At 43.6% G+C, this 61,620-nt stretch overlaps 2 protein-coding genes across 2 annotated transcripts; both read left to right on the plus strand.

The window, feature by feature from the left end:
- Window positions 1-31,908: 31,908 nt before the first annotated feature.
- Window positions 31,909-44,963, plus strand: LOC125444639 (epididymal sperm-binding protein 1-like). The gene is made up of 5 exons (XM_048517164.1): window positions 31,909-32,038; window positions 33,740-33,886; window positions 36,207-36,371; window positions 40,604-40,667; window positions 42,845-44,963. The coding sequence occupies exons 1-4, from the start codon at window positions 31,975-31,977 to the stop codon at window positions 40,657-40,659; spliced, it is 432 nt and encodes a 143-aa protein (XP_048373121.1). The 5' UTR covers window positions 31,909-31,974; the 3' UTR covers window positions 40,660-40,667; window positions 42,845-44,963.
- Window positions 44,964-48,795: 3,832 nt separating this feature from the next.
- On the plus strand, window positions 48,796-57,465 carry CD8A (CD8a molecule). Its single transcript, XM_048516466.1, has 6 exons — window positions 48,796-48,844; window positions 50,307-50,651; window positions 50,885-50,995; window positions 54,704-54,814; window positions 54,970-55,006; window positions 57,369-57,465. Exons 1-6 carry the CDS (start codon window positions 48,796-48,798, stop codon window positions 57,409-57,411), a joined length of 696 nt encoding a protein of 231 aa, XP_048372423.1. The 3' UTR covers window positions 57,412-57,465.
- Window positions 57,466-61,620: the final 4,155 nt, after the last annotated feature.

The following is a 61,620-nucleotide window of genomic DNA, read 5'->3' on the forward strand; positions in this document are numbered from 1 at the left end:
AGTGGTGCCTCTTTTTAATGTGACTGTAGAGCGGTCATATGTCAGCAGTGACTCGATGGCAAAAAAGCCGCTTTAAAATCTTCACCTCCTTACCCGAGGGGTGTGTGTGTGTGTGTGTGTGTGTGTGTGTTTTGGTGTTATAGAACCCAGACATTTCCTTTAGTACCTTCTGATGGGCAGCTCTCAAGAAGAAGTAAGAGACTGATTCAAAGACTAAATAGCATATTGGGTTCATGCAGTAAATAGACAAACTGGGGGGGGGGACCATGTGGAGAAAGAGTACATGCTTTATAGGGAAGGTTGCCAACTCCAGGTTGGGAAATACCTGGAGATTTTAGGGGTGGAGCATGAGGAGGACAGGGTTTGCGGGGGGGGGGGGGACTTGAATAGAGTTTATCTTCCAAAGTGGTCATTTTTACTGGGTGATCTGAAGATGGTAGTAGTCCCAGGAGATCTCCAGCTACCACCTGGAGGATGGTAACCAGAGGTGGGATCCAGCAGGTTCTCACAGGTTCCCGAGAGTAGGTTACTAATTATTTGTGTGTGCCAAGAGGGGGTTACTAATGGGTGATTTTGCCACGTGATTTTTGCCTTAGTTACGCCCCTCCTCTCAGCAGTAGCGCGCAGAACTTGGAGCAGTCTAGCAGGAGGTGCACCGGCGTGCGTGTCAGCCTGCGCCCAAGTGCATTCGTTTCCTGCCCAAGGACCGGCACAGCGGCTGCGTCCTTGCCACAGCCCCGCCCAGGAATGCCCTGCCCCCAGAATGCCTGGCCACGCCCCTGTCGTGCCCCGCCCCGCCCCATTGGCACTACGCCACAGTTTGAATCCCACCACCATGGGAACCTGTTACTAAAATTTTTGGATCCCACCACTGATGGTAACCTTATTTATAAGTCACGGAAAGAAAATGGAGGGACAGTGAAAGTTCCATAAGGGAGAGAGAGAAAATGAGGGAGGGAATCTGAGAAACCTGTGGTACAGAGAGAGTACGCACTACAGGATGTGGAGAGAGAAAAACGTTTTAAACAAAGAACTATTAGACAGAAGACACTAAACCACAAGGTTTCCTTGAGTTCAGTTTTATTTAGGCTCATTCCGCACATGCAGAATAATGCACTTTCAAACTGCTTTCAGTGCTCTTTGAAGCTGTGCGGAATAGCAAAATCCACTTGCAAACAGTTGTGAAAGTGGTTTGAAAACGCATTATTTTGCGTGTGCGGAAGGGGCTGAGCCCTTTGGGGGAGGGCGGTATAAAAGTGGAATTAATAATAAATTAGTCATTTTCTACCTTTTCATGGCCTCCAGTAGCTTACAATTACAGATGACAATCCTGTACTATTCTAAAATTAAGTTGCCGGGGAACCAGCTTGTAATAACACGGACATAAATGGGTCTCAGAGTGATTTGAGCTGTGCCCAACTCCACGTGAAGCGGCCACTGTGAAAAGACAAGGCGATTTCTACACAGCTTCTCCAGATTCATGTCATGGGAGGATATCATCCATCATTTCCTTACTTTTTCTCCCTTCATGGATAATTGTATAAAAATTTGTCAAATCATTCTTAGTCATGTATATACCCTTTAGGGCAAATTCCGGAGCTTGTGTTCCTCAATTTATTTCTAAATCTTGTGGTTAAGTTTGGCAGGAAGAGAAACAGGGAAGAAGCACAAGATTAGTTTGTGGTTGTGAGTATGACTCGCAGGAGCACCTGTGAAAGTGGGGCATCTGTCTATCAGATCAGCGGAGGGGGCATTTTGCAATCAGTGGAGCTATTGTGGATGTTGGGTTGGATTCTTCCAGTTTCCCCACTTAATCCTGTGCGCTTTTCCTCTTTTATGCAACCTCACCTATATAGAATCATTCCAGGTGAGTCCCCTGATCCCTAGCACACCCTTTGTAGTGGTTAAAAGGCTCCTCCCTCTTTTGACGGTGGAAACAGGTGGTAGGCTTTAACAAGAACCATCTTCTATCTATCTATCTATCTATCTATCTATCTATCTATCTATCTATCTATCTATCTATCTATCTATCTATCTGTCTGTCTGTCTGTCTGTCTGTCTGTCTGTCTGTCTGTCTGTCTGTCTGTCTGTCTGTCTGTCTGTCTGTCTGTCTGCCTGCCTGCCTGCCTGCCTGCCTGCCTGCCTGCCTGCCTGCCTGCCTGCCTGCCTGCCTGCCTGCCTGCCTGCCTGCCTGCCTGCCTGCCTGCCTGCCTGCCTGCCTGCCTGCCTGCCTGCCTGCCTGTCTGTCTGTCTGTCTGTCTGTCTGTCTGTAACCGACCGACCGACCGACCGACCGACCGACCGACCGACCGACCGACCGACCGACCGACCGACCGACCTACCTACCTACCTACCTACCTACCTACCTACCTACCTACCTACCTACCTACCCCTACCTGCTATTTTTTATTATCATAATATCACCTAAAGTTGACAACTCCAAGTTGGGAAATTCTTGGAAGTTTGGAGCTTGGGGAAGGTGGTATTTGGGGAGGGGAAGGACCTGAGTGGGGTATAATGGCTTAAAGTTTGCCCTCCAAATTGGCCATTTTTCTCCAGGGGAACCAATCCTTGTAGATTGGACATTGGTTCTAATTCCAGTGCTAGAACCCTTATCGCCTAGTAGGACGTTCTAATCACAACACTGCACAGGTTCTGATTGGTCCAGGAAGTTGTTATACCCCCTTTGTTTTGTGAGGGAGGAGATATTTTCCACTATCCCTGTCTGTACTGTCTGCTTTTGCTACTTTCTCATGAGTAAACCTTGGCTTCCATTGCATATAGCAGAGGCATGTTGTGGAGCTAAACTGTGACAGTACGTAAATCTAATATCAGTATTTTCTGAGAATATTGAGCCCTCCTACATATCTCTGGAACCTTTCAGAAAACTGAATAAAATCCCCCAAATCCCAGAAACAGTTGGCATTTACCAAGAAGACTGGGAGCCAGTGTTTGCAGGCTCCCAGTGATTCATTCATTCATTCATTCATTCATTCATTCATTCATTCATTCATTCATTCATTCATTCATTCATTCTTCCTTCCTTCCTTCCTTCCTTCCTTCCTTCCTTCCTTCCTTCCTTCCTTCCTTCCTTCCTTCCTTCCTTCCTTCCTTCCTTCCTTCCTTCCTTCCTTCCTTCCTTCCTTCCTTCCTTCCTTCCTTCCTTCCTTCCTTCCTTCCTTCCTTCCTTCCTTCCTTCCTTGCCTTTACTTTTGAGTCTGGGGGCAGCTCAATGGCCTTCTTTTGTCAATTTCAGGATTTTTTTCTTTGCAAGTGTTGCTTCATGTTCCCTTCACTATGCTTATTTAGTTGCTCACCCAGTGCTTGGATTTGCGTTCTTCTTCGGATGCGCATTAGTCCTGTTGAACTTGCTTTGCCAGACTGGCACTGGGGTTCCCCTGGGCATTCCGTACGTGGCCATCCATACTTCCGGGCTTACAAAAGTGCTCCTATTCAGTGTTCATTGCTTTTGTTGAGCTTGCACTGCCAGTCTGGTGCTGGGTTCTGCTAGGCATCCTGTACATTCATTCATTCATTCATTCATTCATTCATTCATTCATTCATTCATTCATTCATTCATTCATTCATTCATTCATTCATTCATTCATTCATTCATTCATTCTCTCTCTCTCTCTCTCTCTCTCTCTCTCTCTCTCTTTCTTTCTTTCCTTGCCTTTGTTTTTGAGTCTGGGGGCAGCTCAATGGCCTTCTTTTGTCAATTTATTGTCAATGGCATCCTGTACATTACCGTTCCTTCTGCTGGGTTTGCAAATATGCCCCTCCCCATCCCAATCTTGAGGTTCCACTACAGAGATTCTCTGGTTTGGTTTTGGTTCTGTTTGGCTTAGCACATTGGCTTGTGGCTTTACTGGGATTTCCGGGCACTGTAATGGGTTTGTTGGGCTTGCTGTGTTGGTTTTTCCATGGGAGGCATGGGTTGACCCGTCATGCTGTCTGGAAGGGTCCCTCTCAACTTTTTTTTCCTCCATAGGAAACAATAGAGGGTGACTTGTGATGTTCTGTCCAAGGGTCCATAGAATTAGACTCCTGGCTCTCATTCACTTGAAATGTGGGGTTATGTAAAGGACTGTCAACAACAGTTCTACTGAGGTTTTGGTGCCTGTACTTTCAAAAACAAATCCCTTCCAGCTGCCGAGAAATTTCCCCTTGCAGAACAATGAAAAAAGTCTGGATTCCTGAAACAAACAAACACCTGAATCCCAATGCCATAGTGCACAGGTGTCAGATTCGCGGCCCTCCAGATGTTATGGACTACAATTCCCATCACCCCCTGCCAGCACCACACTGGCAGGGGATGATGGGAACTGTAGTCCATAACATCTGGAGGGCCACGAGTTTGACACCTGTGCCATAGTGGTACTGAGTTCAGGAGTATTAGGAATAACAACATTTTTAGGTACAATATACATACATACATACATTTATACTTCATGGCTTTCAAAACTTCCCTACCCATTACCTGCTGTCTTTTAAAACCCAGCATACAGCTGGTGGCTTTGTATGCTCTTAAAAAATAATAATAGATTCAACAGCAAATAAAATAAAATAATGAGACTGAGATAAAACAATAAGATAAAACAAACAAAATAGACAAAACAAAAGTCTGCTCTGCACAATAACAAAATATATTCCTCTCCCATGACAGCCTCTCTTGCCAAAATAAGACAAAAAACAACAGCTGGTCAGGAGAAATGCCTTCATCCTTGCCGTCTTCTTACATGAGAATTCTCTTTTCCCATGATGGGAAAACCAAAAGCCAGCGAAAGGAATGAAAAGAAGAAAGAAAAACAAGAGCACGTAGCCAGTGCTGGATTTAGATGAAGAGAGGCCCGAGGCTATTCTGCCTCTGAAGCTGCTCCCAATCCCTTCTCATGACTAGAGGAAGATGGAAGAGTGTTTTAAATAAAATTTAGTACTGCCAAGGATGGCGAGGGGCGTTTAAAATTCTGCAGTTCACAATTTCTCCTCTAAGGGATGTTATTGGTAAATACCGTAGTAGGAGTAGCAGTGGCATAGGAGGTTAAGAGCTCATGTATCTAATCTGGAGGAACCGGGTTTGATTCCCCGCTCTGCCGCCTGAGCTGTGGAGGCTTCTCTGGGGGATTCAGATTAGCCTGTGCACTCCTACACACGCCAGCTGGGTGACCTTGGGCTAGTCACAGCTTCTCGGAGCTCTCTCAGCCCCACCCACCTCACAGGGTGTTTGTTGTGAGGGGGGAAGGGCAAGGAGATTGTAAGCCCCTTTGAGTCTCCTGCTGGAGAGAAAGGGGGGATATCAATTCAAAACTCTTCTCTTCTTCTTCTAATTGGAAAAAAAGCATAAATGTTAAAATTAAGACTGGCTCATTCCGCGCATGCAGAATAAGGCACTTTTCAAACTGCTTTCAGTGCTCTTTGAAGCTGTGCGGAGTGGCAAAATCCACTTGCAAACAGTCGTGAAAGTGGTTTGAAAATGCCTTATTTTGCGTGTGCGGAAGGGGCCTGAGTGTGAAAAACTGTCGCCTTAACCGAACCTTGAAAATATTTTGTGGAATAAGCAGGAATTTGGCAAAAATATATCATACACCTTGGCCGGAGGCGCCCTAAATTTTTGAGGCTCTAGGTTTCAGCCAGCCAAGCCTATAGATAGATCCAGCACTGCATGCAGCCAACAAACGTCTAACCCAGTGATGGCGAACCTTTTCGAGACCGAGTGCCCCAATTGCAACCCCAAACCCACTTATTTATCGCAAAGTGCCAACACGGCAATTTAACCTGAATACTGAGGTTTTAGTCCTGCGTGCACCCACCGCTCTGCCCTACGCTGCTCCAGTGCCTCCACTCCACCCGCTCAAGCAGGGGCCAGCCTGCTCTAGCCTCCAGCAAGGCACCGCTCTGTGCCTCTCTAGCATCTCCGCCTCCTCTGCCCCCCCCCCCCATTGGGCATCAGCCACCCGGAGCACAGGCACCAGGCCTGCCAGCTGAGTCTTCCCTGCTCGTGCGGCGCATTGTGCCCAGCTGCCCAGGCCAGCCTAGATGTGTGTGGGGGTGGTGGGGGTGGGGTGTGTGATTTTCCATCCCCCCACATGATGAACTCTGTATGCGTGTGCCCACAGAGAGGGCTCTGAGTGCCACCTCTGGCACTCGTGCCATAGGTTCGCCATCACTGGTCTAACCGGACCAACTGGAACCCCAAGTAATGCAAGGTTGCATGCAAATGACTGCATACTAAGACTTTGCTACTGTGCTTCTGCACAGATAGAAACTTTGGAGCATTGCTGATTGGAATGCCATACCTTTTGCGGTATTAAGGATGTGAAGATTAGTTCTCTTTTCTGGGATAATGAGGGGCTCTCAATACTTGATAAGGTTAAGGATCCCTTGACAGGTGTGAATTTAGGAGTTACATTGGGCATGCCATTTTTTTTTGGTCACGTAATTAAATTTGAAGAATTTGAAGTGAACTAAACAGTTGGTTATTTTTTTTTTTGGTATCTGTTGTGATATTACTTAAGATCTGCAGACTAAATGAACCATATCAAGGAAGGAAGGAAGCAAGCAAGCAAGCAAGCAAGCAAGCAAGCAAGGAAGGAAGGAAGGAAGGAAGGAAGGAAGGAAGGAAGGAAGGAAGGAAGGAAGGAAGGAAGGAAGGAAGGAAGGAAGGAAGGAAGGAAGGAAGGAAGGAAGGAAGGAAGGAAGGAAGGAAGGAAGGAAAGAAGGAAGGAAGGAAGGAAGGAAGGAAGGAAGGTAGGAAGGAACGCAGGAAGGAAGGAATGCAGGAAGGAAGGAAGGAAGGAACGCAGGAAGGAAAGAAGGAAGGAAGGAAGGAAGGAAGGAAGGAAGGAAGGAAGGAAGGAAGGAAGGAAGGAAGGAAGGAAGGAAGGAAGGAAGGAAGGAAGGAGCCCCAGTTTTGACTCCCAACTGTGCCATGGAAACTTCCTGAATGACCTTGGGCCAGTCATACTAATCTACTTCACAGGGTTGTTGTGGGGATGAAAAGAAAAAGGAAAGGAGAAGGATATAAGTTGCTTTGGGTTCCCACTGGGGAGAAAGGCAAATGAAGTAAAAAAAAGTAAATTACAAATTCAGACAAAATACAGCCATCCTCTACACAAACATTTCGTTCCCAGATATCCTCCTGAGGAAGCAATAACCCAAAGAATAACTCAAGAAGCTTACTTTTTTAAAAAAAGGATTCCCCAATGGAAAAAAGAGGAAATATACAGACAATGTATTGTCGAAGGCTTTCACGGTCGGAATCATTGGGGTGCTGTGTGGTTTCCGGGCTGTATGGCCGTGTTCTAGCAGCATTCTCTCCTGACGTTTCACCTGCATCTGTGGCTGGCATCTTTCAGATTCTCTGAAGATGCCAGCCACAGATGCAGGTGAAACGTCAGGAGAGAATGCTGCTAGAACACGGCCATACAGCCCGGAAACCACACAGCACCCCATACAGACAATGAACATAAGAACATAAGAACATAAGAACATAAGAACAAGCCAGCTGGATCAGACCAAAGTCCATCTAGTCCAGCTCTCTGCTACTTGCAGTGGCCCACCAGGTGCCTTTGGGAGCTCACATGCAGGATGTGAAAGCAATGGCCGTCTGCGGCTGTTGCTCCCAATCACCTGGACTGTTAAGGCATTTGCAATCTCAGATCAAAGAGGATCAAGATTGGTAGCCATAAATCGACTTCTCCTCCATAAATCTGTCCAAGCCCCTTTTAAAGCTATCCAGGTTAGTGGCCATCACCACCTCCTGTGGCAGCATATTCCAAACACCAATCACACGTTGCGTGAAGAAGTGTTTCCTTTTATTAGTCCTAACTCTTCTAATTTGTAATGACTTGCTAAGGACAAGGATCTCCTGTTGCAAAAGGAATCATCCCTGCTAAATAGAAACAATTGGAACATATGTATGCATGTAGAATAAAAATGGAAAATTGTGGGTATGAACTTAAGCACGCAATGTTCAGATGTTCAGTTTTGGCACTCTGCTTGGTCATAATAGAACCACACACAATTGACTATCCCCAAATGCCCCATATGTCCCAATTCGGCCTCTGTGCGCATCAGAGGCCAATCTGCTGGTGGTCCCCGGCCCCTCCATGATGCGGCTGGCTTCCTCTCAGGCCAGAGCTTTTACGGCTCTGGCCCCTGCCTGGTGGAACGCTCTTCCTCCAGCGGTCCAGGCCCTGTGGGACCTCAATGAGTTCTGCAGGGCCTGTAAGCCTGAGCTGTTCCACTGGGCTTTTGGGGAGGCCAGCCGCTGATGAGTGCCCCCCTTGTTCTGACAGTGGGAGCCCTGCTGTCCCCCCCGCCCCAGGGAAGTTTTAAGCTGTCGGGCGCCATCTGTTGTCTTCTGTAATGTCATATAATGTTGTAAATTGAGTGCTATATTTTAAAGGGGATGGGTACCAAGATGTATGGAGTTTATTTATATATTTAATTGTATTTGTATATTTGTGTTGTGCACTGCCCTGAGCCCTCCAGGGGAGGGCGGTATACAAGTTTAATAATAAATAAATAAATAAATAAAAATTTAAAAAATATGCATAGGGAGCATTTTGCATGCATGAGGCAACATGCCTGTTTTCCATGTACATATTTGTTCAGTAAGCAGAAACCCATTTGCTCAGAAATCTGGGATTCTGTTTGTTCATATCGAAGCTGCTCAATCAAAATGGTTACTCTGTGCACTATGGGAAGAACATATGTACTGTTGGGGCACAGAAAGCAAATGTCTGAAAAGTGTGCTGATTTGGTAAACTCTGCCTAAATGTGATAAGCTTCAGATTTTCAGGAAACAGAATGAGACCACTTAATCTTGTATTGGCTTGGATATGCACTCTAAGTCCCCCCATCCCCAAGTTTGGACTTTTGTTAGGACTAAGGCCGGTCTCAAAATGGCCACACTCTAACTTGACCTCAACAGGACCTAGAGTTGCCAATCTCCTGGAATTATAACTGATCTCCAGACTCCGGAGATCTATTTCCTTTGGAGAAAATGGCTGCTTTGGTGGGTGGATTCTATGGCATGATGTCACCTCCTGATCTCCAGAAATACCTTCAAACAGAGCTGGCAACCCAAACAGGACCACAGTTTTCCTGGACATCAGCAGTAGAATCTATTCAGAATTCTTGATGTTTTAGGATCCATCAACACCCTCCTTTCCAGAGGGTCCCCAAATGTCAGTTGCATCAATGCTCAATGGAGCCATTGCCTGGCATGACAGAATGCTGTCGCCATGTCATGGTGACAGGGGAATTGTCTGGGGATTGCCAACATGACCTGTGCCAACATATTTTGACTCCACGCCTTATTGAGAAACTTTATTAGGGCTCCTAAGTGGTTTACCAATGACAAAATTACCATCCTACCAAATGTTGTGAAGTCAGAGGATGCCACTGAAGTATTTTTATTGTTCCAATGATTTATTATCATTGGTTCAGCTCTTTCTTTGCAGGTAAGATTAGCTGGTATTAGTATCATTTGGTATCATGACTTGCAAATTTACTTCCAGTGCACTGAGCAGACTTTATCTCATATGAAACATGAGCTCCTAATCATGGGCACAGAAATTGGGTTGAAGCAGAGGAACCAACCCCAGCATTTTCAAAACCAAAAATAAATGTTTTAAATTATTTTATCATTAGATTTCCAAACTTGTTTCAGAAGAGTCATGTTATGAACTCATACGTTGGAAGTAGTACTTAAAGGGCAGGCTGAGCACAGTGGTGGGATCCAAAAATTTTAGTAACAGGTTCCCATGGTGGTGGGATTCAAACAGTGGTGTAGCGCCAATGGGGCTTGGCGGGGCATGATGGGGGTGTGGCTGGGCATTCCAGGGGCGGGGCATTAATAATTTCTCTGTTACTGTAAAAAACTCTTACTGTAAAAAAAACAGTTCCTAATTTCCAGCTGGTATCTTTCTGTCCATAATGTAAACTCATTATAGCAAGTCCTATCGTCTACTGCCAACAGAAACAACTACTTCTCCTCTAATTGACTGCCTGTCAAATACTTACTACTTTCAAATACTTAATTTTGTTTCTAGAAATCAAAAGAAGAATACTTTTCTTAAACAAGGAACTTTACCATATTTCTAAAACATGTTTTTAAAACAGCCCAGCAGGGAGAATTATCCCGTTTTCTACCTTCGCTAACCAGTCACATAGGAAACAACAGGACTTTATGATTTTTGGACCTAATGGAATTTCTAATGGAAAAGCAGACCCAATTAGTAACCCCCTCTCGGCACACACAAATGATTAGTAACCCACTCTCGGGAACTGGTGAGAACCTTCTGGATCCCACCTCTGGCTGAGCATACTTCACAAACGTTTTCATCCATTCTGAAAGACACCTTCTTTTTGGTGGATTCCACATGGGCCAACAACCGCAGTGTGAAAACAGTTTGAAAACTGTGTAAAATGGTCTAGAACAGTGTAAAAGGGTTTACACTGTTTTCACACTGCTGTGTTTGGCCCATGCAGAATCTGCCTTAGTTAATTCCCCTTTGCTAAAAGTGCCAATTCAAAACTATTCACAACTCTAGAAGAGGCTTCTAAAAAGGTAAGATAATAGTTTGATTTATGGGGAAGCGTTCCCTCTTCTCTCTCTCACTCATGCCATACCCACAAGTTAGTGAATGAATGTACATTCCACGTACAGTGTACACTTGATCTTTCATTATATATGCGTTGAGTTATTATCATGTTCTGTTCAATGCATGTACAGGTCACCATGTGTCTGAAAACTTTTACATTTATCCAGTTTCTGTCTGGCAGAGGCACAGTTTGTGTGTAGTGTATATAGGAGATGTTCGGTTCTTCTGTTCTGGATGATACTTTTCATGGTAATTCCAGCCACATTAGTTGGCTGCAGCAAAACAAACAAACAGACCAACAAAAACACCCCAGGAGTTTTGTGGCATCTGGAAAGCGAACACATTTCTGTCCTCGGATAAGATTTTGCGGACTACCCACGTTGTCAGATACATTTTTTTCATATGTGTTATTTTCTTTGGTTTGAGGCCAGTCCTAAATGATAATCAGGTCAATTAGCATGAGAATATTATTTGACTACACCACTTTTATTTTTGTCTGAGCAAATAGCTGGATTTTGTAAATGATCAGTACATACTCAAGGCAAGCAGATAACCATCTAGATTAAACACATTGTTCCCAAATCAGCAAGAGAGGGCTGGGCATGCTTTCCATGTATAAGACTGATGAACGTCTTCAGGCACTGCCTTGATAGCATCATTATGAAATCTGAATCCTTATGAAGTATTTGGATGATGGCTTTGTCCAACCATCTGGGGACACCTGTGTTGAAGTGCAATTGTGTCCTTATATCTGCAATGTGATCTTTATTGTTAGTTTTATGTATTTTATCAATATTATTGTTAAAATGTATCCTGTTTTGTGATATTGTTAGCTGCCCTGAGCCCTGCGGGAATAGGGCGGGTTATAACTTGAAGTACAAATATGACTGGTTTAGGTATATGATGGAAGATGGGGCTGAAAGGGAGTTGAATCTTCTCAGAAGTTGCCCAGTAGCTTCCTTCAGACCAATGAAAGGTTATCTTGGGTTCTGTGGATAGGGTTCATTCATTCATTCATTCATTCATTCATTCATTCATTCATTCATTCATTCATTCATTCATTCATTCATTCATTCATTCATTATTAGTTTTATATATCGCCCTCCCCCTGAGGGCTCAGGGCGGTTCACAACAGGTTAAAACAAACATTAAAACATAATTTAAATATTAATTGTATAAAAACAGAACCCATTTTAAAATGTGGATGGCATCTGGCTACCCCCCTCCCCCCCTTGTGCCCATGGGAGGCCAGATTACATGGTAGATGTATTTTTTTTAACCAGGCTGGCCAAACGCCTGGTGGAACAGGTCTGTCTTGCAGGGCCCTGATCTCCCTAGGGAGCCTGTTCCACCAGGTAGGGGCCAGGGCTGAAAAGGCCCTGCCCCCCGTCGAGGCCAGCCTGATCATTTTTGGGCCAGGAATCACGAGTAGGTCCTCCTCCGAGGAGCGGAGGGGCCTACCGGGGCAATATGAGGAGAGGCGGTCCCTCCGGTATGCAGGTCCGAGACTGTGAACAGCTTTGAAGGTCAAAACCAACACTTTAAACATAATCCGAAACTCAATTGGCAGCCAGTGCAGATGGTAGAGGATCGGTGTAATATGATCCCTGCTCAAACTGCCAGTAAGCAGCCTGGCTGCTATATTCTGAATGAGTTTTAATTTCCGGATCATGGCCAAAGGCAAGCCCGCGTAGAGCGAGTTGCAGCAGTCTAACCTGGAGGTGACCGCTGCATGGATCACCGTTGCTAGATCAGAACGGGAGAGGTACGGGGCCAGTTGCCGTGCCTGCCGCAGATGGTTGCCAACCTCCATGGAGTAGCTGGACATCTCCATTATGACTGATCTCCAGGTGACAGAGATTCATTCACCTGGAAAAAATGGCCACTTTGGAAAGTGGATTTATGGCTTTATACCCCCTTGAAGTTTCTCCCCTCCTCAAACCCCACTTCATATTGTTGTAGTATTAAGGAAATTGCCAATGGGTATCATATTTTGGGAAACAGAGGAATTAAGGGATATTTTCACAACAGCCACACTGGGCTATTTACTACTTTCAGAGTCAGTGCTTTCAACAAAATTAACCCAGGCAAAATTAGCCACTGATGTTTAACCCAGATAAGTACCGTATTTCTATAATGATCTAGCTTTACTTCTCTCTGTTCCTTCAACGAAACCCAGTGACCTATGAGTCGCCCTTCTACCGACCATCCATCCATCTAGTCCACAACTATTTACTCAAACTGGTGGTGAGTCTCCGAGTTCCAGCAGAGAGAACTTTCCTAACCCTGATACGTGCAGGCATTTTAATTAGTGATACTGGGAAACGAAGCTGCAATCTTCATTGTGTAAATCACACATTCTTCCCATTGAGCTATGTAAATATCGTTGAGTGGAGGATAGTTTGACCTCCTCACAAATGATTTTTCTGCAACAGCAACAGAAACTGACTAAATATGATGAGACTGAATCCAATAAGAAATGGACTAGGCTTCAGGAATCTGAATAACTATAGTATATTTAAAATGGCAGAGTGAAGTTACAATGCAGAAAAATAGTATTGCGTGAATAGGAAAAAATGTAATGGCAAAGGTGCATGACAAATGAAATGCAGGTGAGTAAAATAAGGCAATGGTACCAATTGATATCTGCTAATTCTAGACTGCAAAAAAACTCTTATACAATGTATTGGGGGGGGGGAAATAAATTATGCTTGAAATCAGCTGAAGAACAATCTATGGTCCCTTCCGCACATGCAGAATCCATACACACACACACACACACACACACACACACACACACACACACACACACACACACACACACACACACACACACACACATATACATATATATACACACACACACATATACATACATATATGCTACAGAATTCATTACAGAATCATTGAAGTACAATGAAATATAGTTCATAGTCTGAATAGTTCATTTTAATATTTAGAAAGGAACAGAGAAGAAGTTATAATATATATAGTAGATATTTACGTCTTAATAAAGGAGCAGCAGTGGCTTAGGAGGTTAATAGCTCATGTATCTAATCTGGAGGAACCGGGTTTGATTCTCCGCTCTGTCGCCTGAGCTGTGGAGGCTTATCTGGGGAATTCAGATTAGCCTGTGTGCTCCCACACACGCCAGCTGGGTGACCTTGGGCTAGTCACAGCTTCTCAGAGCTCTCTCAGCCCCAACTACCTCACAGGGTGTTTGTTGTGAGGGGGGAAGGGCAAGGAGATTGTAAGCCCCTTTGAGTCTCCTACAGGAGAGAAAGGGGGATATAAATCCAAACTCTTCTTCTTCTAAATCCAAATATTTGTTATTTTAATTTTGCCTAGTTATCTGTGTCATTGTATATATGTGGCAACCTTAAGAATATATAATATGTAAGAGAAATAAGAGGATTTAAAGAACAAATAAGAGAATCACCATTTGTCTATAGGATTTTACTGTGTGGAATAGCAAAATCCACTTCCAAACAATTGTGAACGTGCATTGAAAGTGCATTATTCTGCATGTGCGGAAGGGCCCCCCTTTGGAATCATCAAGCTGGGTAGCACTTTGCAGAGTTCAGAAATGCAACATCTGTCTCAGGAGAGCTTCCAATTTGAAACTTGAGGGGCAAACAAAGGAAGAAGAGGAGATGGGAGGTTAAACAGGAGAAGAATGCAAGTTCGCTGTCATCATCTCTTGTGCAGTTTTCTGTAACACTCAGTATATTTCTGTAATTTACATACCAACAGAGAATGTGTTGTTGTTGACATTCATTAAAATAGAAAGCCTCCAGGGTAGGAGTTGCGCTTGGGAAACCACATTTGTCCCTCATGTGAAACACAACAACACAGCAACCAACTCTGGATGAAAAGGACATTGTTTGGCATAGTTCAAAACTTGCAAATCAGATGTATATTCTGGTTTACTTTATCCAGAGAGCAACACTTTATCTGGACTTGGTGTTGGTCTGAAACTGGCAAGGGAAGGAGGTATATCTAAACGTTGAATTGAAAGAAGCCAGATATGTTACAGATGAACTCCAGAGATGTAGAGCCATAGAAACAGAAGTGGATTGGGCTCACAATCCAACAGAGTGTACTTCCATGTGAGATGTATTTAGATTCATTGTTACACGCAGACCACTCCACAGATTACTTTAGAAGATGAAGAGCTGGCAGGGATCAACCATCATGTGGAAAGCTGTAACGTTAAATTGTGGTATTCATAGAACCACAGAATCATAGGCTCATTCCGCACATGCAGAATAATGCACTTTCAAACTGTATTCAGTGCTCTTTGAAGCTGTGCAGAATAGCAAAATCCACTTGCAAAACAGTTGTGAAAGTGGTTTGAAAATGCATTATTTTGCGTGTGCGGAAGGGGCCATAGAGTTGGAAAGGTCCAGAAAGGCCATCTAGTCCAACTGCCCTGCTGAATTCCCGATCAGCTGAAAACATCCCTGACAAGTGGTCATACAGCCGCTGGTCGAAGACTGCCAGTGAAACAACACAAGTTCTGGGCCCGAGACCTGATTTAAATTAAACCCTGCAAGGGCAGCGCATGAGATGCAGATGCGAACGAAAAGCATTTGCTGGAGCAAGCCTCTGCCAAAGCATTAGCACATTTCACAACCAGGCATCTATTTGGAGAACGACGTTGGGCAATTCGCTTAATTGTGGCTGCTCAGGATTGACAATTGTTTTGTTTTTGATTAGGTGCTGCTGAAAAGAGATGCCCTCATTCAAATTGTTCACTGCACTGCTTGGAACATGAAAACATGGGCTGGTTTAATTCAGTCTGGTTAATAATGAATTCCTGGGCAGCCACATAACACTGCAGACATTGAGCATAAATCTCACTGATAGATGAATATGCAGATCATTTAATTATCTGTCCAGGCAGGGTTTTTTTTGGTAGACCGTGTTCTAATGCCTCCCTACCATAGCCCCCTTACCCCACGTGGATTGGATCAGTGCAGGTTCCATGATTTTCAGGATAGTATTCTTCAGTGGTCGAAGCGGACACTTCTTTCCTACTGGTTGTTGTTGTAGGTCAGTGATGGCGAACCTTTTCGAGACCGAGTGCCCAAATTGCAACCCCAAACCCACTTATTTATTGCAAAGTGCCCACACGGCAATTTAGAAGAAGAAGAAGAAGAGTTTGGATTTATATCCCCCCTTTCTCTCCTGCAGGTGACTCAAAGGGACTTACAATCTCCTTGCCCTTCCCCCCTCACAACAAACGCCCTGTGAGGTAGGTGGGGCTGAGAGAGCTCCGAGAAGCTGTGACTAGCCCAAGGTCCACCCAGCTGGCGTGTGTGGGAGTGTTCAGGCTAATCTGAATTCCCCAGATAAGCCTCCACAACTCAAGCGGCAGAGCTGGGAATCAAACCCGGTTCCTCCAGATTAGATACCTGAGCTCTAAACCTCCTATGCCACTGCTGCTCCTGGATTTAACCTGAATACTGAGGTTTTAGTCCTGCATGCACCCGCTGCTCTGCCCTGCGCTGCTCCAGTGCCTCCACCCCATCCCTCTGCCTCCACCCCACCCACTCAAGCAGGGGCCAGCCCGCTCTGTGCCTCTCTAGCATCTCCACCTCCTCTGCCCCCTCCCGGGCATCAGTTACTTGGAGCACAGGCACCAGGCCTGCCAGCTGAGTCCTCCCTGCTTGCCACAGGGCGTTGTGCCCAGCGGCCCAGGCCAGCCTAGATGTGTGTGTGTGTGTGGGTGATTTTCTGCCCCCCCACGTGATGAACTCTGTTTGCCCACAGAGAGGGCTGCGAGTGCCACCTCTGGCACTCGTGCCATAGGTTCGCCATCACTATTGTAGGTTTTCTGGGCTGTGTGACCATGGTCTGGCAGATCTTGTTCCTAACGTTTCACCTGGATCTGTGGCTGGCATCTTCAGAGTGTATCGCAGAGAGAAGTCTGTGATGCACTGTGTCCAGTCTTTCCTACTTCACCAGAGCACAGATGCGACTTCTTAGGTGACTTCTCAAGGGATCTGGTTAAGGCAGCCCCTCTCCCCCAGCAGTGGCGTAGGAGGTTAAGAGCTCGTGTATCTAATCTGGAGGAACCGGGTTTGATTCCCCGCTCTGCCGCCTGAGCTGTGGAGGCTTATCTGGGGAATTCAGATCAGCCTGTACACTCCCACACATGCCAGCTGGGTGACCTTGGGCTAGTCACAGCTTCTCGGAGCTCTCTCAGCCCCACCCACCTCACAGAGTGTTTGTTGTGAGGGAGCAAGGGCAAGGAGATTGTAAACCCCTTTGAGTCTCTTGCAGGAGAGAAAGGGGGGATATAAATCCAAACTCTTCTTCTTCTTCTTAATAATAAAAATAACAAGGAAGTGGGAATAAAATCGCTGTGGCCTGAAAACAGCAACAGAGCAGACTTAACACACTGTTCAGCAGCACAAAACAGCAATGAGACAGCTCAGAGGAGAAAGATAGTATAGAAAAGCAATTAAAAAACATGGGACTAACCTTCAATTACAAGCCTAAGAAGGAGTTTGGATTTATATCCCACTGTTCTCAACCCTAAGGAGTCTCAAAGCAGCTTACAAACTCCTTCCCTTCCCTTCCCTTCCTCTCCTCTCAACGGACACCTTGTGAGGTAGAGGGGACTAAGAGAGTTCTGAGAGGACTATGACCAGCCCAATGTCATTCAGCAAGCTTCGTGTGGAGGAATGGGGAAACAAATCCAGTTCACCAGATAAGAGTCCACCTCTCATGTGGAGCAGTGGGGAATCAAATCTGGTTCTCCAGATTAGGGCATTTTGAAATTTGGGGTGGGGGGTGGGGACTTATTCTTCACAGCGTCAACTGCAGAAGACTCAGGGAATTACAGCACGAGGCTATGAAGCATAAACACTGATTTGTCCATGTGCTGGGAAAAAGTAGGAAAAAACCAGAAAATGGCAGTCAGGAATCGTTTCAAGGGGGTGAGCGTGAACAAAAAATGTACTTTTTGGGGGGAGGGAATAAAAACGTTTAAAAACAGTTTTGATGACTTGTGTGAAAACAGCCATCTTCATTTCTCTCTCCCGCTACATCATGAAAACATTAACAGTTTTCAGACTAAAAATACAGTAAAATTGTCTTAAAAGAGCAATCACTTAATTAAATCTGAGAGAACAGAAATGTTTTGGCCTGGTGCCTAAAAGGGAACAATGCCCAGTAAGTCTCAAGATGCAAAGTGAAATTCAAATGCAATTATGTCAATGCAACCAGACTGGTAAGTTACATGTACCTTGCATTACTGAAGGCTTTCACAGCTGGAATCAACTGGCTGTTGCGGGTTTTTCTAGGCTGTGTGGTCAGGGCCTGCTAGTTTTTGCAGGTAACATTCCACCTGCATCTATGTCTGGCATTTTAAGTGACATGTCATGTCTCACAGGGGCCCTTTCTGCACGGCCAAAACAAAGCAGGGTGCAGCCGGGGTATCTGAGCCTGGTGCAGTCCCGGGCCATTCCCATACCTCTGTGCTGGTGGCCCCAGAGCTAATGAGGGTCACCGACATGCCTTCACACGGAGGAACATCTTTTTTTAAACTTACCTCCCGCCAACGTGCAGCTATGCAGGCAGGCACACGTGCACCCCCAGAGCCTTGCAGATGCCAGAGGTACCTGTGTGACATCTCAGATGGGAGCTGGAAGGTAAACAGAGGAAGGTGCAGCCGCATAATGTCCCTCCTGCCTGGCTGTTCACTCGGCCGCGGTTGCGAGACGCATTAAAACAAAAGAATCGCACAAATCACGATTCTTGAAAACCCGGGCTGGGCACTAGAATTTCTGCAGAGGTCAAAAAGGAGTGTTCTCTCTGGCTCCTTCCACGCATGCAGAATAATGCACTTTCAATCCACTTTCACAATTGTTTGCAAGTGGATTTTACTATTCCGCACAGTAAAATCCAGCTGCAAAGTACATTGAAAGTGGATTGAAAATGTATTGTTATGCATGTGCGGAAGGGACCTCTGGCTGTTTTGAGATAGAGAGAAAATACCTTAGACCAGTGATGGCGAACCTTTGGCACTCCAGATGTTATGGACTACAATTCCCATCAGCCCCTGCCCGCACGGCCAATTGGCCGTGCGGGGCGGAAATAACTGATAAGTGTAATCCATGCTTATCCTGGAGTATAAGAATGCTCTCATTCCTCAGACCATCATATATATATGCACTTTCAATCTATGCACTTTCAATATATGCACTTTCACAATTGTTTGCAAGTGGATTTTGCTATTCTGCACAGCTGCAAAGTGCATTGAAAGTGAATTGAAAGTGCATTTTTCTGCATGTGCAGAAGGGGCCAGAGAGAGAGGGAGAGAATGCAAGCAGGCAGGAAATGCTTTATTTCACCCGCTGAAACCTCTTATCTTTCAATTCCGCTGCTCCTGTCTGCCATTTTGTGTGCGTCAGCAAATTCTCTGTGGAGATTCCCATGGAGGTTTCCTCTCCTTGCAGCTCATCTGTTTGCTATTTCACTGTGACGCGTTTAGAGAAGCTGCAATATGTGCATATTTGTGTCGCTGTAGCTTCACAGACATCCCCCTCAAAAAAAAAAAAAAAGATAAACGACACGTGCATAGGATCGTTCGGCAGAATAAACATCATTCATCTACTTTTTGCAATGAAATAGCAAACAGACGAGCTGCAAGCAGAGGAATCCTCCATGATGAATCTCCATGGAGTGTCTGGCAGCACACAAAATGGTGGACACCACCATGAAACTGATAGTGAAACTGACAAGAGTTTCATGCAGCAGGCAGGAAAGAAGATCAGTTTTGGCGGGCAATGCTTTGGAAACACAAAATGCCAAAATTGATCTTTTTATAATGTCCTAAAGACATTACATTTATGCTGTGTGGAATCCGCCAGAGCAAGAGAGAGACACATTTTCTCAGGTTCAAGCTTACTCGGAAGGCACGCCCTTTGACTGGAAAGAACTACCTCAGTCTCCGAGGGTTGCACATCCGGGTTGCACATCCGGGTTGCACACCTGGTGGGCCACTGCGAGTAGCAGAATGCTGGACTAGATGGACTCTGGTCTGATCCAGCAGGCTAGTTCTTATGTTCTTATGTTCTTATAAGGGAAATAGACCATTCGCATGCTTTCGTGACTTCACAACTAATTGTGCCATAAGGTCCCTCCAGAAATGTTTTTACACACGCCTTAACACATATGTCACACAAGGAAATATATGATGGCTGATGAATTGAAGTGAAAGGGCAAATTGATGCGCATTTCAGATGCAACGTGTCGCCAAATTGATTCACACTAAAGATAAGAGTTAAGCTCACTTTGATGCCTGGAGAACATGTTTGTTTTCTATGTTTCTATGTTGATGTTTTTACTATTGTTTTAATAGTATTTATAATTTTGTAAGCTGCTTGAGACCTCTGTATAGGCCCGGGTACAAATTAAAATGAGTCCTTTGAGGGAGGGTGGTTTATAAATATAATTAATAATAATAATAATAATAATAATAATAATAATAATAATAATAATAATAATAATAATAATAATAATAATAATAATAATAATAATAATAATAATAATAATAATAATAATAATAATAATAAAAAATGTTATCTGCTTGCCCTGGGCCTTCTATCTAAGGGTAATCTTCCTATTTGAATTCTCTGGTTAGTTTAAAGTTATGTAGAATCTTCATGCACTCAAGATTTAATTGCCCTTTTTCAATGGCTCATTCTGCACATGCAGAATAATGCACTTTCAAACTGCTTTCAGTGCTTTTTGAAGCTGTGCGGAATAGCAAAATCCACTTGCAAACAGTTGTGAAAGTGGTTTGAAAATGCATTATTTTGCCTGTGTGGAAAGGGCCGAGTTTGCTGGGTCGTCTGCTAAGGACCTCTTTTTCAGACCAGCTATATACTTGCCCCCTTCAGTAAGTGGACTCCTTCATACATTTCAAATTTATAGAGTTGTTTGTATTCTATCGTATTTGAATGATGTTTAAAATTATTATGTATTTTACTGATATGTAATTGTTTCATATATCTTGCTATTTTTGTATGTTATATTGCTTGATACTGTAATTCCTATATTTTGATTTACAGTTGTTGATGTTTGCTATTCTATATTGTTATTGCTTTTTGCTGTTGCTCTTTTTGCTCGCCGACCTGAGCCCTTCGGGGGAGGGCGGGATATAAATTAAATATGAAATGAAATGAAAATGAAATATCCTTTTGCAATGCCCTTATGGCCCCTTCTGCACAATAATAATAATAATAATAAGCCTTTATTTGGCATAACAATAATCATAACACAATAAAAAACCTGAGATAAAAGGTATACAAATACAAAGGTTTAAGATAAAAGGTATACAAATACAAAGGTTTAAGATAAAATATAAATTATTGATTGTGCATCACCTCCAGTAAAAATTGTGCAACCAATTCACAAGTTTCATTGTCAGAATTGTCCAGAAGAAAAGGAAGTCTACTTGATTCTTCCATTTCACTAGGTATCCTAGAAAGAGATGTTGGAATATTTTTGATCCTGATATTAGCAGATTTAGGGCAATAAAGCAGTTGATGTGCCAATGTTTCAAATTTGTTGTTCACCACAAGAGCATACCAACTTTAAGCTCATTTCCAAGTTGTTAAAATCTACCCAACATGGCCAATAAAGCGGAGGGGAAAACAATTGAAGGCTGAGCAGGAGTGTGAGGGCTCTTCTCTGCATTGGATTAGTCAAAAATACAAATAAGGAGCCATCACTGTTTTTGATATAGGGAGTATTGAAAGAGATGTAAGGGTGAACAAGTTTTCATAGCAGCCCTAAATAGAATTAATCCATTAAACTTTCCAACAATTTTTGTTTTAACAAGTTGTAGGATTCTGAACTAGATAGCGGGAAAAGCGAGTCGAGAGATATACCAAGTGATTCAATCTTTCTTTCGATCAGAGAGAACCATGGATTAGCCTGAGTATCAGACAAAAGTAGGTGAATCAGCGAGTGCTCATCCTGCGACAAATGCAGGCGAAGCCAAAACTTAAAAGCCCCCAACCAAGCGCTATAAACCAATGAATTTTGGCCCAGGTCTAAACAGAGAGGACATTGTCACGGATTACACAATTTGGCAGGCCCATGAATTTTCTACGGAGGAAAAAATTTGGATTGGACAGTATTCAAGGAGTCGTCAACTGCTTGGAGCCAGATAGGTACTCCATAAAGTAACTGCGCTTCTATCTTAGAGTTAAAGATTTTTAGTGCTGCTGGGACAAGAAGCGCAGTTACAATAATGCACTTTCAATCCACTTTCACAGTTGTTTGCAAATGGATTTTGCTATTCTGCACAGCTGCAAAGTGCATTGAAAGTGGTTTGAAAGTGCATTATTCTGCATGTGCGGAAGGGGTGAGAGTCAGGTTGAAATCCCACTCTGCCATGGAAGGTCACGCAGGCCCCTTCCACACATGCAAAATAATGCATTTTCAAACCACTTTCACAACTGTTTGCAAGTGGATTTTGCTATTCCGCACAGCTTGAAAGAGCACTGAAAGCAGTTTGAAAGTGCATTATTCTGCATGTGCAGAATGAGCCTTGAGTGACCTGGCAATTTCTCTCAGCCTAAGTTACCTCACAGAGCTGCTGTTGTGAGGGGCAACTAGGAAAGGGGAGAACACAGTTGTAAGCCAATTTCAGTCCTCATTAAAGAGACAAGGTAAATATACATAGCAAGTAAATAAATAACATCAGAGATAACGCCATTTTAGAAATACCTGATGCCATTCGAATACATCTGCAACATGCTACACAGTTGCACATACCTCATTTGGGAAAGGTCATTGTGGAGCTGGATGAACGACAATTTTTAAAAATATCCCAAATGATTAAAAGCTAGGTGCACCCTTCCTAGGACGAAGGCATAAAGTCGAGCCACATTGCCTCCCGTCCTTCGCAAAACACTTTCACTCCTGAGAAAAGGGTCCTCCGTTTTGGCAGCTTATTAAAGTTTGCTGAACAGGGGTAACAATATTCATGCCACCTGCAGGCCCATGCAGAGCAAGACCAGCTGATCTTCTCGCTCTCTGGGGAAGATTAGCTAGTGCTTCAACAACCGTTTCAGTTTGCCTTTCTTAGACCCCTTCTGCACATGCAGAATAATTCACTTTCAATCTACTTCTACAATTGTTTGCAAGTGGATTTTGCTGTTCCACACAGTAAAATACAATTGCAAAGTGCATTGAAAGTGGATTGAAAGTGCATTATTCTGCATGTGCGGAAGGGGCCTTAGAGGGATTGCTACCCTTGAAGGCAAACTAATCTGCTGGTAAGGTATAGTGTTTAGAATGTCAAACTGGGAGCTTGCTGGGTGACCTTGGACTAGTCCTTCACTCTCTGGCAGTCTGACCAATCTTAAGGATCAGCAGTGGCATAGTGGTTAAGAGCAGATGCATTCTAATCTGGAGAACTGGGTTTGATTCCCCGCTCTGCCACCTGAGCTGTGGAGGCTTATCTGGGGAATTCAGATTAGCCTGTGCACTCCCACACACACGGCAGCTGGGTGACCTTGGGTTAGTCACAGCTTTTCAGAGCTCTCTCAGCCCACCCCCCACCTCACAGTGTGTTTGTTGTGAGGGGGGAAGGGCAAGGAGATTGTAAGCTCCTTTGAGTCTCCTACAGGAGAGAAATCTCCTCCTCCTCCTCCCTTCTTCTTCTTCTTCTTCTTCTTCTTCTTCTTCTTCTTCTTCTTCTTCTTCTTCTTCTTCTTCTTCTTCTTCTTCTTCTTCTTCTTCTTCTTCTTCTTCTTCTTCTTCTTGTTCTTGTTCTTGTTCTTGTTCTTGTTCTTGTTCTTCTTCTTCTTCTTGTTCTTCTTCTTGTTCTTCTTCTTCTTCTTCTTCTTCTTCTTCTTCTTCTTCTTCGGTTGTTGTGAAAACAAAATAGAAAAGCAACGAGTAATGTTCTAAGCTGCTTGGGGCCTCATTAAGGAGAAAAGCAAGGAACCAAACTGACTTTCTTCTGGAACGCAGCAAGGTCTTCGGATACAAATCACCCCAGCTGCAGAGCAGCTGTTGTAATTGTGTGGTCTGGTAAGTTAATGATTGATTTCTTTATTTTTGACATGTTCCAGGAGTTGCCAGCTGGGCCGACAACTTGATCTACTGCTGTGCATTGAAACAGTACTAGGAACAGGTGAACGGAAACACAGAACGGAATGGATTTAGTGATTAATTTACCTGGTTGTCTCGCGCGCTGGTTGTTTCTTATGACCCTGCTCCATCAGGTGGTGAGAGATGGTATGAGCCACGTTGGAGGATCCTTGTGACTCTTTAAGAGATTTATTGTGGGTTAGAAAGTAGAGACCATATCATCAGATGCATGAAATGAACGCTCTCTCAATAGATACACACACAAACACACAGAGAGAGAAGAACTGAGAATGGTGGGTGAGAAGGCTGCAAAAAAGGCAAAATACAGAGTTTGTGACACCTGTATGATGTTTCAAGTTAAGGGAAAGAAGCATAACACAGCTCCCAGTTTTAAAGTGACAGGGGATGCAAGACAAGAGCGCATCATCTTCCCCATTCAACTCTAGTATCATAGCAGAGCACAAGGCAGGGAGGCGGGAAAGAGGCATTCTCAAGACAACCTTTATTGGCATATCAGCATAAAGACAGATAAGGGGAAAAAGTCATACACAATATAACAGAGTTTGAAAATTGGCTGCAGTGCTTACAATACAATACAACAACCTTTATTAGGCATATTAAAATAGGCTCCAGAGCATTACAGACATTTCTGAAGTACAAATCAAAAGTACATTAAAAACACAGACAGATAAACTGTATCTAGCATTGGACATTACTTAGAAAATTCTGTCACTTGTAAAATAAATGTTGCTGCTTTTTCCAAGAGCACGGCCTCTGTGTTATTTAACAAAAGCTCCACAGCAGAGTTGTCAGAGTCTCTTTCAGATTTGTCTAAGACCCGCCCAGGAGAGAAATTCCTAATACCCACATATCTCGGACAGTCAAGTATAATGTGAGCAAGAGTCTCCACTTGGTTTTTACAGCGTGGACAGACCCAATCCTGGAGAAGGATAGATAGGTAGCGACCCTTTGTAATGGCCGATGGGAAAGTATTGCATCTTGTAATAATCCATCTCTGTTGGGGTTCAGTTAATAGTTCAAGACATTTGGCTATGTGCCCCCGTTCTGGTACTATTCCAACAGAAAGGGGTGAGCATGATTTGTTTGCTTGGCCCAACAAGATATGGTATTCCTGTTTTAGAAGTCTGCAGTGCTATAGAACTCCTCTATGTATCAAAATACCCCTTCTGCAGAATAATGAACTTTCAATCCACTTTCACAAAGACGCCTGTGAATCACCACAAGGCGCGGTTGCTGCTCGAGGTGGGGAGAAGCGAGACCAGCTGATGCTGCTCAGTAAGGGCGGAAGGGGAAGGAGAGCCAGGCTAGAAAAGGGCTAGCGTCACCAGAAGAAAAGGAGGGGCAAATTGGGCCGAAGGGGAACATCTCTGGCCAGAAGTGTCCGCCCGGCAGAGCCCCACAGGGGAACGAAGCTTGGGATGGGGCACCCGCCCTGCTAAGCTGCAGCGCGTACCCGTATGACCAGATCCAGACCCATGCTTAGGCTCACGCTTCTGCTCAATAAAATGGCTATGGCCAATTTATTACCCCAGCAATTGAGGAGTGTGTATTATTGGTAAAGGGCCTCGCACAAAAGTGATCCACCCTCAGACAGCAACTGTTTGCAAGTGGATTTTGCCATTCCGCACAGCTGCAGAGTGCATTGAAAGTGTCTTGAAAGGGCATTATTCTGCATGCATGGAAGGCGCCATACAGAGGGCAGTACACAAGTACATGTTCGAGCGATTCTACACAATTCATGGGGCATGTGCAAACTCTCTCACGAGATGGAGAATTTTCAAATGCCTGCCTTGCAACAAAGCAGATGGGAGCGTGTTACATCTTGCATGAGTAAAGGCTTGCTGTTGATTGGGCTGGTTGGTTGTATTAAATATTTTGCCGTACAAGCTACCTTGGGGTAGATTCCAAACTAGAGCGGGGAACTGGCATTCTCAACCCCCAAAACTGTTCTTCCCTTATGAATGCTTAGAACAGTGGTGGCGAACCTTTGGCACTCCAGATGTTATGGACTACAATTCCCATCAGCCCCTACAATTGGCCATGCTGGCAGGGGCTGATGGGAATTGTAGTCCATAACATCTGAAGTGCCAAAGGTTTGCCACCACGGGCTTAGAATATGCCCTAATCCCCCCTCTCAGAAGTCTTGCACACCCAAAGGTTACCAGGGCTACTGCCAACGTGCCTCCCTTGAAAGGTGAGGGGGCAGGAAGACAAGGAATCGGAAGGTGCTGCAGGTGACAGAGAAGCAGGGGAACCGGGGAAGGAGGGAGATTAGGGAGACCATGGAAGGTTGCTTGGCGATCTGGTTTTCCCACTGTATAGAACTTGACATTGGCCCGTTCTGCACAGCACACACACAAAATCTGTGGGATGTCTTGAAAAGAGGTGGCTTCTGAGTGCTTTTCTGACAGCAAAGGTGACAGAGGGAAAAGGGGGGCTGTTTCTCAGGGCCTTTCCCCACTCTCTACGATCCCCCCTATGCTGCGCGCTGCTCTGCGCGGGGTCATCAAAAGGCACCATTTTCTCCAGCACCAGGGATGCCGCGTGCTGAGGGGGCGTGACAGCGGCAGCATCGGATCGGCTGCGCTGACGCCGCCCCTGTCGTGGGGAGTGCAAGGGGAACCCGTGCTACTTGAGGAGAGTCGCGCGGGGCTTAAGGTAAGTGGGGAAAGGCCCTCAGCCTGCAGAAAGGGAGAGATGTTATCTCCCCACAATAGACACCTTACAAGAGAAGTGGGGGGGGGGGCTGAGAGAGTTTCGAAAGAACTGTGACTAGCCCAAGGTCACCCAGAAGGCTCCAGGTGGAGGAATGTGGAAAAGAAACCTGGTTCTCCAGATTGGAGTCCACCACTGTTAACCACTACACTGGGCATAGACATCACATGGTTGGATTGTTTGCAGCAACTTGCTCCACCGACATCTAAACAGATAATAATTTATGGCAGTTTCTTCTCTCTTAACAATAAATGACGGCACTTGAGTCAACAAGGCCTGTAATTGTAACAGGGGGCAGGGCACGCGGTGAGCTTCGTGCACGGAGCATGAGTGGCTCTGGGTGGCTGCGCGGCAGAACCTTCCCACCCGGCAATGTCGTGCATGACGCACGGGGCGATGGGTGGAGCACGCTCCCTATATAATAGGCAGCATGCGGAGGCCTCAGCCTCTTTCGGCGCCTTTGGCAAACTGAAAGCGGATTGAAAGTGCATTATTCTGCATGTGCGGAAGGGGGCAGAGTCTGTTACCTCCTGTTCAGAGAATTGGTTGGCTTTGCAGTTCTGAAGTCTGGACACCAGAGGCCACTGCCTGCAAAAGAAGAGATGATGCTACTTCAGAAAAAATGTGTAATGCCTTGTATCCTAAAACAACAGAGGATCCAAATTCATCAAGTGCATTGAAAGCCTAGATAAGAGATGCTGTGAAGACTGTTGAGATATCTTAAGTCTCAGGTTTTCCAAGATGAACTTTTTCTTTTTTAAAAAATGTTTCCTTTCTTGCTGTTACTGCAATGTTCTCCAGCTTTACCATCAATTTCTTGCATGTAACTACAGTGAAAAGTGGGCAGTTCTGGCCAAAATCCTCAAGACATTTTTGACTATCATAGGCTGATTCCGCATGGGCCAAAAACAGCGGTGTGAAAACAGTGTGAAAACAGTATAAACCCTCTTACACCGTTTTAAACTCTTTTACACCATTTTCACACCGTTTTCACACTGCTGTTTTTGGCCCATGCGGAATCAGCCATACAGTCAAGGTTGTACACACCTATAGGTAATGCACCTTGTTTCAGAATATTGTTGCTGTAGCAGACAGATACCCTTAGTCTTTACCTTTGAAGCTGGGTAAAAAAAGAGCCTTGTAGCTTTACTACTCCATATTAGGTCTAGAGAAACACATTTGAGATTTACACTGTGTCAAAATCACTTAAATCACCAGATGCTCAGCTCAATCTTGGCCCTTTCCCCACTTACCTTAAGCCCCGCGCTACTCTCCTAAAGTAGCGCGGGGTCCAGCTGCACTCCCCACTTCAGGGGCGGAGAGACGCTGCCTCTCTCGTGCCCCCTCAGCGCGCGTAATTCCTGGTGCCTTTTCAAATGGCGCCTTTTGATGGGGAAGCCGGGGAAGCCGGGGCACGCGCCAGGAATTGCCGGGGCGCGCGGCAGGAATTGCGCGCGCCGGGAATTGTGCGCGCTGGGAATTGCGCGCAGTAACCCTCCAACAAGGGTAAGTGGGGAAAGGGCCCTTAATCCAGAAAAGACAGGGGAGGTCTCTTGAATCCAGTCACAGCAGGATAAAATGCTCTAAAGAAAGAGAGAATTGCCTTTTCATGGGTGTCCTTTCATGGGATTAGACTGCCAGCTTTTCTGCACACTTTTATCTGATTCCCTGCGCACTGAAGACCCTGGCATGCTTGAATTTTTGTCAGTGTGGGCCCCAGGACCCCCCACATAACTTTCTGCAGGCAAAACAGGCCCCTTCTTCCTTTTTTGCCAGATTCTGGTCTTCAGCCCCTCTCTTTTCCTTTAGAGGACTTTGGTGTCCAGCAATTAAAAGTATGACAAACCTGCCTGGCATACAGTACGTGGACTCCACAAGTCACCACAAAGTGAGAAGAAGCCGAAGTAAAAAGATGCCCCTGTTCCTTACTGCCTGAATATTGTTGGCATGTCACTTAGATAAAGATGAGAAAATCCTTTTTCCAAATTCTCCACCCACCATTTCCATGAATCAAATTGTTTGCTATTACACCTATTTGGGAAATGGGTAAACTGATCTGAAATACTATGATTTCATGAAGGCTTGTCCATTCAGGGTGGGAAGGAAGGCGGTGTGGTACAGCCTGATCTCATCAGCCCTCAGAAACTAAACAGAGGTCGATTCTGCACTTGCGTTATCGACCTAAGTTCAAGCTGCATTCGACCTAAGTGCTCCGCACAACCACTGGGATCAACGTGGTTTTGTACCAGCTTTGCCCCGTGTAATGGTAACTCCGACTCCAGTTGGGAACTACTACTTTTTCAGGGAACCACGCTCGAACTCAGCTCGATTCCAGTAAAGTGCGGAATCTCTGGTGCCAGGAGTCCCCCATTCAGCCAATCACAGCTGAGTGTTTCGGGCATGTGTACAGCTGGCCAATCAAAAAATGCCACCTTTGTCCCTCCATTCCTGTGGCAGTTTTTTAAATAACGTGTGTGGGGATAGACGGAACATGGCCATAGAACAGTAGCCAATCGGAACGGAGCGGCGAAGAGGCACAGGATGATTCCGCCCTCCGAGCTGGGATCAAGCTGGTTGCAGTGGGGAACAACAATGGCTTCGACCTAGGTCAGTACCCTTCTCAGGGAACTGGGTCGAACCTATTTCACTCATGTGCGGAATCGCCCAGAGTGTTTGGATGGCTGACTGCCAAGGAAAACTCTGCAAAGTAATGGCAAGCCACCTCAGCTTCTCTCTTGCCTTGAAAGCCTTTTGTTGGGGTCACCATCACATGCACATCTGTAAGCAATTCAGGAAGCAGGAACTGGATCGCTAGCCAAGATCTCTCACCAGTGTCCTTGAAACCTAGCTGTTGAGGCCTTATTAGTAAACTAATTTATGGAATGAACTCTTGTGGCTGGACAACACTGCTATTAACAGGAATTGCTAATGGGTGCATCTAATTGGGTGCTCACGTTCCTCTGTAGGTGGTGCGCTGAATGCCTCTGGTGTTTGCAAACTCATCTGCTGTGAAACTATTCCAAGTCTTTCCTGCGTGTTCAAAATCTCTTTCCCCTGTTCCAATGCTTCATGCGTTCACTATTTCCCTTTGAACAGAAGTGTAACGTACAGATTGAGTCCAGGCAAAGTAACTTCAAACAGTTCTTTAATCACTGGCTAAGTTAGATTCGAAAGCAAGGCAGGATAACTCTGAATCTTCAGAGTTACAGCACGAGCATAAAAGCAGAGATAGTCCTCCTCAGATAACAGAAACAAGGCACATTCTCACAGGCAGAATTCATAAGAGATAGCATACAGACTTGTCCCAACGAGAACTCCAGGCAACCTGCCCACAGCAGTTTTAGGTGCGCACCGGACTGGGAACCAAGGTCGAGCCGCACAATACACACAGTTGCACAACAAGCATTTGACAGAAGGCTAGATGCAGCTGTTTTTCTTTTCTGCTGGTGAAAAAAGGAAGGGTCCTTTTTTGACTGCCAACAATGGCTTTGCTAGGGATCGTGGGACCTTCATAGACAAATGCTATGTAGCTCAGGGACTGTATTGAGGAGGGGAACTTGGTGAGACTGAGCAAAGATGCCATAGCAGCCCATAGAAGAGGCATGTACAAGAAGGGTTGCCAGCTCCGGGTTGGGAATACTTGGAGATTTTGGGGGTGGAGCCTAAAGAGGGTGGGGTTTGGGGAGGGAAGGGGCTTCAACAGGATACAATGTCATAGAGTTTGTCACTTCCTGCAGGTGAACTGATCTCTGTCTCCTGGAGATCAGTTGTTATAGTGGGGAAATAGCCGCTAGAATAATTCATTACCCATAACTAACTGCACAATCCTAAACAGAGTTTAGTCCCTTCTTAGCCAATAACTTTGAGAGGCTTAAAAGTGATTACTCTGCTTAGGATTGCATAGTAAATAACTTGTGTTGTACAATGGATTAAATTCAGTTTCCAGCTCTTTCTCCACTAGCGTGGTACACGTTGGTTTCCTTTCCCGAGAGTTCCTTTATTGCATCAGGAAGCCATGAGGATAGAAGCTGGCTCTGTTTCTGTCTGAAATCAGTGGGTGACTCCCAACTTATCTTTGGAGGAACTTAACTTACATCTCCTTGTTGTGAGCAATGACACTGGATTTCCTCCAGGAAAAATGTTGTTATTCCACCCTAGTAGGAACCATAACAATAGTGACATGTTTTGACAGAACTGGATTCATGCACAAGTTAAGTAAACTACAATTTGGGGCGTAGGATACAATACAAAAACAAGCCAAAAGAAAAAAATACTTAAAATTTATGAAACCTTTCTTTCTTTCTTTCTTTCTTTCTTTCTTTCTTTCTTTCTTTCTTTCTTTCTTTCTTTCTTTCTTTCTTTCTTTCTTTCTTTCTTTCTTTCTTTCTTTCTTTCTTTCTTTCTCCCTCTCTCTCTCTCTCTCGCTCGTTCATTCATTCATTCGTTCGTTCGTTCGTTCTCTCTCTCTTTTTTCTTTCTCTCTCTCTCTCTCTCTCGTTCGTTCGTTCTCTCTCTCTCTTTTCTTTCTCTCTCTCTCTCGCTCGTTCGTTCGTTTGTTCTCTCTCTCTCTTTTTTTCTCTCTCTCTCTCTCTTTCTTTCTCTCTCTCTTTCTCTCTTTCTCTCTCTCTCTCTCTTTCTTTCTTTCTTTCTCTCTCTCTCTCTTTCTTTCTCTCTCTCTCTCTCTCTTTCTCTCTCTCTCTCTCTCTCTCTTTCTTTCTCTCTCTCTCTCTCTCTCTCTCTCTCTCTCTCTTTCTCTCTTTTCTCTTTCTCTTTCTCTTTCTCTCTCTCTTTTCTTTCTTTCTTTCTTTCTTTCTTTCTTTCTTTCTTTCTTTCTTTCTTTCTTTCTTTCTTTCTTTCTTTCTTTCTTTCTTTCTTTCTTTCTTTCTTTCTTTCTTTCTTTCTTTCTTTCTTTCTTTCTTACAGGGTCTTTTAAGCTTAGGACCTTTGGCATGTCCAGCTCAGCACTGCTGATTTTTTAAAGCAAGAAATGAGGCAAGGGGGAGAGAGAGAGAGAGAGAGAGAGAGAGAGAGAGAGAGAGAGAGAGAGAGAGAACAAGTTTTCAGAAACAATTACTTTTGTGAGAATGGCCCATTCGAAAAGTGCTTTTGAAAGCAGGCCAATGCTTCTGGGGTTTGGCAGCTTATACTAGCCTGCAACTCAGAGCTGTTGTAACACCACAGCTCAAAGGCCTTTTGGAACCAGAAAAGCTTCGAGTGAAAATTACAGGTAGCTACAAATCCTGCTGGAAAAATGGGAATTAGAACATCCCAGTGCTGTGTTGTTATGGCCTATCCCAAGTGAAACACTCTGGCTGTCTGGAGCAACCACACGTCATGTCCTTCCTTTCCAATCACTGAGATCTTCTCGTTGACTAGTGTGTATGGCATTACTATTTAATTGATGTGTATGAGTATCTAAAGGTGTGTTTTAGTGTTAATTACAGGAGTGCGGAGGCTGTTCTGAAAAGAACAAAAGGACTGGCAGTTGGTTTTGAAGTTGGAGACAATGTTTTTTTTCACCCAACTTCTACTTTGTGCCTCTCTGTTGCACTTCAGCGCTGCAATTCTAGGTAAGACCTTCCTTTTACCTTCACAATATTATGCAAAGAGGACAATTTTCCTTCTCTTCCTAGTGACTGGGTTTCCTCTTGAGGGCCTTCAGAAAAAAAATGCTTCTCAGAAGAATTGTCTCCATGCACTGAGTGCCATTATGTATAATCGAGCGTAGAAGATGAGTACTTGACAAGGGAGAAAGTTCATTGTTTTGGGGGAAAAAGTAGTTGGAGTGGTTGTGTTTGTTGGATTTTTCTTCCTGATCTAGTAATAGCATGATGTAGCGTTGTCAATTTCAGCTTGGAAAATTTCAGAAGATTTGGGGATAAGGATAATGAAGTTTGGGGAGGAGAGAGGGCACTCAGGTGGGAATCAAACCCAGTTCTCCAGATTAGAATCTACCTGCTCTTAACCCCCAAAGTTGCCATTTTCTCCAGAGGGACTGATCTCTGTAGTTGGATGATGAGCTGTCATTCCAGGAGATTCCCAGGAACCACCTGGAGACTGGCAACCACAGTACACCTGTTTGACTGTGAGGTCTGAGATGGAAATAGAAGAAATGCTGTAGAAGATAAGTTGAAACTATCATTACATTTGCTACCTTCTCTTTGCCAGCTGACGGATCAAGATGTTTAATGTCTACAGCATTCCCTCTGGATTTCTCAATCCAAGTTTTTACAGAATTGGGTTTAAATTAAGGATTTTGTGCAAGCCATTCCCATCCCTTGGGTGATGGGTTCTCTAATAGTACTTTCTAACACAGTGATGGCGAACCTTTTCGAGCCCAAGTGCCCAAATTGCAACCCAAAACCCACTTATTTATTGCAAAGTGCCAACATGGCAATTTAATCTCAATACTGAGGTTTCAGTTAAGAAAAAATGGTTGACTCCAAGGTGTGCATTACTCGAGAGTAAGCTTGGTGGTAGTCGGTGGCTTTGCTTTGAAGCAACCGTGCAACTCTTCCAATGGGTAAATCACAACCCTAGGAGGGTTTACTCAGAAGCAAGCCCCATTTCCAGCAACCAAGCTTACTCCCAGGTAAAGGATCGTGCTTTAGTTCTTTGCATGAAAATCAGTGGGGTTTGACAGCGCTTAACAGGGTTACCTACACTGCTTCCCCAAAACTAGGTCTTGGGTTTAATGCTAATAATAGAGCCCAGTGGCCCAGGCCAGCCTAGATGTGTGTGTGTGTGTGTGGGGGGGCGACTCTGTTTGTGCGTGCCCACAGAGAGGGCTCTGAGTGCCACCTCTGGCACCCGTGCCATAGGTTCGCCACCACTGTTCTAACAAGTCTCCAAATTACTATCTATACAGTTGCCTTCTGCTCAGCCATTGCTACATCCTGGAGTTGGAGAGCTCCAAGCTATCTGCATCCCCACGGCTTCTATGCAAAATGCATTTTATGCTCTTTGCTTTAAAAGACATTGCTGCACAAAAATACTTGCACCTTTTGCACTCATAGAAAATGTTTTGGAATCATTTACCCCACTCTTTGAATGGTCAACATCCCTCTATGTGCGCTGTTAGCAATTCAGGAGTTCATTTTCAAAATAATGTGTGAATTTTATTTACATGGCATGAATAGGTCAAAGCTATTCCAAAACAGCTTGTGTGTGTTTCCTTAGACTGCAGAGAAATGAGAAAGAAGATAAGTGTATGCCACCAAATTTAGACTGCAGTGGTGTTCATTTCTTGATTTTCTCTTTGCGTCCTTTAGACTTTTCAGCCTGCACCTTCCCATTTCTTTACAAAGGCAAGACACATGATACGTGCACCAAGGACGGATCCAGGTTTGACTGGCTATGGTGTGCCACAACAAGCAACTATGACAAAGACCACAAGTGGAAGCGTTGCTATGAGAAAGGTATAGGCTGGTGATGATGAGTTTTGAAGCAAGGAAGACTGGAAGGCAAATTCCAGGGATGTTTACTCAGTGTGCTGGATCCAACCAGCCCTTCTTCTTGCCTGATTCCTCTACTCACTGTACTCCCCAACCTGTGTGGCTTTTGTCCCTGAAGATTCTATGATCCGTGGTATAGCCTTGCCAGTGGCAAAAGAAGAAGACTCTTGTTCCTTCTTTTGTTGGCAGGAAAGTTGGCCGTGTCCAGCACAGTACTTTCCACTGCAATCCAGGAGATTTACCGTACTCCTCAGCAAATGTGCACAGAGGTGCACTGCCCTGGAATATGTCAAGTTGAAGGGTCTCAAGAAGATTAAGAATTGCATTGATGTCAGTGTCTTGATCTTTCCTGTCAGAGGAAGGGGAATGCAATGGGAACAGACAATAATGGAGGCGAACCACCGGCTGTGTTGGTGGTGCCGAAAGAAGCAATTTGGATTCTGAGACCACAAGCTACATTTTCTGGGTGATGACCTACTAGCACAGTGATGGCGAACCTATGGCACGAGTGCCAGAGGTGGCACTCAGAGCCCTCTCTGTGGGCACACGCATACAGAGTTCATCATGTGGGGGGATGGAAAATCACACCCCCACCCCCACCACCCCCACACACATCTAGGCTGGCCTGGGCAGCTGGGCACAATGCGCCGCACGAGCAGGGAAGACTCAGCTGGCAGGCCTTGTGCCTGTGCTCCGGGTGGCTGATGCCCAAGGGGGGGGCAGAGGAGGCGGAGATGTTAGAGAGGCACAGAGCGGTGCCTTGCTGGAGGCTAGAGCAGGCTGGCCCCTGCTTGAGCGGGTGGAGTGGAGGCACTGGAGCAGCGTAGGGCAGAGCGGTGGGTGCACGCAGGACTAAAATATCAGTATTCAAGTTAAATTGCTGTGTTGGCACTTTGCGATAAATAAGTGGGTTTTGAGTTGCAATTTGGGCACTCGGTCTCGAAAAGGTTCACCATCACTGTACTAGCATGTGGTGGACATCTATGAAGGTTGGGGTAGAATGTGCTTGACAGAAACCTGGGGGGATGGGGGATGGACTGAGTATCCCAATTGCATCCTTACATTCCCTTGTTGCACCAGGAATACAATCCATGAAATTGTCTGCAATCCCCGGACTATTTAATATGATGTGGACTGGAATTGCCACTAAAGGAATTATGATGGTTGTGGGGGGAAAGAGAATTAGCTTTAAAAAATTTACTGAACACGTTCACGATGGCTTGGGATACAGTTATAAATTAATGTCTACAGAATACCCTATAGGTTTCTCATTCCAAGTTTAAATTAAGCTCAGAATCTTTATCAATCTCCCTTTTCCAGAACAGAGCACAAAGAGGAAGATGTTTAGTGATAGGATAAAGTCTTATGGATTCTATTAAGAAAAATGGTAGGAATGGAGTGATAGGATCGACAGTTATAGATTTTATTAAGGTAGAAAAATTCAGTTCGTAGACGTGTGTGAAAATGTAGGGATGAAATATTTTCAGATGAAATATTTTATCCGAAGTACAATGAGGACCATAATGCTAACTGAAAGCCGATACTTTTCCCCTTTAAAAATGTTTAAATTTGATAAAGGGATTTCTGGATCCTACTATACCCTTCTAAATAGAAAAATGAGTGGGAAGGGGAAAAGTCTGAATTGGAAATGAAATGGTCTCAAGATCTTCAGGTACAGCTATTGATGTAGTTTTAGTATGTAAACTGGAAACGGAGCATTCAGGATTATAATTATTAATTTAAATAAAAATGTATATCTCACCTTTTTTACAGTTCAAGAAGGGTCACAAGTTCATATTTAAAATATTTTTGAATTGTTCCAAAATGTTATGCCAAGAGTATTCCATATCTAGGAAAATTTTAAGAAGATTTTTGATACAGGCATAATAGTCCTAAGGATAAGTATCTGCAAATGTGATGGGAATGCCCAATTATCATACACTGTTGTTGATTAATCTGTATGATAACTGGAGGTATTTCATGAATACTATTTTCTTTAAATCCTACATACATACTGAAAGCTAGCCATTGAACAAATTCATTAATTTAATTATTCTAAAGCCCATTCCAAAACAGCAGTAAAAGCCATGATTTGATGCAGTGCATCAATTTCAATTTCAATGCAGGTCAATTTCAATAGGTTTTGGCATACTTCTCTATCCTTAACGTGGCCATAATTTTATCAATTGGAGCAGTTTCAGTAGGGTTTGAGATACTTCTCTATCCTTAACGTGGCCATAATTTTATCAATTGTTCCCATTCTCTTCTCCTGTCCCCCCAACAGAACATGGTGGGAATTCCCATGGAAAGCCTTGTGTGTTTCCATTTGTGTATCGTGAGCGAGTGTTCTATTCCTGCACAGATGAGCATGTCAAACCCAGGATGTTCTGGTGTGCTACCACAAGCAACTATGACATAGACAAAAAATGGAGCTACTGTGCTGATACCAGTAAGTATGCCCACCTTTGTAAGTATCTGGTGTAAACCATAGGGAGAAGATTTCATATTCAACTAGAAGAGTTTGAAAAAAAAGAGTTTGGATTTATAGCCTGCTCATCTCAACTGTAAGAAGTCGCAAAGGGGCTTACAAACTTCTTCCTTTTCTTTCCCCACAACAGTAGATGTGTAACCAGTGGGTGTAGGGGGGGAATTCAGCCCCAGGCACTCCTGGGGTGTGTGCAGGAAAAGCCCCCACTCAAACTGATCTAGCCTGGCCCTGCTGCCTAGAAGGAAGTTAGTTTTAACTTTAAAGCAACCAGAGGGTTTTTTTGGGGCAGCAGCATGAGTGTGTGTGTGTGTGAGAGAGAGAGAGAGGGGGGGGGGAGAGAAAAGTGGCTCATGTTTCCCATGCCCTCTGCCACTATTGCAACAAATCCAGTTCACCAGATAAGAGCCCACCGCTCATGTGGACGACTGGGGAAAACAAACCTGGATCTCCAGAGTCCACCTGCTCTTAACCTCTACACCACACTGTCTCTACAAGATGAATAAAACAACACATTGGGAACGCTTCTCTGGCCATACTGGAATAGTATAAAGGAGGCTAGCCCCAGAACATGCCGTATATAAAAGGCCATGCTCCAAATTATAAATGCCTGTACACGCCTATAGTCTTTGAAAGACACACCCGCACATTCAGCATCCGTTGTAATTCTGTATACTCATTGGGAAAGAACTGCTACTGGCAGACAGACTTGATTTTCAACACAATAGCCTGTTTGTCCCAGGCAGCGATGAGAACATCAAGATAATCAATTTATCATAAGTAATTCATGCTTCTTGTCCCCAACTCCTGGCCTGAATTGAGATGCTATTTTCATAGGAACCTATGTGTGATACAGAATATTGTGATTAGAATGGTGGACTGGGAAGACCCAGGATCAAATCCTCATTTATCATACAATTCGATGATCTTGGGGCAGCTATGTTCTGCTTGCCTGACCTAAGTGACAAGTTTGTTGTAGGGATAAAATAGAGGAAAGAGGAGAATCATGTACGAAGCCAAGGGGAGGATGGAAATGTTCTAAAACAAGCAAACAATGTGCGCACCTGAGTATACATGGATGCTGTGTACATAACATGTAATATGGAAAAAATGGATTGCGGGTAGATTGCATTGCAAGTGAAGACCAGTCGTGAAGCCAGTGACTTTGATCTCCCTCAGACATTTTCATTTCTACCTGGAATAAATGATTCAGCAGGACTATAGAGATCATGTAATAACATGGGGTTAAAGATGATGAAGAAGAAGAAAGAAGAAGAAAGAAGAGTTTGGATTTATATCCCACCTTTCGCACCTGTAAGGAGACTCAGGGTAGCTTACAAGCTCCTTTTCCTTCCTCTCCCCACAACAGAACCTTGTGAGGGAGGTGGAGCTGAGAGAGTTCTGAAGAACTGTGACTAGCCCAAGGTCACCCAGCAGGGATGTAGGAGTGTGGAAACATATCTAGTTCACCAGATAAGCCTCTGCCACTCAGGTGGAGGAGTGGGGAATCAAACTCGGTTCTCCAGATTAGAATCCACCTGCTCTTAACCACTACACCAGGGGTAGGGAACCTGCGGCTCTCCAGATGTTCAGGAACTACAATTCCCATCAGCCTCTGTCAGCATGGCCAATTTTCATTTCTACCTGGAATACAAAATTAGGGAGATCAAAGTCACTGGCTTCACGACTGGTCTTCACTTGCAATGCAATCTACCCGCAATCCATTTTTTCCATATTACATGTTATGTACACAGCATCCATGTATACTCAGGTGCGCACATTGTTTGCTTGTTTTAGAACATTTCCATCCTCCCCTTGGCTTCGTACATGATTCTCCTCTTTCCTCCATTTTATCCCTACAACAAACTTGTCACTTAGGTCAGGCAAGCAGAACATAGCTGCCCCAAGATCATCGAATTGTATTCCAATTGGCCATGCTGCTAGGGGCTGATGGGAATTGTAGTTCCTGAACATCTGGAGAGCCGCAGGTTCCCTACCCCTGCCCTACACCATGCTGGATGTCAGATTGAGGTAAGTATAGACATATTCAGAAAATGCAGTTAGGTCTGTTAGGTCTGATATGTTGCATAGCCTTTTTTTGATGATCAAAGATGATGCCCTCCACCCTTTTTCACCAGTAGAAAAGCTGGTTGGATCAAACACCATTTTTACTTGTTTCATTGCATTAAAAATACATTTAAGATCAACGGCCTTTGATTTTTAGGACATTTTGATTTTTTAAAAACAGCTGTATATATGTAAAGGAAAAAAAATTCAAACCGAATTCTAACTCCAAATTTGAGTTACTTCTGCACTGAAACAAGACAACTCAGTAAGTGACATGTCTACTTCATGGCTCTTATTCTCTGGAACTAGAGTAGCAGCATCCGATGCTGCACAAAATAGCTTTGGAACAGGGGAGGAAGAATGCTGAAATGTTGATCTAATCATAGGTAATTATTACCTAATTACAGAGCAAAGCTAATTTTAATTAAAGGCTTTGGCTGAGTATTTTTTAAATTCATTTATTTTTATTTTTTAAAAAAAGTTCATTAAAAGAAATAAACAGTACCTAATACAACAAAGGGGAAAACCCCCAAAGTAACCAATACAAAAGGCATTAAAACTCAAGATGAGAATATGGGTCAACGCTTCACTTACAATCTGAGTATTTCCATGCGTTTGGGCATCTAGGTTTATGGAATTATCAGATTGCTGCTTAAACAGCTTCAGTTTCTGAAAAGATCCCTTCCATGGTCAAGTGCAATCCTTTGTTTAACTAGAGAAGGGGTCTCCAACTTATGGCCCTCCAGATGTTAATGGACTACGATTCCCATCAGCTCTGCCAATTGACCATCGTCGTCCATGAACATGTAGTCCATGATGTAGTCCAGTCACATGTAGTCCAGTGAAGCACAGAGATTGTTTGGAGGCGGTTGCTGGTTGGTTGCGGCAGAGCAGGTTAAAACTGAATCCATCGAAGACGGAAATCCTTTGGCTCAGCCGCGGGCGGGGGGGACATGGATTTTCCAGCCCGCCCGGTGTGGGAGGGGGGCACATTGGCGCCGACCCTCCGTCGCGGCGCCAAAACCTGGGGGGTCCACCTGGATTCCTCTCTTTCAGTGGAGACCCAGGTGGCCCATATAACCCGGGTTGTTTTGTTTCATCTCCACCAGGCCCGACGGTTGGCTCCTTTCCTCTCCCAGGTGGACCTAGCCACTGTGATCCATGCAACGGTCACCTCCAGGTTAGACTATTGTAACTTGCTCTATGCGGGCCTTCCCTTGCGTTTGATTCGGAGACTAAAACTGGTTCAGCATGCAGCGGCGCATCTGCTCACAGGCAACGCCATTTATGATCATATCCAGCCTGTGCTGCGCCAGCTGCATTGGCTCCCGACAGAGTTCCGAATCATTTTCAAGGTGCTGGTGTTGACCTTTAAGGCCTTACGCGGCCTGGGACCCCCATATCTTTGAGACCGCATCACCCCATATGTCCCTGCACGGCCTCTCCGTTCTGTGGAGGCCAATTTACTAGTGGTCCCTGGCCCCTCAATGATGTGGCTGGCCTCCACACGGGCCAGGGCTTTTACGGCTCTGGCCCCGGCCTGGTGGAACACTCTTCCTCGGGCTGTTAGGGCCCTGCGGGACCTCAGTGAGTTCCACAGGGCCTGTAAGATGGAGTTGTTCTGCCGGGCCTTTGGAGGGACCAGCCGCTGAAATGGTGCCCCTAGTTGGCACTTTACATCCGGGCCCGTTATCTTGGGACTCGTCCTCCTCCTCCGGGGAGAATTTTTTAAAAATGGGGTTGGCCGGACGCCTCTATTACTGTTATTATTGTTGCTATCGCTGTTTTAAAGGTTTTAGTTATTTACCTATATTTATATTTTATACTGTACACCGCCCAGAGCCCTTTGGGGATGGGGAGGTATAAAAGTCCAATCAATCAATCAATCAATCAATCAATCAATCAATCAATCAATCAATCAATCAATCAATCAATCAATCAATCAATCAATCAATCAATCAATCAATCAATCAATCAATCAATCAATCAATCAATCAATATGATCATTCTATCTAGAGCTTCCTTTAAGCTACTGTACATGTCATGGTAGAGATGGAAAGGGCATCTGCCCTGCACTGATCAAAGTTATGGAGATCCCTTGATTAAAGATCTCTTCTTTAATCTTTCAGTATTCTGTCCCGGAAAGACCAACTCTGTTGTGGATGAGAAAAAGGACATATTTTGACTCTTCAGGTAAGAACAAATGGGGAAGGAAGTGAAGCACAGAGAACATCTTGCGTTTCTTGCTATGTCCTGGATTCATTGTGCTTCTTGTGCGTAGATCTCACAGGTGGTCATTTTAGGTGATTCTTGGACAAAGCTGTCACTTGCTTCCTGATTTAATTGGATATAAATAAACCCAAAGCAGGTTGCAATTGAGCTTGTTCGAGATCACTGGCCTGGAACCAGCCAACTTTCTTGTTCCATCTTGCTCAGTTTCCTCCTTATTCCCATTCCCATTCCATGTGATTTGATGTACCCTGTTTCCCCGAATATAAGACATCCCCAGAAAATAAGACGTAGTAGAGGTTTTGCTGAAGTGCGAAATATAAGGCATCCCCCGAAAGTAAGACGTAGCAAAGTTTTTGTTTGGAAGCATGCCCGACGAACAGAACAAAGAAAAATAAGACATCCCCTGAAAATAAGACATAGCGCATCTTTAGGAGCAAAAATTAATATAAGACACTGTCTTATTTTCGGGGAAACACGGTAGTAGTCAAGCACAGATGTAGTAGTCAAGCAAAATGGATTCCCCTCTCCTCGCCCTGAAACCTGCTAAATGGCCTTGGGCTAATCACAGTTCTTTCAGAACATTTTCAATCCCACCTACCCAAAAAATATCTGGTGTGTGTGTGAGAGATGTGATTTTAAGGCAGTTTGAGACTCCTTATGATGGAGAAAAACCATTAAGGCCAATGTTCTTTCGAAGTCAGTAGTGTCTTCTGTAATTGACAGCTTTCTAGAAGACTTTTTTGTGTGTGGAAAAGATGATGACAGAGACTGAACTTGAAATGTTATATATACAATCCAGGGGTCTACCACCAAGCCATAGTCCTAGCTTTGTGTATCAGGATAGACAAACAAAATATTTTCTCTTCATTGTCTATTGAGGAAGATGTTATGAAATCTTCAGATCAGATTGCTATTCTGTCATCACATTGCTTAAGATGAAGTCAGTGGGTGGGGAGAGAGTGAGTCAGTAAACAGGTAGCATACAAGAACGTTATCTGATTAGAAGAAAGATATAGATCTGCTACCAGTTTGTTGTTGTTGATTGATCTCTCTGTAGCATTTCTGCCAGTCACGGTACTGTCTCAGTGGCCTGGGATTTTATAAAGCCACAAAATAAAATGAGAGTCGAATAACCCCCTAAAGAGTATTAAAATTAACCCCTTCTGCCTCCCCAAAATTTTAATATTTTAATATTTTTAATATTTAATATTTTAATATTGACCGTTAAAACATTTTAATATTTAATTTTTAAATATTTGATTATTACATATTTTAATATTTAATTCTAAATTAACATTACATATTTTAATATTTGATATTAAATATTTTGATATTTAATACTTTAATATTTATATTTAAATATTTAAAATTAAATATGTAAATATGTAAATATGTAAATATGTAAATATGTAAATATGTAAATATTTAAATATTTAAATGTAGTTTAATTTTCATCTGACCTTTCAGATTTTCATGGATTATTATTCCCATTAGCCCCTACCAGCCTGGCCAATTGGATACCCCTGGTTTAGGTGCAAGAAATGAGAGAGTTTCAAAGGCCCCAGTGTCACCACAGGGACCTCTGGTGTCACAGGATGGCTGTCACGGAAGTGCAGGAGACTGATTGCAGAGGTCTCCTACTTACTGTTGAAAGGCACGTACAAGGGAACTCTGGACCATGACTCACACTCAGTTGGTGAGAGATCTTACTTGGTTGTGGAGATAGGCTTGCCAACTCTGGCTTGGGGGAAATTTCTGGAGATATGAGTCATCTGGGAAAGGCAGAGTTTGAGGAGGGAGCTCAGAGGGGATGCGGTAGCCCTCTAGGACTTCCACTTCTCCTCAACTCCATGGAATTCAATACAGCTGCCTCCCACAGTGCTATTTCCTTCAAGGAATTTGACCTCTGAAATCTGGAGGTTGGTTATAATTCCAGCCCACCTCCAGGCCCTACTTTGTAACCGTGTTCATAAGCCAGGGGACCCAGGCTTCTTTTTAACTCTGTTGATCCACAATGTGCATTGTCACTCAGACATGTACTGTTGGAGAAAATCACCTCTCCTCTACAAACTTTAAAAAATCATTATTGGAAGCAACACTCAAAACATTTATATCTGTATAACTGCATTGTTTCACAGCTCCAAGTTGCCTGGAAGTAACCAGCTGGATGAAGCTAAGAATTGTCCAGGAAAAAGGCTACAGTGAATACGGTCAAGAAAGAGACCAAGACGGAGTAGCTCGATCTGTGGACCCAATCTCATGAAGCTTGTTTCCTAGTTATCCAATTGACATCAGCTGAGTTTGCTGGTTTGAGGTGTCCAATCGAGGGCACAAAAAATGAGCCACCATTAATACTGTGGTTTTTGGATGAGACCTTAAAACCATTTACTTGAAATAAACATTTAGGGAGGGGGACTTTCATCCAAGTAAGTGTTTTTTGGGACTGAAGCTATAGGGCTCACTAGTTATTGAAATTGTCTCTGTGGGAGGGTGTGGTGCCGCCCTCCTCTGTTGTTGCCTAAAACATATTATGGTTACAGGGATCCTTGAACCGATCACAGAAATTATAACTGAAGTCTCAGGCCCCTTCTGCACACGCAAAATAATGAGTTTTCAAACCACTTTCACAACTGTTTGCAAGTGGATTTTGCCATTCCGCACAGCTTCAAAGAGCATTGAAAGCAGTTTGAAAGTGCATTATTCTGCATGTGCGGAATGAGCCTCAGTTTTTCAGAGCCAGCGAAGATGTTTATTTCATATGCACAGCTCCTTTCTCTAGTTTACTATCAGAACAGGAAAGCTAGCTTAAGAGGGAATGTTTGCGGTTATTTATTTATTTGTTGGATTTCTATCCCTCACCATCCTCGAAGGGCTCTGGGTGGGTTACAAGGAGGCCAGTTATCCAATGAGGTTTAAGACTGAAGAGGAGTTCGAACTCTAGATGAGTTTCCTAATCTGTGCCCAGCAGTCTACCCAACAGATCATACTCATTTCTAGAACCACTAAGAAGAAGAATCAGTTTTGAAAGTATCAGACATTAGGATGTAACAGACAGGTTGCAGTTAAGTGGTTTCACCAATATGGGAAAAGAACCTGTCCTCAGTGAAGGGATTTCTAACTCACAACCCCCCGTAGGGTTTTCAAGGCAAGAGATGTTCAGAGGTGGTTTGCTATTGTCTGCCTCCATGCCACACCCCTGATCTTCCATGGAGGTCTCCCATCCAAACACAAACCAGGGTGGTTAAATCATCACAACTTATATGCAGTAATAGCAGCACTGGGCTTAGGTGAATGGTTAAAATGAGAGTAACCGATAGTTTAAAAAGAGAGATTTTTCACCATTGAACTGTAATTATACTTGTATTGGGATGGGATGGAATAAGGGGTTTTCTCTCCATCCCTAGATAGAGATGCCAGCCTCCAAGTGAGACCTGGGGATACCCTGGAAATTACAGTTCATCTCCAGACTTCAAAGATCAGTTTCCCTGGAGAAAATGGAAGCTTTAGAGGATGGACATTATGGCACTGTACCTCACCTGCTCTCCTCAGGCTCCATCTTTAAATCTCCACTAGTTTCCCAACCTGGATCTGGCAACCTTAATCCCTATCCCCTAATGGTGGCCAGCAGGGACTTGGAAACCCTACCTCTAGAGGCCTTCTGGATTAAGTCAAAGACTTTCCTTTGACTTAATCCAGAAGACCTCTAGGAATAGAGTTTCCAGGGTTTTTTTCCAGAAGATCTTGAATTGTTGTAGAGTGGTGCCTACTGATTCCAAAGCTGAGATTGTGACTATTACCTTCTCCTTTGTGGAGCGTTCCCTAAACAGTGTCCCATAATATTTTTACATAGTGATACTATTTGCTTGTCTTCTAGGCCGACCTTCCCCAACTGGGCTCAGCGGGGCTTCCAAACGAAGAATTTACAACATGATAATTAATGCATAGCTTATGTTTTAATGTGTTGTATGCCTTGAGGACTGTTTTTAGGTTGAAAGTATGCTGAAGAATCCTTTTTCAAGTATACATTTCAGGGAGGAGGTCATAGGTTTAATTCTGGTTCAATGATCTCAGAGGAGGACTGTTAGGAGAAATCTTCCCCTGTGTGAGTTCCCAGAGAATCTTTATCACCGTTCAAAGTAAATGACGAGTTAAGATGAACCTGACTTGATAGGAGAGATGCTTGAATGTTAACTGAGGTGATTTCTTTTTGGTTTGTGTCAGAAGATATCATTTGTAATAAAAAAATACGTAATTCTTGTTCAGGAAAAGAAATAAGACTTCTGTGGTTATTTCAAACCAAGGCAATTTCACACATTTCAGTAAAGCAAGCGGAGGAGGAAAAGCTAGGCTGTTCTTCCTCTTTTCACCCTTTCAGTGGAACATGTTTTTAAAAAGTGAGGTATGCGTTTAAATTGTATTTTATATTAGTTAAGAAGGTTCTAAGTTGGTTTATTTTAAATTGTACTGTAAATGTTTTGGTCGAAGACCGTAAATAAACAAGAGAGAGAGGTATGCAAACGTTGGATGGGGGACCACTTAATGTACCTCATCCTTCCAAGTTCTTTTAGATAAATTACCTCAAAACCACAAAAGAAGGGAGTGCCACGTATTTGTCATTCTGCACTGCCTGCTTAACTATAATAGGCAATGCCGGTTCTAGTCATCTTATGGCACACATCTATCCCAGTTCATTTTTTTTTAAAAAAATCATGGAATACAATTCATAATACACAGAGCCACCCTAATGACCTGTCCACTGATTGACTTCATCTTGATAGCCTCCAAAAATGATGTCACTTGTCCAAGCCAAGAAGTAGTAATAAAGCTGCTTGACTGCTAAGCCAGCACAACCAATAGAAACACTTACCTGTGAAGTCTTATAGAAGCCCAAGATAGGTGGCATGGTAATAGTGTGTGTTTCCATTTGTTTTATCCCTACACTTGATACCCGATGCACCGGGTTGTACAAACACATACCATTGTTGCACACAGAAGACTTCGACTGGCTGGCCACGTCCTTCGCATGAACGGATCCCAAAGACGGCAATGAGGTGGATACCTCCTGATGCCAAACGACAGAGAGGTCGCCCCTGAAACACCCAGAGGAGAACATTCAAGCAAGACCTGAAGGCACTGAATATTTCGTGGGAAGAAGCTGAAACCCTCGCCCAAGACTGGAACTGCTGAAGAGCACTTGTTGCTCAATATTCTACTTAGCATGGGAGGATCCATCCATCCATCCATCCATCCATCCATCCATCCATCCATCCATCCATCCATCCATCCATCCATCCATCCATCCATCCATCCATCCATCCATCCATCCATCCATCCATCCATCCATCCATCCATCCATCCACCCATCCACCCACCCACCCACCCACCCATCCATCCATCCATCCATCCATCCATCCATCCATCCATCCATCCATCCATCCATCCATCCATCCATCCATCCATCCATCCATCCATCCATCCATCCATCCATCCATCCATCCATCCATCCATCCATCCATCCATCCATCCATCCATCCATCCATCCATCCCTCCCTCCCTCCCTCCCTCCCTCCCTCCCTCCCTCCCTCCATCCCTCCCTCCCTCCCTCCCTCCCTCCCTCCATCCCTCCATCCCTCCATCCCTCCATCCCTCCATCCCTCTATCCTCTATCCTCTATCTATCGACTGACTGACTAACTGTGAGAATAGTTCAACAGCAGAATCAACTGCTTAGGGAGGTGGTAAGCTCCTTCTCATTGGCCGTCTTTAGGCAGTGGCTGGACAAACACTTTTTCAGGGATGCTCCAGTCTGATTTTACATGGAGCAGGAAGTTGGACTAGAAGACCCAGTTGGCCCCTTCTAACTCTATGATTCAGTGAATTCCATGAGATAAATTTAGCCAGAAAAGGAATCTCCCAAGAATGCTCCTTCACTTGTTATTGCAGAAAAGGTATCACAATGGAACCGTAATATTACAGATTTCGGTTTAAAATTGAGTCATGTCTGGCCATGGCACTTTTCATCAGAGAATATGGAAAAACTGAAGGGTCCAAACACCTGAGAAGCTGATGCTTTTTACCCCCAGTATTGACTAAAATATAAACTGTGGTTTCATGAGCTGTGTAAGCAAATTTTGAACTTTGCAGAGGTGTAGCCTTTAAGGGATTGTGGTACCTAACAGTCCTCATTGATGGGCATCTGTACGGATGATATCTACGGACTGCCTTCATGGATGATCACCGAAATGGCAAGTTGATTGGGGGTGGGAGAAAATAATTATCTCTCATATACCTTAGCTTAAAAAAAACATTTTTCATTTTTAACAACGTAGATTAAACTGAAGAGAATGGTTGACTCAAGATCACTCAATGAGTGGGGATTTGATCTCAGGTCTTATGAGTCCTACTCTAGTCCTAGTGGGTGGAACATGTCATGTTGTCATGGCAATGCTATAAGAATTTCTCATTGTACTGCACAGGTTCATACTCTTATGTCCTGTCCCAGAAAATTATCTTCCTTGAGTCTTTCCTTCTTTCTTCCTTCTATGCTCTATTCCTTAATGTTAAAAGAAAACTTGAGAATGATGCATAGTATTTGAGGACTTTTCCCTCCCTTTCCAGTACTGAGTTTACCTCAGGACTAAGTAGGGCCTTGGGAAGGAAGAGAAAAGAGAAAAGGGTACTCAGGCTCACACAATATTTATTCAGCTCATCTTCTGTTTGTAAATGCTGTGCCTCCTCACATTCATGCCAAGCCTTCAAGGCGTAAAAAAAAATGGGCCAAAGATGTTTTGACTGTAAACTTCCATTAACTTTATTGAACCACCTGCTAAGCCTGAAGTTCAGCAAAACACAGCTGCATAAGTGTTTCTCATAGAGGGTGGAAACCACAGTGTTGGTAAAGAAACCCACAACGTTTGAAAAATCTTGAGAGATATGCTTGGTGGGTTTTCCACTTTGATAGCCCCCATTGCTCCATACAGCCACCTGAGAATGCTGTACCTGTGGTCTGAGTGGAGCCTTCCCTTCACTAAGTCAATGTCTTCTAAAAAGCTTTCAAGATACTAGAAAACCAGGGCCATCTTAACAGCATTAGAGCATTAGAACCCCCAAGCAAACCAGTACACAACCATTCATAGCGATAAAACGTGTAAATGATTGATAAAATTAAGCATATATTTATTGGTGCTTCCAATAAAATCAGTGTTTAAACCAACATCATTCCTATTAACTGTCAAGTGAGTTGAAATTATGTTAACATACACACTTTTACGTTATGTAGTGCGTCCACTGACCCTTTACACTTTGCTCCCTCATTCACAACTGCTCTAGTGTTGCTCTAGTGCAGTGGTGGTGAACCTTTGGCATTCCAGATGCTATGGACTACAATTCCGATCAGCCCCTGCCAGCATGGCCAATTGGCCAATTGGCCATGCTGGAAGGGGCTGATGGGAATTGTAGTCCATAACATCTGGAGTGCCAAAGGTTCACCACCACGGCTCTAGTGTTACTTAAATTATCCTTAATTAGTTCTTTATTTGGAAGAAGGAATAAGAGGCTTTGTCCCTTTTCCCTTTGCAGCCAAAGCGATTGTGCACTAATTTTCCTTTTTATTTTTTCACAATTTTAATTATATAATCACTCACTTGCAAGAACAATATTTGCAGATTCATCACTATTACAGTGCCTTTTCTACAAGCCCCTCATCCTGCCAGCGTGCTGATTCTTTTCTGCCAGTGTTAGAGGAAGGCTTTCTTCACCACAGTAGGAGCCCAACCCGCCTCCGCATCTTCCTCATCTTTTGGGCTTCGCAAGAGGACGAACATGGAAATTGGGATTTTTAACTATAAGTCAAGCTTGCTGATTGAAAAGTTAAAAAATAAGATTGCTGACAATAAATTTGTACACATTGGGAATTCCTCATGGTTCTTCTTGTTAATGTCTAGCTCGCCCTAAAGAGCAAGCTGAGAAACTTCTCTTCCGTTCGGGGGGCTGTTGACACCACATCCTTTCCACTGAGTAGGTCTTGCTCCACTAGCTTTCAGATAGCCTTGGTGCTACCTAGCTTTGAAACCAGCTTGCAAAAAGAGAAAATGGCCAGAGATTTTTCTCTCCTGAGTCTGATTCTGAGTCTGATTCTATGTGAGTACGATACCATCACTGTGGGTCATTTTTCTCATGTTTGGGGTGGGGGGGACTAATAAACATTCATAGGAAGTGATATACTCTCTAAATACTGTTATAGTGATATAAAAAGGCAGAGGGCATTACAATTAGTAACAGGAAGACTTCCAAATAAGTACGATATGAAATTCTAAAGGTTTGATTCTGAGGACTTTATGCATTCATTGTAGATTAGCAGAACAGATTGCTGTCAAAATATGCTCAAAATATGCTCAGGTTTTGATACCCCCCCCCCCCCTCAGCCAGTAGCTTCTATCAAGCACAAAGCTATGCAAAGAGTGTAGGACCATTGAAACTAATTGCCAGTGAGTTTAAAATGAAGGTTCCATACAACTAATAAGATGTCTCCATCATTTTTTCAAAAAGAATATAGCATCATTAATGATCCTTAAAAATATTAACCATGTTCAATGGCTACAAATATGTATGTGTTAATTATGTATGTGTTAATTAATAAATGCACAGCCAAACATTTGATAAACTAAAAATCCTTAATTACTTAACAACCTTTTTGAAGCACCACGGGGATCTTGACTTCTGATTACTTTTTGATACTATCAGTCTTGATATCCTTCTAGACTGCCTTTTCAGATTGGGAACTGAAAGTATTGCATGATGTTGGATCTATTAATCTTGTATTTAAAATATTTCTCACTCACTTTTCTCCTGATTGATGGAACTCAAAGTGGTTTTGAAAGGCCAACAACCAGCTAAAGATCTGGCAGCTGTGAAAACTACCATAATAATAATAATAATAATAATAATAATAATAATAATAATAATAATAATAATAATAATAATAATAATAATAATAATAATAATAATAATATATTCCTCACCTGTACAGAGATGGACCAGTGTTTCTACATATGATGCAGCTTTACATTTCAGGATCAGTCAATAGATCAAACATATTAATGGACTTATAATATTTGTTTCCTTCAAAGAGAGCCAGAGTGTTGTAGTGGTTAGAGTGTCAGACTAGGATCTGAGAGAACCTGGGAGACCCAGTCCAGATCCCCACTCTGGCATGGAAACTTAACAGGTGGCTTTGGGCCTGTAGTACGCTCTCAACCTAACCTACCTCACAGGGTTGCTGTGAAAAATAAAATGGAGGATGGGAGGATATTGCAAGTTGCTTGAACCCCATTGAAAAGTGGGCTATATTTATTCTTGAGAAGAACACTCCTTGTATCTTTTTGGGCTGTATATTGCCCAAAGGAAGGAGGTGAAAAAGGAACTTGGACCATCCAAAAATTTTATACTAGGAATCATGGATCCTGGATGGACAAAAGCTCTGTGGGATAGGGTCAGTAGTTAGAATGGGAACTGGGTAGGATCAAGAGAAAAGGTTAGCTGGGACGAGATTTCAGACAGCAATCTGTAATACAAACTCTTTGGATGTTTCTTCTCTTCCCAGGCTACTGCAGCTCGGAAACTGATTTTATTAAAATTAAGATGATTCGTAACCCTTCTGAAACCATCAGTGCTCGAGTGGAACTAGATTGTGAACCAAAGATGGCAGATTCTGGGGTGTACTGGGTCCGCCAGGACAGCAGCAACTATCTCCACAACCTCTTATATGTGACTGCAAGGTCGGAAAAATTCCCAAAGACTACGCCAAACTATGAAGTCTCAAGAAGTGGTAACTCTTACAAACTGATAGTGACAAGATTCGAGGATCAGGATCGGGGCATTTATCACTGTGCAACCCTTCACAACCGAAAATTATACTTCAGTTCAGGCCTCCGAATCTTTTGGCCAGGTAAGCTCTTTCATGGATCTTTAATAGCCACTATAGGAGATGAGAAAAGTTCCCACTTGAGCTTACATCCGAGTGTGTCATTTTAAACTATGTAACCTACCCTGAGCCTCAATGAGAGCTATAAATAAAGTCAATAATTTAAAAAAGGTGGTGGGACAGGTGTTCAACGACATTGCTCTTTTGCTTCGTATCTCATAATTCCCATGAAGTCTGCTAATCGATTTTGTTCACAGTGAGAACCACACAGGCTCCCACAACCCAACGGCGTGCTCTGGAAACCCCGAACACTAACAAGCAACGCATTACCAGTGAACCAAGTAAATGTCCAGATGTCACAGATACAGGTATGTCAATGTAGCCCTTAAGCTGCTATGCATATACAGTTTATAACTTTCCTCAAAGGCATATTGAAAATATGTTCCATGCCTCCTTCTGCTGTGTGGGAATTTGTTGTTCTAAGGTGTTTCCAACCCCTCTTTCTTTGTGTGTATTATAATCATCATAACTCAGGGGAAAATGGATATTGCAGTCTTGGGCCCTTTCCGCACGGGCCATAAATGGCGCCCTGGGGACGGCAAAAACGCTGTCCCCAGGGAGCCGTTTGCACAGGCGGCGCTGCCAAAACGCAGCAGCGCCGACCTGGCTCCCCTTCTTCTCCCCCAGGGCGGCGTCAGGCCGCCTCCAAAAACTTCCCTCCTGGAGAGAGGTTTTTGGAACAACAGCGCATTCCCGGCGGCGCGGTGCGAACGGCACCACCGGGAATGTGCTGTTTCCCCCGTCTCTCTCCCACTCACCTCATCGCCGTCGTCACCCTGCTGGCCTCTGAAGACCCTCCCTCACTGTCCTCCGACCCCTGGAGGTCGGAGGGCAGCGTGGGCAGGTCTACGGAGGCCAGCAGGGCGACGAAGGCGACGAGGTGAGTGGGAGAGGGGCGGGGAAGAGGCGGCTCCATGTGGAGCTGCCTCTCCTGCGCCGGCCTCTGCAGGGGCTGCTCGCACGCTCTCATGCGAACGGCCCCCACCCCCTCCACCAGCAGAATTCCTGCCGGTGGGGAAGTGCCCGAAGGCCCGTGCGGAAAGGGCCTTGGAGAAAGTGCAGAAGAGGGCAACCAGATTGATGAAGGTGTTGGTTTGAGGAAAGGCTGAAGAGCTTTAGGGCATCCCTGTTTAGAAAAAAAGAGCACTGAAGGAGACACAATAGAGGTTTTAAAAATTATGTATGAGGTGGAGAGGATGAACCGAGGGAACTTTTTTTCTTTTTCTCCCATAATACTAGAATTCAGGGACACCCAACAAAGTTGATGAAAAATAGGTATAGGATAGAAAAAAGAAAACAGTTCTTTACTTAAGTAATTAAATGGTGGAATTCATGTCCAGTGGATGTAGTTATGGTCACAAGTGTAGATTGCTTTAAAAGAGACATATTTGTGGGGAAGATGTCTATCAATGGCTTCCAGTTATGCAGATGTATTTATAAGTTGGACTCAGTGATGTGTGTGCAGAAAGGAAAACATGTGTAGTGCGGATTCACTCGAACTAGGACGGTGGCAAAACATATGGTGGGATCCAGAGGTGTATCTAGGGAAAATGTAGCCCAGTGCAAAATCTGAGTTTTCTGCCCCCAATATGGGCATTCGCCTTTCCCCACTACAACCAAACAACTTTTTTTGCACAAGGTCTTGAAGTCAGTGTATGGACCTGGGGGGAAGGAGGAGGGGCGTGGGGGACGGGGGGAAGGAGGAGGGGTGTAACTAAATGGCCACAGCCCAGGGACATTTGACCTCATATGTCCCCTGGATGATATGCTCCTGGTGGGATCTAGCCAGCTTTTCTGCTGATGTAGGGATGAGTGATCCATACTGAGCACCCTAAAAGGCTATGTATGTATGTATGTATGTATGTATGTATGTATGTATGTATGTATTATTTATGTATTATTTATGTATTATTTATTTATTTATTTATTTATTTATTTATTTATTTATCAAATTTATAAACTGCCCACCCCCGAAGGGCTCTGGGCGGTGTACACTGGGCCAAGCATACAATGGCCAAAACAACATACACCAAATACAATTAATTAAAACAAGTTAAAACAATATACAAAAATTCATAAAACTAGCAGCATCAATACAATATACTTAACAGCAAGATTATAAAAGTGTGTGCGGCGCCCGATCCCAAGGCCTGGCGGGGGTAGCAGTGTCAGTCAGATATTATATTGGACGTGCTGATGGTAAAATGGCACGTAGCATGGGGGCATCATGGAGGGGGGGGGGTCCACGGCTGGTCTCACCAAAAGCCCGCTGGAACAAAACTGTTTTACAGGCCCTGTGGAATTCTCCAAGGTCCCGCAGGGCCCGCACGTCTGATGGAAGGGCATTCCACCAGGCAGGGGCCAGGGCTGTGAAAGCCCTGGCCCGGGTAGAGGCCAGTCGCATGATGGAGGGGCCAGGGACCACCAGTAAATTGGCCTCTGCCGACCGCAGAGGCCTACTTGGGACATATGGAGTGAGACAGTCATGTATGAGATTGTGGGGCATTTATGGACAAAAACCATGTGGAACTAGGGCTGTTGTTAGAAGCAGAAACGGACGAGATTAAGTGAAAAAGCTGACTGGATCCAACTCATAGTATTTCAATATAATTTTTCATAAAACAATGATGAGTACATGAAACAAAACATTGCACAGTGTTGCTTTAATTTCATTTAGTTTTGAAACCATATCTGTAGAAATACCTTCTACGCTGTGTTGCACAAATGGATGACATGGTGGGGGCACATCACTTTCGCTTTCTGCATGCAGACAATGTAGAGTGATTTTAGCATTTCTGCTTGTATAAGGATGGTTGCGCATGTAGAAATCATCATGGAGTCCAACCCATTGAATGCAAAGACTGCGACTTTTCTGCCCACTGTTTTGACATCCAAGAAGTCATGTTTGTATTCCTTTGTGCTCCTTCCAAGTGTTGCATACAAGGATGAAGTTCTATGATCATGGAACACAAAATAACATTAAGGATGGGGAAAAAAACCAATGGTAAAACCTTGGGTTGGATCCCACCATCTTTTCTTGTGATAAGGGAGGGAGGAGGAATCCCCTTTGACCACCATATGCTTGGTCTTCTCAGAATTCTATGAACAAATCTATCAGGAAATGGGCTATAACAAGCAGGGAAATCGGGCAAGTCTGAGAAAGGTGGCTTGATCCAACCCCATGTGATCTCTGTAATCTTGACATCAATTACTTCTTTCTATCCCCTCTGGCAGACAGATTGAATGTGCCATGGCTCACTCTGACGTTTTGTTTTTTGATACTCCCACACTAATGAATAGACTCCCAAAAATGGGGCAAAGTAGATTTGTTTGTAAGGGCTACCAGTTCAACGTGTTTCTGAATGCTGGTCATTTCAAATGTTTGTTAGATTTGTTACTTGAGATCATGCTGTGACAGTGGTGTTTTTTGATGTCATTGTTTGACACCTTATTGCCTTAATTGGAGAAAGGTGAGCTAAGGAGAGAAAGGTGACTGAACCCCAACAGAGATGGATTATCACAAGGGCCAGATCCAATACCTTCCCATCGGCCATTACAAAGGGTCACTACTTATCCATACCTCTTCAGGATCGGGTTTGTCCACACTGTAAAAATCAAGTGGAGACTCTTGCTCACATTATTCTTGACTATCTGAGATATGTGGGCATTAGGAATTTATCTCCCAGGTTGGCCCTAGACAAATCTGAACGTGACTCTGACTGTTCTGTTGTGGAGCTTCTGTTAAACAACACAGATGTCATGCTCTTGGAAAAAGTAGCAAAATTTCTTTTACAAGTGACCGAACTTTCTAAGTAATGTATACTGCTATATAGTTTTCCTGTCTGCGCTTTGAATGTACTCTTGATTTGTATTTCAAAAATGTCTGGCAATGCTCTAGAACCTATTTTTTAAATGCCAAATAAAGGTTGTTGTTGTTGTTGAGAGAAAGGTGAGAAAAGTCCTAAATGAACAGCTTCAGGCTTCATGTTCAGTCTGCTCTATTATTGCCTTGATAGGTTCATATGATGGTCTGTTAGTCCCTTGTAAACCATACATCTGGATTCCTTTGTCTGGTGGCTGCTGCCTCCTGTTGATAAATTTAGTGATCACCATGGCAATATGCTGCGGTAAGTCAACTTCCTTTCAACCCTGGCTGATTTCTGGGAAAGGGGCAGAGCTAGTCGATAATGTATTTATGAATTCACATAGATATCAGTAATTATTTTGGCATGTGTACTAACAAAGCTATTTGCTATTTTCTTTCTCCAACTTATAATTGAAGATCCTAGAAGGAGAAGAAGAAGATGCCAATGTAAAAGGTGTGTTTTAAAGGCTGCCTTTTATCTAACACAATTCCATTGACATGTCAGGGCTGAAGAACAGCTAGCTGGCCCATCCAAAACAGAGAAACGTCCTCTTAAATCTGCTGAAGCCAATTGGCTTTAAAGGATGTGGTTCTGATGAAGACTGCACAATAAATTTCCTACACGATATTTTCTGTTGTTGCATCTCAGTGACTACTCTGAGAGTAAGACATAACCAAAAAAATGGTGCAGTTTCTACAAGGATTATCAGAGGATGGCATCAAATTGAAATGAGAAGGAAAGGAAGTTCTCATGACTCCCATAATACTTTCAGCTTCCAGTTCTTGCCCTTTAAATTAGTGTCACAGCCCAACAGCATGACCCACAAACCACAAAGCTGCCCACCCCCCAGGTTTTAAAATTAGTGTTAACACATCTGTCTGCAGTACTTCATAGTACCGTTATAAAATTATGTTAGAGCAGTGGTGGCGAACCTATGGCATGGGTGCCAGAGGTGACACTCAGAGCCCTCTCTGTGGGCACGCGCAGAGTCCCCCCCTCCACCCCTAGGCTGGCCTGGGCTGCTGGGCTCGATTATTAGCATTAAACCTAACACCTAGTTTTGGGGAAGCAGTGTAGGTAACCCTGGCCCCTTCTGCACACGCAAAATAATGCATTTTCAAACCACTTTCACAACTGTTTGCAAGTGGATTTTGCCATTCCGCACAGCTTCAAAGAGCATTGAAAGCAGTTTGAAAGTGCATTATTCTGCATGTGCGGAATGAGCCCCTGATAAGCGCTGTTAAACCCCACTAATTTTCATGCGAAGAACTAAAATGCGATCCTTTACCTGGGAGTAAGCTCAGTTGCTGGCAATGGTGCTTGCTACTGAGTAAACCCTCCTAGGGTCGTGATTCACTCGTTGGAAAAGTTGCACGGTTGCTTCAAAGCAGAGCCACTGACTACCATGAAGCTTTCTCCCGAGTAACACACACCTCGGAGCCAACTGTTTTTTTCTAAACTAAAACCTCAGTATTCAGGTTAAATTGCTGTGTTGGCACTTTGCGATAAACAAGTGGGTTTGGGGTTGCAATTTGGGCACTCGGTCTCGAAAAGGTTCGCCATCACTGTGTTAGAGGAACTGGGATCTGTATTATCAGAGCAGTTAACAGTGCCTGGATAAAGGAATTGCTTGTGTAACTTGCCTGTATCAAGGAATTAATGCCTCTGAAGATGGGAACGATTCCTTTTACTCTCAAGTGAGTAACTATTGTCAAGCATTTGTCCTCCACGCTCAAAAAACCCTGGGGTTAGGGCTATAGGAAAGAAGAGGCATAAAAACACTCAGGTGAGTATATACTCTAGAACCGTTCAATACAGAAAAATAAGGATTTTATTATGAAAGGTCAAAGGGCTGAGGAAGATATAATAGCCAAGCACTTTTACAGCCAATCATCTCTCACTACAGGAAAATCAGGTCTTTGAGAGGATCCAAACAAACCTGTCCCAAGAATACAATTCTGTAAATGTTGGGCATGCAAACATTTAACATGTGCGGCACACTTTCCGTAACTTTCTCTCCAATGGGGACCCAAAACTACTTACATCATTCTCCTCTTCTCCATTTTATCCCCGCAATAACCCTATGAGGTAGGTTTGGCTAAGAGTGTGTGACCGGCTCAAGGTGATCCAATGAATGAGATTCAGACTTGTGACTCCTAGATCCTAGGCCCCTTCTGCACGGGCACAATATGGTGCCCTGGGGACGGCAAAAACGCTGTCCCCAGGGAGCCGTTCACACAGGGGGTGCAGCTGCTTCGCAGCCGCGTCGCCCTCGCTCTGCCCGACCGGTGCGAAGCCGCCGTTTTTCGACCTCGCTTGGGAAGCGAGGTTTTCAGAAAACAGCGGCTTGGAGCCGCTGCCGTGCGAACAGCAGTGGCTCCAAGGCGCCCTCCCTCCCCCCATGTCCCGTCGACCTACCTGTCCTGCGGCCCTCCGGTGCATCGCCGAGGCCTGGGGACACGCCCCCTCTGCCCTGCGACTCCGGAGCGGTCGTGCAGGGCAGGGGGGCATGTCCCCTGGCCTCGGCAACATGCTGGAGGGCCGCAGAACAGGAAGGTCACCCTGACGACAGCACAGCTCTGCGAACGGTCCCAGAGGGGTCGGGTTGGCATCATCTACGCTGACCCGACCCCTTCCGCCTCTGTGCGGAAACGGCCCTAGTCTGGCATTCTAAGCATTACACAATACTAAATCTCATTTACCCCTAAAAGCTCAACTATGTTGCATAATAAAAATGATGCTATCATTGCTGGCCTGACCAAATCATGTCAAGAGTATGTGCCTTTATCTTCGATTCTTCTCTCCTTCCTTTTAGGCCCCTGAATGGAACCAATGGAAAACTCACCAAGCCGCACTAGTGTGGAACAGGACTGGATCATTACAAGTCGATTTCCTTATGCATTCTTGCTATAACCCTAATGACACATTATACAGCACACCGTGATTGTTTAATGCGACGGCTTTTATTTTTATACCTTGCAGCTGCTGGTGCATTTTAACCCTTTCAGGCCATTTTCCTGCTGTAAATTGCATCTTTATATTAGATAGCATTTGACTGGCACATTTTACATATATTATCTTAGTAATCAGCTCTGTGAACTACAACATTTTTTATTATTGCCCATGCAATAGCCTCTTTCTGACTCTAATGTTTTGAAGTATCACACTTGACAAACCTGGAGTGTGTGCTACTGGTGATTCTGTGGTTACCAGCTTATCTGAATAGGTCATGATGCACAGTGCCCTACTCAGATTAAAAGGTAACTGCATATATGAGGGGATTTTAGGTAGTACCTACTCCAGGTATGCATGGTTGGGTATTTCAAACTGTAAGGTATTAAAAAGGTTATTATACCTGTTTTTATTATTATCTTTCCAGTTTGTCAGATGCTTCCAACAGTATACTTAGTGTGCTGCACAGTCCTTTGTTGTTATCCTTAGACTGATCTTGTTGAGAGAGAGGCTAAGACTGTGGTGAGATGGTCTACAACCAGAGGTGGGATCCAGCAGGTTTACAACAACACAAGCCTTTATTGGCATATAAAACAGGACAAAATTTTAAAACAAGGTTAAGAAAGGGATCCAGCAGGTTCTCACAGGCTCCTGAGAGTAGGTTACTAATTATTTGTGTGTGCCGAGAGCGGGTTACTAATAGGTGATTTTGCCATGTGATTTTTGCCTTAGTTACGCCCCTCCTCTCAGCAGTAGCGCGCAGAACTGGAAGCAGTCTAGCAGGAGGTGCACCGGCATGTGTGGCAGCCTGCGCCTGCATGCATTCGTTTCCCGCCCAAAGACCGGCGCAGCAGCTGCATCCTTGCCACAACCCCACCCAGGAATGCCCCGCCCCGGAATGCCCGGCCACACCCCCACTGTGCCCCACCCAGCCCCATTGGCGCTACGCCACAGTTTGAATCCCACCACCATGGGAACCTGTTACTAAAATTTTTGGATCCCACCACTGTCTACAACATACTTAGAATGAACTCTACTGCTAGAGTTCATGAACCCTATCATTCTGTTGATACAAGAATGCACATCAGGTATATGCCTGGCAGACTTCTGAATCCACATACTTATGAAGCAGATTGCGTAAGGAAGTAAGCCATGCTATTAACTACAACTGAAGGTCATATTTGTATGGATTATATAACCTGAGAATTAGGTACCGAAAACATTTGCACACAGATAAAGAACAGAGATGATGCGAGAGGCATTAATTCTCTCACTCCCTCACCCTTTCCAATGACTAGTGATTATGCACAGCAGTAGCTTTTGCAACGTCACACACCACATACAGAGAGGAACAGCACTTACTTTACCCACATAAATACCCTTTCACTCACTTGCCTGTTCTCTTCTCCTCCTGCTTTCGCCACACCTAAGGGCATCTGAAAACTTGCTTATGTGACCTAAAGTAATTGTTTCACTTTGGCCCCTTCCGCACATGCAAAATAATGCATTTTCAAACCACTTTCACAGCTGTTTGCAAGTGGATTTTGCCATTCCGCACAGCTTCAAAGAGCACTGAAAGCAGTTTGAAAGTGCATTATTCTGCATGTGCAGAATGAGCCTTTGTATCCTTGGAACGTTCCGTGATCTGCCCGGAAGAAATTTCCGAGCACAGAGCATTTGCTTTCCGTGATTTGCACAATTTACCATGCGGTAGACTTCAAAGTGATTCAAGTAGGCAATTTGAACCCTCACTTGAAATGTGTAGAAGGAATTTTCATCAAATGAAAGGGCGAATCTTGGAACTGTATGTTGGCATCATCTAAATTTGTAAAAAGAGAAGATAAAAGTGATATTTTATTGGATCCCCATTGCAGTTCAAGTCTTGTAAACGCTTGTAATTCTTCATTAGATTATTGCGACATTTGACCATATTATAAATCACTGTTTTAAAACAAAGTAAATGTAAAATGAATCCTTAATGTGTACTGCAATGTAGAATGTGAGAATCAATTATATGCTGAATTTTAGTTGATATTTTGTGTCTAAGGATACTAACACTCAATAAACAATTTTCAAGTGTCACAGTTATTATCCTTACTTGATCCTTATAGAATACATGTGACTGTACTTCGCATTTATTACACTCTTCATTGAGGGTTTTCAGTTAATAGGATAATCCATCCTGATTTTATGATGAATAGAATGTTCAGGTGTTACAAAAAAGCATCCTTAATTACACATCTGCTCTTACACAACCTCTCCCATTGCATATCAGATACAAAAGTCTTCTGTTATTCCCCCAACAAATGTAAGGAATTTGTAACATCTGGATCGGTCATATTGCATTCTTACTTCTGAGAATCCAGTGTCTTCTCCTTATGAACACCCATTTTGGGCATCTCATTAACTGCACTTTTGCTATGACAACAAATTCTTCTATTAAATTAGAGGAATAGCGATGGGGTTACCATTTGCCCTGAGTACCACAAATTTCTTTATGACAGTATTGGAGGGTGATATGGTTCGGGGCTTGGGGTTTGTTTGGTCTTTTGCTTTGATGGGCTATGTGAATTCATGTGCTTCAGTGGCCAGCTGTAGCCTGAAGGACAATTATGATTATCCTGTCCAATCCAATCAAAACCTTTATTAGACATAAAACCGGTGCCAAGAATTTCAAATACAATAAAAAGATCATTATTGCTCAACTTGCAATACACAGAGTAAAAATATAGCAACAGCTTCAGATATTTCAACATTAGAATTATTTAGAAGCTTAGCCATTTTTATTTTATCAGAAAGGAGCATAAATGAGCATTGCTGTCAATTTTGTCCTGACACAACTGATACACTTTCTCATATTCTGCTTCATTGTTCAAAATACAACAACAGAGCCCTTCGGGGATGGGGCGGTATAAAAATCCAATAAATAAATAAATAAATAAATAAATAAATAAATAAATAAATAAATCCTGATGGTAATACAGTTCTCAAATCAGCTCTGATGTTGTTGTATTTTGAACAATGAAGCAGAATATGAGAAAGTGTATCAGTTGTGTCAGGACAAAATTGACAGCAATGCTCATTTTGTGGAATACTAGAGAAGCGACTTTGAAGATATACTGATGGAAAAGAGTTACACCTTGCTCTAGTCATGACCCATCTGCAATTGAAATTAATAAGTTGTTGCAGGTATAAAGCAGGGCTAGATTTCTGAGGGATAATCCCAAAGAATATTGGAGAGCCTTTATTGGCATAGATATCAAAAGTAATACAAGTGAGAGATAGATAGCACAATTAACAATAATTAAATAAAAAGGTAAAATTAACATTTTAAAATGGTAACCAGAAACAGAGCTACAGTACATGTTATGTCAACATTATAGTCTCCTAGAAGAAAATGCATGGCAATAGTAGAGTTTTGAATTTTTCTCATCGCCAGCAAAGGATGGATTAATCTAGAACGCGTGTCTGCATTTATTTGGCATTCTAGAAGGACATGGATAAGAGAATCAATAGAGCCACAGCAACAATATCTTTGTTGTTTTGGAGATTATCCTGTCCCTGCAGTTTCAAGACAATTATGAATATCCTGATCCTGCAGTTTCCAGCCCACCCATCAATATTTTGATTTAACTTTTCTAAAAGAAGGCAGATTCAGATTGAATTGTAAGGAGCCAAGTTCCAAGAGAAGATCATAGGAAAGCAGACAATAAAGTGAAAATCAAGAACTTTAAAACAAGATAGTTGAATGAAGGAGGGAATTGATATAAGTTGAATAAAAAGAATATGCTTAAGTATGAAATACCAGCTACTACCACAGGAGGGCACATTGAGAAGAAATACTCAATTATTAATGAGGTAAAGTCATCTCCAAGGAACAAGATGTTTTATTTGAATTTACATTCAGTTTACATTACATTCCGTTTTTGCTCTTCTTGATGATCTACTTTGCAACAATTTTGGGAAATATCCTCATTGTGACGCATTTTGGTTGACTACCATATTCACATTCCCATGCACTTCTTCTTGGGCATCTGCTACAACTCTAGTATCCTTCCTCTGATGCTGGCTGCAATGCTACAGAAGGGAGTGAGTGATGGTTGGTTCTGGTTCTG

The sequence above is a fragment of the Sphaerodactylus townsendi genome, linkage group LG15, assembly GCF_021028975.2.
Source record: "Sphaerodactylus townsendi isolate TG3544 linkage group LG15, MPM_Stown_v2.3, whole genome shotgun sequence".
Classification (NCBI taxonomy): domain Eukaryota; kingdom Metazoa; phylum Chordata; class Lepidosauria; order Squamata; family Sphaerodactylidae; genus Sphaerodactylus; species Sphaerodactylus townsendi.

Coding starts and splice junctions, on each gene's coding strand:
- LOC125444639 (XM_048517164.1), top strand. CDS start 31,975: ATGTTTTTTTTCACCCAACTTCTACTTTGTGCCTCTCTGTTGCACTTC. Junction 32,039..33,739: donor CTTCAGCGCTGCAATTCTAG/GTAAGACCTTCC, acceptor TGCGTCCTTTAG/ACTTTTCAGCCTGCACCTTC. Junction 36,372..40,603: donor GAGCTACTGTGCTGATACCA/GTAAGTATGCCC, acceptor TTAATCTTTCAG/TATTCTGTCCCGGAAAGACC.
- CD8A (XM_048516466.1), top strand. CDS start 48,796: ATGGCCAGAGATTTTTCTCTCCTGAGTCTGATTCTGAGTCTGATTCTA. Junction 50,996..54,703: donor TCCAGATGTCACAGATACAG/GTATGTCAATGT, acceptor TTGCCTTGATAG/GTTCATATGATGGTCTGTTA. Junction 54,815..54,969: donor CACCATGGCAATATGCTGCG/GTAAGTCAACTT, acceptor TTATAATTGAAG/ATCCTAGAAGGAGAAGAAGA.